The 70,486-nt window shown below is 36.1% G+C and overlaps 5 protein-coding genes, 1 long non-coding RNA gene and 2 pseudogenes across 11 annotated transcripts; 6 read left to right on the top strand and 2 right to left on the bottom strand.

Moving 5' to 3' along the window:
- Positions 1–23,419: 23,419 nt before the first annotated feature.
- LOC147543407 (uncharacterized) lies at positions 23,420–26,832 on the top strand. The gene is made up of 3 exons (XR_015239629.1): positions 23,420–23,463; positions 26,315–26,442; positions 26,583–26,832. It is a non-coding gene; the product is annotated as an uncharacterized LOC147543407 (long non-coding RNA).
- Positions 26,833–35,687: 8,855 nt separating this feature from the next.
- On the top strand, positions 35,688–38,002 carry LOC147543406 (uncharacterized). The gene is made up of 4 exons (XM_086636950.1): positions 35,688–35,898; positions 36,367–36,548; positions 36,643–36,706; positions 37,189–38,002. Exons 2-4 carry the CDS (start codon positions 36,400–36,402, stop codon positions 37,561–37,563), a joined length of 588 nt encoding a protein of 195 aa, XP_086493076.1. The 5' UTR covers positions 35,688–35,898; positions 36,367–36,399; the 3' UTR covers positions 37,564–38,002.
- A 1,360-nt stretch (positions 38,003–39,362) lies between these two features.
- On the bottom strand, positions 39,363–40,568 carry LOC147543405 (ribulose bisphosphate carboxylase small subunit, chloroplastic-like). Its single transcript, XM_086672829.1, has 3 exons — positions 40,351–40,568; positions 39,897–40,028; positions 39,363–39,797 (listed from the first exon to the last, which is right to left on the bottom strand). The coding sequence occupies exons 1-3, from the start codon at positions 40,519–40,521 to the stop codon at positions 39,567–39,569; spliced, it is 534 nt and encodes a 177-aa protein (XP_086528955.1). The 5' UTR covers positions 40,522–40,568; the 3' UTR covers positions 39,363–39,566.
- Positions 40,569–44,783: 4,215 nt separating this feature from the next.
- On the top strand, positions 44,784–47,570 carry LOC147543404 (NADH dehydrogenase [ubiquinone] 1 beta subcomplex subunit 10-B-like). 2 transcript variants are annotated; one of them, XM_086672830.1, is made up of 2 exons: positions 44,784–45,226; positions 47,308–47,570. In XM_086672830.1, the coding sequence occupies exon 1, from the start codon at positions 44,891–44,893 to the stop codon at positions 45,206–45,208; it is 318 nt and encodes a 105-aa protein (XP_086528956.1). In that variant the 5' UTR covers positions 44,784–44,890; the 3' UTR covers positions 45,209–45,226; positions 47,308–47,570. The 2 variants fall into 2 exon arrangements, 1 of the variants encoding a protein (XP_086528956.1); XR_015239628.1 differs by having other exon boundaries at positions 44,839–46,156.
- Positions 47,571–49,024: 1,454 nt separating this feature from the next.
- LOC147543403 (protein HEAT STRESS TOLERANT DWD 1-like) lies at positions 49,025–53,388 on the top strand (annotated as a pseudogene). The gene is made up of 12 exons (XR_015239627.1): positions 49,025–49,130; positions 49,223–49,371; positions 49,520–49,592; positions 49,694–49,867; positions 49,995–50,093; positions 51,296–51,464; positions 51,581–51,684; positions 51,791–51,936; positions 52,025–52,097; positions 52,480–52,592; positions 52,766–52,883; positions 52,997–53,388. The product of XR_015239627.1 is annotated as a protein HEAT STRESS TOLERANT DWD 1-like (transcript).
- Positions 53,389–53,408: 20 nt separating this feature from the next.
- LOC147543402 (arabinogalactan protein 16-like) lies at positions 53,409–53,978 on the bottom strand (annotated as a pseudogene).
- A 666-nt stretch (positions 53,979–54,644) lies between these two features.
- LOC147543401 (uncharacterized) lies at positions 54,645–63,186 on the top strand. Its single transcript, XM_086672827.1, has 6 exons — positions 54,645–55,043; positions 55,468–56,827; positions 57,926–58,102; positions 59,210–60,011; positions 60,159–62,592; positions 62,701–63,186. The coding sequence occupies exons 2-6, from the start codon at positions 55,600–55,602 to the stop codon at positions 62,728–62,730; spliced, it is 4,671 nt and encodes a 1,556-aa protein (XP_086528953.1). The 5' UTR covers positions 54,645–55,043; positions 55,468–55,599; the 3' UTR covers positions 62,731–63,186.
- A 482-nt stretch (positions 63,187–63,668) lies between these two features.
- LOC147543400 (uncharacterized) lies at positions 63,669–69,875 on the top strand. 4 transcript variants are annotated; one of them, XM_086672826.1, is made up of 8 exons: positions 63,958–64,563; positions 64,606–64,661; positions 65,309–67,317; positions 67,419–67,500; positions 67,699–67,765; positions 68,621–68,806; positions 68,933–68,993; positions 69,146–69,875. In XM_086672826.1, exons 3-8 carry the CDS (start codon positions 65,412–65,414, stop codon positions 69,358–69,360), a joined length of 2,517 nt encoding a protein of 838 aa, XP_086528952.1. In that variant the 5' UTR covers positions 63,958–64,563; positions 64,606–64,661; positions 65,309–65,411; the 3' UTR covers positions 69,361–69,875. The 4 variants fall into 4 exon arrangements, with proteins under 4 accessions (XP_086528949.1, XP_086528952.1, XP_086528950.1 ...); XM_086672824.1 differs by having other exon boundaries at positions 63,959–64,371; positions 64,507–64,661; XM_086672825.1 differs by having other exon boundaries at positions 64,061–64,332; positions 64,471–64,661.
- The last annotated feature ends 611 nt before the right edge of the window (positions 69,876–70,486 follow it).

Below are 70,486 nucleotides of genomic sequence, written 5' to 3'. Positions count from 1 at the left end.
TGGTGGCAAAACAGTTGTAGCGGCCCATGGCCGTTACAAGAAGTTACTATTATAACGGCTCTTTTGCGTAAGGCCGTTATAAATGTGAAACACCTAAATTATTTCGTTTTAGCAGCCTTCAACTCTTTCATCTTCTCTCTCTAACCGTGAAGGCGAAATCCGGAGTTCACTACGTGAAATCTTGGTCTCCCTCTCTCGTAGTTAGGGTTCTATCCTGGTAAGATCTCTTTCTCCTCTCATCTTCTCCTAGTTAGGGTTCTAACCGTGAAGGCGAAATCTGGAGTTGACAAGAAATTCTTATCTCCTTCTAGCAGTTAGGGTTCCAGGGAAAAGGGGCGAAAGGTCGATCTCTCGTTCTTCTCGAGCTGGTATCCAGGTTTAGTTTGATTTTTACCTAATGTTAACTTGATTTTAGTTTGATTACTACCCAATATTAATTTTAGTTTGATTATAAATCCACTTGATTTTAGTTTGATTACTACCCAATATTTGGTTGCTTGTTGTTCTGTTCCAGTACTATATTAAGAACTCGACAGTGAGGAACGTTCTTGGTGCTAGGTTTTGGGACTGGAATTTTCCACTAGAAATTTTAGGGTTCGGAAGCATAAATAGGGAGGGATTAATGTTGGATCTTACTAAAAAAAAGAAATTAGTACCTCAAATTGTGGAAAGAAAAGGATGTAAACACGAAGTTCTTTTGTAGTATAAGAAAAGGATGTAAACACGAAGTGCTTAAATTGGTTGTTTCTGAAGAATTCTCTACTGATATCTCTGTTTCTGAAGAATTCTTAATGTCATGTTAAATGCGCTAATGTGTATATATTCATCGTTTTGGCAGGGTTTTTAAAGTTTTGCGCAATGATGAATCCACACCGATTAGAGATTTTGCTTGAACTCTCATTGCGTATGAAATCTACCATCACCTAGTACCTACTTGTTATCTCTATTTCGTAAGTAGTTGAAATGCATTTAGGGAGCTGAACCGTTAGTTTAGTTTATGATATTGTACTCCGATAAACAACTATCGACATCTTGTGAAACATATTGACATTATAAAGTAGTTTACTAGTTAATTCATCATCTTGTCTATATATTTTCATCTTGTGTAGCTTAAGTTCTATATTGTGTTTGGGTTGAATGTTTAAAGGTTTTGTGTGGTTGGGTTAAATATTTATCGCTTTGAAACAGGGAAATGTACAGCAAGTAAAAGCAGCAAAATAGTGCTGCTGGTTTTCACAATTTACTGCAGCTTTTTTTTTCTTAAAAACAAACATTTGCAACGGCTCAAAGCCGTTACAACAATTTATTTGTAACGGCTGGTCCTCCCTCACGGCCGTTACAATTTGACTCCCGCTAACAATTCCCGCGCACTCAGTTATAACGGCTTAAAAGAGCACAGCCGTTACAATAAAACTAGTTGTAACGGCTTCTGCTCGTTACATTTTTTATTGCCACGGCACTTATTGTAACGGCCTAGTAACGGCCCGTGGCCGTTACAACTACACTTTTTGTAACGGTTTTTCCCTTGTTGTAACGGCTTTAAGCCGTTACAACTAGTCCGTATTTTTGTAGTGGTGTCTCAATTACTGTTTGTTAATCTTTATCTTTTTTCTTCTTATTGTCGGAACTTCTCTATGGACACCATGCCTTTATCATTAGAAACGGACGAAGTTGAAGATACAGCAGGGATAGTAAACAAATTCGTTAAAAGAGGGTGAAGAGGTTCTCTTCTTGCCTCAATACCTCTCTATTTTTTTCATTTAATCTATTTCTTCTTGTAATATTGAAAAAAATGGATTGCATCAGAAACAGAGCATGGACATCCTATTTGTTTTCCTCCTTGAAACAACCAATCATTGTTGTTGGATAATCGTCTAAAGACATGGATCTTACTATTCAAGTGGCTGGATGAATTGTAATTGACTATGTTAAAACGAAGTGATTAGATTTGTTGGATTTATGCTTGACAAATGTTTGGGGTAGCTGAAGTGACGCCCCTTCTTTTAGCGCCAAAGTGATAATGTCAAGAGTGAATTTTTAGTTAATTTTAGGTTATGGTCCTTCTGATCTTTTATTGAACGATCCTCCGCCTCTGAATGATCCCAGGTGGGAAAAAGATCTGGAAAAACTAAAAAAGATACTCTGGCGCTCAAGTCAGTTAGGTGTTTTCCCGTTAAGGAAAGTAATTCAATGAGTGAGAGTGAAGATGTCCCTTTTGGGGCAAACATTTTATGCTTATATTGCTTCAGAGAGTTGTGATAAGGCACGACTGAGATGATGTGGTGGTTAGGCATCGGCTTTGATGGTGGCCACGTGTTATGGCAGTTTGAATCATAATATTTGTTGAGTGCGTATCTTCTGACACTTAATGACGTGTGTATAAAAATAGATCTTTGGCTCTATCGGGTCTTCCACGTCACTACTGTTCTCTTTATGGAGATTATAGCTCGAGGTTCCATGCTTATTTCTACCAACCTCCTTACATTTTCTCTCTTACATGAGCAGGGGTCAGGGGCATAGCAAGCTCGTATCCAACTTTCCCTCGCTTAGAGGTAAAGCGTGACTCAAGGTGTCGAGCTGATTTCTGCAGACCTCTTACTAAGTTTCGATTATAAAACAAAGCTTGGGGGTAGAGTCGACTCAGATCCACCTCTTCACTTGTCTCTGGGCCAGTATAGAGTTCAAGGTGCCTAAGACACTCGTGGCGACCTCACAACAATCTCTCTAGTAAGAGTTGGGCCTCAAGTGGAAAAGTTTTGTCGAATCCACCTGTCTGAAGGCTTTTGCAAGAGCTTGCTCATGCACATGCGGGTTTCGTATGTGCAACTTCAGTCAATCTGTTGACTTCTTGGCTGGTCAAAACTAAGAAATATTTTGCTTAGCAGCTTGGATCACTTCTTATATGCTTTCCAATTGCGAGGGACTCCCCCATTTTATAGGACTTAAGTGTATGTATATTTACCGAGATAATTTCAATATCTGGAGAAGGGTAAATCGTCATAGAGCACACACATGTGCAACACTCTTTCCATTTAAACGATCTTTTAGCATATCTATCAATTGGGTGAAGGGGTTAGGTTCAATTGCCCATTACAGAGGGAGCCTTTTCAATATATCGTTTCCGCTAGGAGGTTAAAGTAACTAACCCTTCTAGGAATATGAATTCTACAAAATTTACTTATGGTCCTTATTTCTATCTGAAGAGTGTGCAAGTGGATCCCATCTTTCTGTACTAGTATATATATCACAGGTTCATATAGATCTATCATCCAGCTTCATATCATGTTTATCATCATAGTGTGGTCTGCTACTTTATGTTTCATAACTTTAGCAAGGCCATGTTTGGCGGACGGGAATGGAATGTGATTCCCGGGAATCACATTCCCGTAACACGATTCCCGGGAATCAGATCATTCAGTTTGATGTTTGGTTTGGCCAGGAATAGGAATTCGATTCTTGATAGATTCCTAACTTGGTGTTTGGTTCGTGTAGGAATTGGAATATAATTTTTTGTAAAATTCCTATTATATCCTTAAACTACATAAATAAAACGTCAATTTTATTATGTACTTTAATCAGTATTATTTATTCAAAATTGCAGATATGAAATAGTAACATGACACACCAATTAAATAGTATCTAAAATGCCAACAACCTTTGGTTGGAGTCGTAAAAGGTATAATCTTCCACTTCGGAGGTCAAAGGTTCGAGGGACGCTAACCATTTAAAAAAAAAATTATTTAAAATAAATAAAGGTCATGGCTAAATTTTTTTCTTTTTAAACATTATGAAATCGATTGTAATGAAAAAAGAACAAGAGAAAACTAGAGAGGGAGAAAGAGTTACATTTGAGCGAGAGAAAGTATTGCTATGGTGGTGGCTAACCATAGGTTTTTAATTTTTTTAGTTGTGATATTGTGTGGAGGACGATTTTAATAATAGTCATTCTAATATTTTATTAAGGATAATTTGGTCTATAAATATTAAAACAAAGCATTCCCGGGAATGGGAATCACAAACCCACCCCCCTCCCTGGGTTTGCTATTACCCCATTTTGAGGGAATTCTATTCCCCCGGGAATAGGATTCCCACTGCATTCCCGCGAGCCAAACAATATCAGGATTGTGATTCCCAGGAATCACATTCCATTCCCACACGATTCCCGCGCGCCAAACATGGCCTAAATGCAATGGAAAACTTCCTCCAGGTTCCCCTGGCTTCCCTTTTATAGGTGAGACAATTCAGTTCTTAATTCCGAGCAAGTCACTCGACACCCCAAGGTTCATAAAGAATCGAATTGCGAGGTAATTTCTGACTGATCACAAACTAATACTTAATCCATTAAACACACTTGGAACTGAAAAGAAGCAATTAAAATCATCAATTTATTTATGTTGGCAGATATAGGAATATTTTTCGGACTAATCTGGTGGGTCAAAACATTATAGTATCATGTGACCCAGATTTCAGCTTCTATGTTCTCCAACAAGAAGGGAAATTGGTGGAGATATGGTATATGGATTCATTTTCTACCATTGTCGGAGGTACTTCAGCTACTAGAACCACAGTTGATGCTTACTTTCACAAGTACTTCAGAAAGTTGGTTTCGAATCATTTCAGTACAGAAAAAGTACTCAAAGAGAAACTCCTCCCTAAATTACAAGAAATGGCAAACCGAAGTTTAAAATCTTGGTCTACTCAAGGGTCAATTGAAATTAAAGAAGCCATCTCAACTGTAAGTGATAGCTTTAAACCACAAATCTGATTCTCACTACTTTCCTTCAAAGTCCACTTCTAAATTCCTAGATTTTCTTGATCAAAATATGATAGTTAGCTTAATTTAAGAGATAAAGAGAAAACTTACAAAGATGGGAGAGCAGAAACCAGACTTAATCTTCAAAAGCTTTATTACAATCTTATTATTACAGAGCTTGACAGAGAAAGAGAGAAGAAACTAAAAACTTGAAAAGGAAAAACTTAGAAGAAATTGCTTAGGTTCAGTATGAACCAACATTCTGAATTTATAGAAATTTTTAGATGACCGGAACAGTTCCGGTTTCCAGGTCTACTTCGTCGTCTTCTGATGAATAGTGAATAGTAAAATTGACTTTTACTATTTGCCTTTTACTATTTGTCACAGTAAGCCGCCTTCTACTGTTGAGAATAGTTCTTGACTCTTCCTGTCGAAATAGTTCTTGACTCTTCCTGTCGAAATAGTCTTGACCTTTACTATTTAAGCCGACAATCACTTTTTTGAATAGTGTCTTCTAGATGCTGATACTGTTGAAAAATAATACTGAAATACGGATTTACTGTACAGTAACTGTAGCAAACTACTGATCTTTTTGTTTGCCTTTTGCAGATTTTAGTAACTTCTGAGAATGCACTTCGATGATAGCATCCCAGTAATCTGCCATTGAGGTATCCGATTTTGCTGATTTTGAGTCATCGAAATCCTCATTCGGATCTTGGCTTTCTCCAGCCAATACAGCATACTGATTTTGAGATGACGAGTCATCTAGCATTTCAGCCTCTATATCTTGCTTCTGATGATGAGCTAGGAATTGATTTTTAATTATTTCCATAGCTTTAATCTGTTGATCTATAGATGAAAGGTTCGGATATTTTTTCTGAATATCATCCAATAAAAATTGGAAAATATTATCAGAAGGTGAAATAGGTACGGATTTTTGAGTAGCCTTATAGGCATTTTCATACTCAATTACAGTTTGACAAATGAGTTTATGGGTATCTGTAATAGGAAATCCATCCCACCATTTGTAATGAAAAGTTCTGCTAATACATGGAATTAAGAGATCATCAAAGTGAAATTCTAGATCCCATCTCCATATCCATGGTATTTTGAACTCTGCCATATAACAGAGTGCTGATAACCCTTTTGGGGTTTTTTCTGCAGTTTTTCCCTTGAGCTTTGGATGATACTCATACCATTTTAGCCAAGGGTCTTTCAGTGTATCTGGTAAGAAACTCAGTTCTGGACCGAATTTCTCCCACCAATGCAGAAACCAGAGAGGGAAACCTTTTCCTTTAACAATTTCAGGGTTAATACTGATAAACCAGGAGTGTTTCCTGATCGGATTCTGATAATAGAACATGAATGACCATGCCAAAACATAATCCCAATAATTATAGTTTTGACCATTCAATTTCAGGCTTCTGGGTCTTGAGGGGTCAAGAGCCCATTCTGTTATATGTAAGACTTTTACTATATAACACTTAGAATGTGTTATAGGAGACTTACTGTCTTTCAGATTATAATGGTGGTGTACCATTTGTACAGATTCTGTTTCATTCAAAATGGCTTCATAGATATATCTATGCTTGCCATCTTGGATAGGATAGTTTTGTACTCCTAAGTACCGTTCCTTGATGTGCCATGGATCATGTTTCCACTGGACATCTTCTAAGGATACAGATAGAATTTTTTCAGTTACTAACTTTTTAGCATAAATGATTTCCTTTTTTAAGATATCTTTAGCAGTTAGTTTCGGATTAGGTTTATCCTGAGAGGATGATCCTACTACAGGGAATTCTGATAGAGAAGAAAACTTCCCTTTTTTCTGATTTACTTTCTTCGGATATCTGAATCCTCCTGCTCCTTTATCAGGTGGTTCCATCTTTATTCTGCAAAAATTCACGGGTTAAGAAATCAGGAAGAGAGTTCTGATTTCCTTTAATATATTCAATTTTAAAATCGAATGCAGATAATTCAGATTGCCATCTTGCAAAAATTTGTTTAGAAACTAAATTTTTAACATCCTTTTGCAAAATATCTTTTGCAGCACTACAGTCAATACGGAGTAGAAAAGATTGATTTAATAAATCATCTTGAAATTTAGAAATGCATTTGACTATTGATAACATTTCTTTTTTGATGGTGGAATAGTTTTTCTGAGCATTCTTCCACAGTCCAGATGCGAATCTAAGTAATTCTTCTTTATTGGTAGAAGGGTTTTTCTGTTTTAGAATACCTCCATAACCAATATCAGAGGCATCCGTTTCAACAATTTTGAACCATTGAGGGTTTGCTAACCCTAAACATGGTAATTGTTTTACTCTAAGTTTGATTTTTCGGACTGCTTGGGTATGCTGATCATCCCAAGGTAATGGATTCTTTTTAAGCCTATCATATAAAATAGCACTATCCATTGCTATATTCTGGTAGTAGTCTGCTATATAATTAAGACTTCCTAAAAATCTTTGCAATTGATTTTTGTCTCTAATTTCATCAGGAAATTTAGAGGCAAATTCAATGCTTCTGTCAATAGGGATTATTGTCCCTTGACTAATATTCTGTCCTAGAAATCTAACTTCAGTTTGAAAGAGTTTCATTTTAGGTGCAGATATGACTAAACCATTTTTTCTGATAACATCTTTTGTAATTCTAAGATGTCTAAAATGTTGATCTATATTAGATGAAAATACTAATATATCATCTATATAGACAATAGTAAAATTTGAATACGGAATAAAAATATCGTTCATAATATTTTGAAATTCTGAAGGGGCATTTTTTAAACCGAATGGCATAACATTCCATTCATAATGCCCAAAGGGTACAGTAAATGCAGTTTTATATCTATCTTCTTCAGTTAGTTGAATCTGATAGTATCCAGATTTAAGATCAAATTTAGAAAATATTTTTGCAGAATGCAATCTATCTAAAAGATCTTTTTTGTTTGGAATAGGATATCTAATCCATTTCAGAGCATCATTCAAAGGTTTGTAATTTACCACAAGCCTTGGAACACCTCTTTCCTTTTCAGCTGCTTTATTTACATAGAAAGCGGTACAACTCCATGGTGAATAACTTTTTCTGATAAGCTTCTTTTCTAATAAATCTTGAATTTCTTTCTTGCAAAGTTCAAGATATTCAGCATTCATTTGACTAGGACGAGCCTTAGTCGGAATCTGAGTTTTTTCATCAAATTCAGGTTTATAAGGTAAAGATACAATATATTTTTTCCTTTCCCAAAAAGCATTGGGAATATTGCTACAAACTTCGGTTAGAAATTGATTTTCAATTTCTTTGATTTTTAGTTTTATTTCTGGGGAGTTCAATTTCTCGGAAATATTCAAATTATGTATTTCTTCTTGTAAGAAGTTTAAATGAGCAGTTTTAGAATTAATTAAATATTCTAACTCATTTAAAGTCCTGGTTTCAGGGCTAGTAATAAATTCAAAATGTATTTTATGATTCTGAAAACTAGCATATAATCCTGTTTCATCTATCTTGTCATAAGGGAAAAATAAATTAATAAATGGAGTTCCCAAAATAACTTCTTGAGATAAATTTCGGATTAAAATAAAGGTTTGTGGAATACAGATTCCTTTATTACAAATATAAGCTTCAGGTAGCTTATAATTAATTGGCATTCTATCTCCACTTGCAGAATGTAGAGATTGTACGGTTTTTTCGAAGTATTTAGTCGGAACTAAACCTTCTCTAATACAGTTCATGTCAGCTCCACTATCCACCAATGCTACTGCATTAGTAATGGTATATTCTTTGTTGATAACAATATTAATACTTATATACCATTTCTGATAGGTAATTTTCTGCATAGTATTTAAAAAGATAAGATTATTATCTAAAATACTAGATGGTTCTGTGTTTAGAATAGTAATCGATTTATCTTTTGATTGATGTTTTTCAGCTAGACTTTTTTCAGCTAGACTTTCTAATTGCATAAGTCTGATCTTCTGGTTATCTAACTCTTCTCTGATGAGTTTTATTTCAGATTTAACTATATTTACCTCACTTCTTAAATCTTGAGAAGTAGAAGGTTTTAAAGAAGTTTCTGGTTTTCCTTCAAGTCTTTGAAGTACTTCTTTCATACTGTAATGTTTAGTAATATTCGGTTTCTCAAAGGAACTAGGAGAGTTTTTTGTCTGTTCTAAGCAAAATTGTAATATTTTACTTTTTAGCAGAGGGTCTGTTATTTTATCTATCATAGATATTATTTCTGATTGAGTATCCGTTAAAACATTAATACTCAAGCCATTCATTTCTACAATGGCTTTCCAATAGTCTTGGTTTTTGGAACATTGTCCTGAACAAGGTTCCTTTTCAGATATATCTTCCGATTGGCTAGAAGATAGAAAGTCAATTTCATTGACATCCTCAGAGTCACTAGAAGATGAAGACTCTTCTTCAGTATTAGAGGTCAGGAAAACTTTGCTTAATTCAGCTTTTAGATTGTCATCAATTTTTAATTCATTCAGTTTTCTTTTGGTAGAACATTTATTAGCATAATGCCCTATTTTTCCGCATTTAAAACAAGTTTTATTACTTGTTTTTTGTCCTGATTTTATTTCAGATTTATTAGGAATATAATTTCCTTTAAATCTTTTCTTATGTCGAGGCTTCTGATAATAAATTTCTTTATTCTGTTTGTATTTTCTTCTTTTCTTATAATAAGATTTTCGAGAATACTCTTTCGAATCTTTAGAATTCCTTTTATGAGATTTTGGATAATCAATTTTCATATCATATGCAAATTGACTACAGAATTCACCAATTTCTTTTTTCCCATGCAAATTCTGTTTTTTCAATTGGTATTGTAATTTCATATCATTACAAATTTCTAATCCAGTTTGAACACAAGTAGTAATTATATGTCCATAAGTTAGATAACTATAAGAGATGATGTTTTCATTATTTTGATCTCTTAGTCTTTGTCTAACTTTTTCAGCAAAAAGAGGAGGAAGTCCATCAATGAACTTAGCCTTCCAATATTCAGAATTAGCATCATTGCGTTGCATAACTTTACAGATAAAGACATCTTTATACCATCTAAAATGGGTTAAAGATGGACATCTAAGGTTCTGTAAAAGTTCTCGACTTTTCTCTTGTCTTTGAGGATGACTCCCCACAAAATGCAAAAGAATAGTCTGAAGTAAAGTATAAACTGCATCAGGTTTAACTTGTGCAGTATTTGGTTCAGGTTTTGTAGCTGTGAAAATTTCAGTCTGCTGGGCAACAGTGAGAACATTATCCCACCATCCTTTTAAGGCACCAACAAAACCAGTAACAATGAATTTAGCCACAGCCGAATCATCATTACCACTAGCTTTGCAAATGCTGGCATACATTAACATTTTATGAACAACTTCATAAATTTGATATTCTGAAAGACCATCAATATTCCATTCATAAATGGAACGACCATTATAAGAATTCTGATTTTGATAAAAGTCTTCTTCAAAGAGGAGATCTTGAGGAGTAGGTCTTTTATAATAGGTCTTAAAACCTGTATTAGGTTCATTACCAAGTTTATATAACATGGTTTGAATTTTACTGATATCTGGTCCAGACTCAAGATCAGAGTTTTCAGTACTAGAATCTTGGCTAATAATATTAATCTTTAAATTTTTCATTCTTTCAATGATTAAATTAGCAAAGTCTACATCCTGTTTATCAGACAGTTTAAAGTCTTTGATTTCTGGGCTAGGTTTAACATCTACTTCAACAATTTCTTTGTCTTTATTTTTTGAAGTGGATTCAACCTTGGTAGATAAAACTTTAGGTATATCTTTAAGTTTTTCTTCAATACTACTCAATTGATTATGAATAGTATCTTCAATTCTGATTAATTGACTACCAATAGTCTGAAGACTTAGATTGGTATGATTGTGCTGTTTTATGACGGTAGTTACTGATTCACTAGGTATAGCATATGGAACTGCTTCTAGTGCTTTACTTTCATTGTCATTTTTAAGAGTCAAGGCTTCAGGTGGAGGATGAATAGAATTAATCTTAGTTCCATCACTCTTAGTCCACATTTTTGTATAATCTTCTAAAACATGGATAGTTTTCTGATTAGGGTACCAATTATGAAACCAAATAGTAAAGGTTGTCATTTTTTGATCCCTTTCTAACTCTTGATAATAAATATTTTTAATATTTTCAAGAGTCCTACTATTAAAGGCTTCAAAAAACCAATTTCGGAAAGCTTCATGTTTTGTCATCATGAGCTCCTGATTAAGCCACTGTCTAGGTATTGATCCTGGACTATAATCCATAAAATTTTATAAATGGAAACTCATTTCAGATTGAGTCGGAGAAGTCCTTTGTTCTTTCTCCTGTTCAGTTGTCTGTTCAACATAGACTCCATGTGGAATTTGTTGATCAGAAATCTTTAATCCTCGGATGATCTGCTCTTTAAGTTCATCATTTGATACAGAGTATCTAGATAAACTACTAGGATATGAGACTTTATAGTCTTCTATCCTTTTGGCAGAAGAACTTTTAGTTAAGCTTAGTTTACTGATTTTATTAGGGGCAAATGTTATTTCAACACCTCCCTCAGGTGTTTGGGTTATTTGATTTAAATTCCTGTTCATAATATTGACAGGTGGTACAGCATCCTGTACAACCCATTCATGTGGAAAATCAATTTCTTCCCATTTAATTAACTTCGGAATTGCAATATTAGTAGTCAAGCAATTACTATCTATTACTATAGTCTTGCCTGGTTCACTACGCAGTATTGCGTTAGGAGTCAAGGTATTCATTACCTTATAATGAATCCTATATATTACTGATATTGTCTCAGATCCAGGGAGATAATTATATCCCTGTGTTTGAATATGCAGAGACACGGCCTCAAACAGATTTCTATCTGTCAAAGATAAGGTCAAATTCGGGTAAACATTAAAATAAACCGGTCCATGGCATAAACTAGTTTGGATTATTCCCATTAAAGATGGTAAGAAATCCAAACACCTAGCATCTCGCAAATAGGATAAGATACTGGCATTTAATCCGGCCAAAGTCAAAGGTTTGAATGCTATTTGAATGCATCCAACGTGCAGGTAGTTGTATTTAGATTTTAAATACTTTTCAATATCTTTAAGACTCAAAAGTCTAAGGGTTTTGACTTCTTGGTCAAGTCCGATTGACTGTTCAAGAGTCTTGATATTATTTTGACTAATGAAATCAAAAAATCCTTTTTTATAGATTTTATTTGATTTTATTGCGGGTATGGTCCATTGATTTAATTGTTGAGTTTGGTCAAACTCTTCAATTACGGAGTTCTTTATAGAACTTTCAGTTAAGTCTCGAGAATCCAATTTGTTCATTGAATTAAATTAGAGGAAATCATATAGACTTAGCATAAATAGCAGATTATGATTTTTAGTAATTTCCTTTAAAATTATATTCTTAAAAATATTTATATATAATCATTAAATTACACGTCTGTCAACGGTTTAAAGGGTATCAAACGATCCTCAACGCCTACCCGGCAACAACGGATCTAAACCCATACGCGACTTGGGTGACGTACCATAATTCAAGGATTATAATAAATTATTTTTAAGAACAAATTTCTAAAAGGAAATTTCTAACTATCATAATTCGGATTTAGTCTATATCTACATATTCTCCTCTAATTCGGATTTAAACGATCCTTCTTGAATTTGGTATCAGAGCTCTGATACCCGTAGTAGCTAAGATTGCTCTAGCTAAGATTGGTAGCTAAGATTTCTCTAGCTAAGTTTGGTATCAGAGCCATGATAGCTTAAATCCGAATTAGAGGAGAATATGTAGATATAGACTAAATCCGAATTATGATAGTTAGAAATTTCCTTTTAGAAATTTGTTCTTAAAAATAATTTATTATAATCCTTGAATTATGGTACGTCACCCAAGTCGCGTATGGGTTTAGATCCGTTGTTGCCGGGTAGGCGTTGAGGATCGTTTGATACCCTTTAAACCGTTGACAGACGTGTAATTTAATGATTATATATAAATATTTTTAAGAATATAATTTTAAAGGAAATTACTAAAAATCATAATCTGCTATTTATGCTAAGTCTATATGATTTCCTCTAATTTAATTCAATGAACAAATTGGATTCTCGAGACTTAACTGAAAGTTCTATAAAGAACTCCGTAATTGAAGAGTTTGACCAAACTCAACAATTAAATCAATGGACCATACCCGCAATAAAATCAAATAAAATCTATAAAAAAGGATTTTTTGATTTCATTAGTCAAAATAATATCAAGACTCTTGAACAGTCAATCGGACTTGACCAAGAAGTCAAAACCCTTAGACTTTTGAGTCTTAAAGATATTGAAAAGTATTTAAAATCTAAATACAACTACCTGCACGTTGGATGCATTCAAATAGCATTCAAACCTTTGACTTTGGCCGGATTAAATGCCAGTATCTTATCCTATTTGCGAGATGCTAGGTGTTTGGATTTCTTACCATCTTTAATGGGAATAATCCAAACTAGTTTATGCCATGGACCGGTTTATTTTAATGTTTACCCGAATTTGACCTTATCTTTGACAGATAGAAATCTGTTTGAGGCCGTGTCCCTGCATATTCAAACACAGGGATATAATTATCTCCCTGGATCTGAGACAATATCAGTAATATATAGGATTCATTATAAGGTAATGAATACCTTGACTCCTAACGCAATACTGCGTAGTGAACCAGGCAAGACTATAGTAATAGATAGTAATTGCTTGACTACTAATATTGCAATTCCGAAGTTAATTAAATGGGAAGAAATTGATTTTCCACATGAATGGGTTGTACAGGATGCTGTACCACCTGTCAATATTATGAACAGGAATTTAAATCAAATAACCCAAACACCTGAGGGAGATGTTGAAATAACATTTGCCCCTAATAAAATCAGTAAACTAAGCTTAACTAAAAGTTCTTCTGCCAAAAGGATAGAAGACTATAAAGTCTCATATCCTAGTAGTTTATCTAGATACTCTGTATCAAATGATGAACTTAAAGAGCAGATCATCCGAGGATTAAAGATTTCTGATCAACAAATTCCACATGGAGTCTATGTTGAACAGACAACTGAACAGGAGAAAGAACAAAGGACTTCTCCGACTCAATCTGAAATGAGTTTCCATTTATAAAATTTTATGGATTATAGTCCAGGATCAATACCTAGACAGTGGCTTAATCAGGAGCTCATGATGACAAAACATGAAGCTTTCCGAAATTGGTTTTTTGAAGCCTTTAATAGTAGGACTCTTGAAAATATTAAAAATATTTATTATCAAGAGTTAGAAAGGGATCAAAAAATGACAACCTTTACTATTTGGTTTCATAATTGGTACCCTAATCAGAAAACTATCCATGTTTTAGAAGATTATACAAAAATGTGGACTAAGAGTGATGGAACTAAGATTAATTCTATTCATCCTCCACCTGAAGCCTTGACTCTTAAAAATGACAATGAAAGTAAAGCACTAGAAGCAGTTCCATATGCTATACCTAGTGAATCAGTAACTACCGTCATAAAACAGCACAATCATACCAATCTAAGTCTTCAGACTATTGGTAGTCAATTAATCAGAATTGAAGATACTATTCATAATCAATTGAGTAGTATTGAAGAAAAACTTAAAGATATACCTAAAGTTTTATCTACCAAGGTTGAATCCACTTCAAAAAATAAAGACAAAGAAATTGTTGAAGTAGATGTTAAACCTAGCCCAGAAATCAAAGACTTTAAACTGTCTGATAAACAGGATGTAGACTTTGCTAATTTAATCATTGAAAGAATGAAAAATTTAAAGATTAATATTATTAGCCAAGATTCTAGTACTGAAAACTCTGATCTTGAGTCTGGACCAGATATCAGTAAAATTCAAACCATGTTATATAAACTTGGTAATGAACCTAATACAGGTTTTAAGACCTATTATAAGAGACCTACTCCTCAAGATCTCCTCTTTGAAGAAGACTTTTATCAAAATCAGAATTCTTATAATGGTCGTTCCATTTATGAATGGAATATTGATGGTCTTTCAGAATATCAAATTTATGAAGTTGTTCATAAAATGTTAATGTATGCCAGCATTTGCAAAGCTAGTGGTAATGATGATTCGGCTGTGGCTAAATTCATTGTTACTGGTTTTGTTGGTGCCTTAAAAGGATGGTGGGATAATGTTCTCACTGTTGCCCAGCAGACTGAAATTTTCACAGCTACAAAACCTGAACCAAATACTGCACAAGTTAAACCTGATGCAGTTTATACTTTACTTCAGACTATTCTTTTGCATTTTGTGGGGAGTCATCCTCAAAGACAAGAGAAAAGTCGAGAACTTTTACAGAACCTTAGATGTCCATCTTTAACCCATTTTAGATGGTATAAAGATGTCTTTATCTGTAAAGTTATGCAACGCAATGATGCTAATTCTGAATATTGGAAGGCTAAGTTCATTGATGGACTTCCTCCTCTTTTTGCTGAAAAAGTTAGACAAAGACTAAGAGATCAAAATAATGAAAACATCATCTCTTATAGTTATCTAACTTATGGACATATAATTACTACTTGTGTTCAAACTGGATTAGAAATTTGTAATGATATGAAATTACAATACCAATTGAAAAAACAGAATTTGCATGGGAAAAAAGAAATTGGTGAATTCTGTAGTCAATTTGCATATGATATGAAAATTGATTATCCAAAATCTCATAAAAGGAATTCTAAAGATTCGAAAGAGTATTCTCGAAAATCTTATTATAAGAAAAGAAGAAAATACAAACAGAATAAAGAAATTTATTATCAGAAGCCTCGACATAAGAAAAGATTTAAAGGAAATTATATTCCTAATAAATCTGAAATAAAATCAGGACAAAAAACAAGTAATAAAACTTGTTTTAAATGCGGAAAAATAGGGCATTATGCTAATAAATGTTCTACCAAAAGAAAACTGAATGAATTAAAAATTGATGACAATCTAAAAGCTGAATTAAGCAAAGTTTTCCTGACCTCTAATACTGAAAAAGAGTCTTCATCTTCTAGTGACTCTGAGGATGTCAATGAAATTGACTTTCTATCTTCTAGCCAATCGGAAGATATATCTGAAAAGGAACCTTGTTCAGGACAATGTTCCAAAAACCAAGACTATTGGAAAGCCATTGTAGAAATGAATGGCTTGAGTATTAATGTTTTAACGGATACTCAATCAGAAATAATATCTATGATAGATAAAATAACAGACCCTCTGCTAAAAAGTAAAATATTACAATTTTGCTTAGAACAGACAAAAAACTCTCCTAGTTCCTTTGAGAAACCGAATATTACTAAACATTACAGTATGAAAGAAGTACTTCAAAGACTTGAAGGAAAACCAGAAACTTCTTTAAAACCTTCTACTTCTCAAGATTTAAGAAGTGAGGTAAATATAGTTAAATCTGAAATAAAACTCATCAGAGAAGAGTTAGATAACCAGAAGATCAGACTTATGCAATTAGAAAGTCTAGCTGAAAAAAGTCTAGCTGAAAAACATCAATCAAAAGATAAATCGATTACTATTCTAAAACAGAAAAACCCTTCTACCAATAAAGAAGAATTACTTAGATTCGCATCTGGACTGTGGAAGAATGCTCAGAAAAACTATTCCACCATCAAAAAAGAAATGTTATCAATAGTCAAATGCATTTCTAAATTTCAAGATGATTTATTAAATCAATCTTTTCTACTCCGTATTGACTGTAGTGCTGCAAAAGATATTTTGCAAAAGGATGTTAAAAATTTAGTTTCTAAACAAATTTTTGCAAGATGGCAATCTGAATTATCTGCATTCGATTTTAAAATTGAATATATTAAAGGAAATCAGAACTCTCTTCCTGATTTCTTAACCCGTGAATTTTTGCAGAATAAAGATGGAACCACCTGATAAAGGAGCAGGAGGATTCAGATATCCGAAGAAAGTAAATCAGAAAAAAGGGAAGTTTTCTTCTCTATCAGAATTCCCTGTAGTAGGATCATCCTCTCAGGATAAACCTAATCCGAAACTAACTGCTAAAGATATCTTAAAAAAGGAAATCATTTATGCTAAAAAGTTAGTAACTGAAAAAATTCTATCTGTATCCTTAGAAGATGTCCAGTGGAAACATGATCCATGGCACATCAAGGAACGGTACTTAGGAGTACAAAACTATCCTATCCAAGATGGCAAGCATAGATATATCTATGAAGCCATTTTGAATGAAACAGAATCTGTACAAATGGTACACCACCATTATAATCTGAAAGACAGTAAGTCTCCTATAACACATTCTAAGTGTTATATAGTAAAAGTCTTACATATAACAGAATGGGCTCTTGACCCCTCAAGACCCAGAAGCCTGAAATTGAATGGTCAAAACTATAATTATTGGGATTATGTTTTGGCATGGTCATTCATGTTCTATTATCAGAATCCGATCAGGAAACACTCCTGGTTTATCAGTATTAACCCTGAAATTGTTAAAGGAAAAGGTTTCCCTCTCTGGTTTCTGCATTGGTGGGAGAAATTCGGTCCAGAACTGAGTTTCTTACCAGATACACTGAAAGACCCTTGGCTAAAATGGTATGAGTATCATCCAAAGCTCAAGGGAAAAACTGCAGAAAAAACCCCAAAAGGGTTATCAGCACTCTGTTATATGGCAGAGTTCAAAATACCATGGATATGGAGATGGGATCTAGAATTTCACTTTGATGATCTCTTAATTCCATGTATTAGCAGAACTTTTCATTACAAATGGTGGGATGGATTTCCTATTACAGATACCCATAAACTCATTTGTCAAACTGTAATTGAGTATGAAAATGCCTATAAGGCTACTCAAAAATCCGTACCTATTTCACCTTCTGATAATATTTTCCAATTTTTATTGGATGATATTCAGAAAAAATATCCGAACCTTTCATCTATAGATCAACAGATTAAAGCTATGGAAATAATTAAAAATCAATTCCTAGCTCATCATCAGAAGCAAGATATAGAGGCTGAAATGCTAGATGACTCGTCATCTCAAAATCAGTATGTTGTATTGGCTGGAGAAAGCCAAGATCCGAATGAGGATTTCGATGACTCAAAATCAGCAAAATCGGATACCTCAATGGCAGATTACTGGGATGCTATCATCGAAGTGCATTCTCAGAAGTTACTAAAATCTGCAAAAGGCAAACAAAAAGATCAGTAGTTTGCTACAGTTACTGTACAGTAAATCCGTATTTCAGTATTATTTTTCAACAGTATCAGCATCTAGAAGACACTATTCAAAAAAGTGATTGTCGGCTTAAATAGTAAAGGTCAAGACTATTTCGACAGGAAGAGTCAAGAACTATTTCGACAGGAAGAGTCAAGAACTATTCTCAACAGTAGAAGGCGGCTTACTGTGACAAATAGTAAAAGGCAAATAGTAAAAGTCAATTTTACTATTCACTATTCATCAGAAGACGACGAAGTAGACCTGGAAACCGGAACTGTTCCGGTCATCTAAAAATTTCTATAAATTCAGAATGTTGGTTCATACTGAACCTAAGCAATTTCTTCTAAGTTTTTCCTTTTCAAGTTTTTAGTTTCTTCTCTCTTTCTCTGTCAAGCTCTGTAATAATAAGATTGTAATAAAGCTTTTGAAGATTAAGTCTGGTTTCTGCTCTCCCATCTTTGTAAGTTTTCTCTTTATCTTTTATGTTAAACGATCCTTCTTGAATATATATATATATATATATATATATATATATATATATATCCTGCTACTAGTTGTCAAGATCTGAAGCCATTTCTTCCTATAGTTTTAGTGGAGTACAATGGTGAAAGAAGACGAAAGAGAGGAGAAAATTAATGATTTTCTTCTTTTTCGTAATCCCAAAAAATATTTTATTGAATTTGTTTTTTAATCTCTATGTTTATTTAGGAATAAAATAGAATTAGGATGACAATTTAGTCCAATATAATTTTGTAAATGGCAGAAAAAAACCGCTATGTTTCAAATGATTTTATGGTGAAATACTTTAGTTATTTACAGATATTCAAATAGTAAAAATATATATTAAAAATAATAAATTTTAATTTCTAAAAGAATAATAATGGAGATTATATTGGGTTGTTTGAAGAGAGAAAAGAGGAAAGATAGATAAATATAATCTATTTTTTTTAAGATAGAGAGAAAAAATAACGTGAGTAGTTATTCTGACTTTTAAATATCTCTCTTTTAAGGACTCTTTAAAAAGAAGGGTTAAGACTCCTAAATAAGAAATGAGCATCCCAGATTTATAGATGCAAGTTATGAAATGACGAAAGAACTTATGTCATTTGTTATATAGATAGATAGATAGCATAAAGAAAGCAATTTCTCCTAATGATTGTTTCAACTATTATTTTTTTTATTAACTTTTTGCCATTTTCTTTACCATTTTTTAATTCTTGAGTGTTTCTATTTTTTTCAAGTGATATATGCATTTTTGTCCCTTACAATGATGTGTTTGTTTCTACCATGCTACAGTTTGTATTAAGACACAGTTATTCCTCATTTTTTTCAGAAAAACATATATATATTTGTATTTGTCCCAAATAGGATTTCGGATCTTGTTTGATGATTCAGTTTATTTGATTCTTCTAGATTTACAGATTTAATTCGTTTAAACTTGCTTAAATCTTTTCTAAATCAAGTTAGATATCTAAAAAATGTCATAATCGAAGAGGAAATCAGATCAAAAGAAACTAAAAATGGATCTAATAGAGAACAAATATTCATGCGAAAGAAACATCTTAGATTAAACAAACTCCGCTTTGATCTTGTTTGTCGATCTATAGATCCAACTAAATAAACTGCTTCTTAATAAAAAGATCTAATGAAAAAAGGTGAGGAGGAGAAGAGTATGAACTAATCAACAAATCTAGAGAAAGAAACTGAGTCGAAGGGCATGAGCAAATCAACAAAGTTGATCTAGATCTTCCGTTGTTTCGATCTAAATGTGGGATTAAAGAAACTGCATTTAATCTAGAGAGAATAGGGAGGTTAAGAACATGACCAAATCAATCATCACATCTTAAAAAAACTTGTCAGGTTTCTTCATCGACCACAATGACGAAAGAAAAAGGGTGATGTTTTGGAAAACAAGAAAAGTTTCCGGAGTGTAAAATTTCATAGGGTGGGGAAATCAGATTTTTCCTCAAACACCCCCTTCTTTTGATGTTGGCGGTCCACGATTTTCACTGGAGTTCTTTCTCTTCTCATGTTCATATCTCTTTTCTCTTCTTTTTTTGTCTTCTTCTCTCTCTCTCGCTCTCTCTCTCTCCCACCCTCTCTTTTTTTATTCCTTTCTCTGCTTTTCTCTCTCTCTAGGTTCCAGCAAAGGGGAGGACCACTTCGCCGAAACCCTTCGTTTGGAAAACCATACGAAGGAAACGTTCCTTCATTTGGTTTTCCAAAGGAAGGTCGTCTAGATCTGGTTTCCAGATCCAGATGAGCTTCCCTTGAATCAGGTGCCCCCAGATCCAGATGAAGCAGTTTGGTTCGACCTGGAAGCAGTCTGTTTTTACTTGACGGAGCTTCATCTGGTAGAACCAAGCGAGGGTTCCTGCGAAAGAGTCCTCCCCTTCCCCAAAACATAGATGAGACAAGAAATAGAAGAACAAAAAGAGAGGAGGGAAAAGATAGAAGAAATAAGAGAGAGAGAAGGAGAGAGGGGGGAAGAAAGAGGAAGGATAATGGTGATGACAGCCGGAAAAAATTCCTGCGTTCTCCCAAAGAGACGGCCAACAATTGAGGGAGTATGAGTCGTCTGGGGTTTCAATGAAATGAAATTGAATATTAGCAAACCTTAATCCACTAAGTTGTTGGGGATTTTTGACATATTATTGGTCAACAACCGTTGACCCTTCTTTGTTAAAGAGTTTTTAAAAGATAAAGGTGTAAAAGTCAAAACAATTATCCACTTCCTATAAAATCTCATATTATTTCTCTCTCCCTCCCTCTCCCTCTATCTTCTCTCCCTCTACTGTTTTTACAATTATCATTTTCATTTTGTCTACTTGAAGATTTCTAAATGATCAAAATATGTTTGCGGGCACAGGCTGTACCTATATATGCGTATGTCGGTATTTTACCGTTCAGACGGGGAGATATTTTTATACGGTACCATGGTTTAGAAAAAAAGGTGTGTGCTACAGTATCAAAATTGCTCTTGGCCCATTACTCACTAGGCAGTGCGTACTTTATTCTCTTTTTTTTATCGGCACCCCGAGGACTCTTCTACTTTCTTCCTCTTCTTGCTCTTCCATTTTCGGTTTAATTTTTTCAAAACTATCATCAAAACCCTTAGATTTTTTTTGTGTTCTTTTGATGGGTATCATCTCTATTTCTTATTAGAAATTGGTTCTAAAAATCCAAATTTTTTTTTTACGATTGTATCTTTTGATCCAGTGTTTAAAAAGATTTTGAAGTGGATAAAATATTAAAAATATGTGTATCACCGGTTTTAGGTTGATTTCAAGTGATTTGTAAGTAGGAATAGATTCCCTAAAATCAGAAAATTCGAGTGGTCCAACCCGAGACCTGACTTTGGCTCTCGGACAGGTTCGAGTTCGAGAGTATGAGTCTAAGAATAGTGTGCCCGTAGATGTTTTCAGTTAAATTAGTTTGACTCAGAGGCGCCCACCCAAAAAGAAAACAATGCTTGTAGGAACAGGCCTTAATAATTATTCATCTGTCACTTTCTTAAAACTAGTTAATTGGTAGCTACACAGTTCTATTTCTCTGACTATCTTTCCTTTGCTTTCTCTGTTTTTTGGTTCTATCTGGTTGCCCATTTGGATAGATGGTATCCGATTTCACTTCCCATCAGCTATTTAACTCTTCATCAAACAAGTCATCAAACAACATAAGTAAGATGGTAGCCACATTCTTACAAGGGATGATGTCATTTCCTTTGAACGTTCCTGGTACTGCTTTCAATAGAGCTATTAAGGTAAATATTCATGTAGTATTAATTACCCTAATTGTTTTATGTATTTCAATTTGATATTGGATCTCATAATGATTTATTTGTTAACTATTTATTAGAATCAAAAGGCGGCGGTAAAAATGATGAAGGATATAATACATGAGAGGCTTAACTCTCCAGATGAACATTACGATGATCTCCTTGATCAAGTTTTAGATGACATGAAAAGGGACGAACTGTTGACAGAGGACTCGGTTTCTTTCATGATGCTTATTCTTCTTCTAGCCAGCTTTGAAACGATTTCTGCCAGTCTCACCGTCGGGCTCATGTTACTCGTAGATCAACCTTTGGTGATAAAAGAACTAACGGTCAGTAGTGTTACTTACGCAAGATATTGCTGATTTGTTTCAGGGTCGCACGTAAAATAATCTACCAAGGTGTAGGGCAGTTAAGAATATATTAGCGCACAAATAGGGATAGGAAACACATACGAAAATCCAATATCCATCATGTTCACCTGAGTTCGATGAGGCCCATGAACGTCCGAACCTGATGGTGGGTGGTACCTGCATCCACCTAGAGTTCAGTGGGAAGGCATGGGTTCTGGGTATAGGAGGTTACTCAAGGTCACGACTTTTAGTTTGTCCAGCCCGAGTCCAGTCCCTAAGTCCATTGGTCTGTCACTTAGGCTACCCGGAACTTCTGAGCGTGAAGCAGCCCGTGGGTGCCCAAGTCTGGCCTGAATCGAACCCCTACTTCATTAGCTCGTTACTAGAAGAAAGGGCTCCAGGGGTGGGGGGGTCGGGTTTCAAGTCATTCATCTAAAAACATGAGAAAATATATAAAAAAACAGAGATAATTTAATATCAATTGGTATCTTTCTTCCTTTCGCCGGTGTTGAGGAGGGTGCATAGTTCTCGTGGAATTGACTAAAATTGAGATTTATGTATGTTTAGTTTACCTGTATAATTTGAGTTCTAATACAAATTTATCTTTCTCGTAATGCACGCTAGCTCAGCAGAGTCGAAAAGCAGACTCCCCTATAATATTTGTTTATCGCAAGTTTAAATTTTTAAGCAGTACATGATTTATTATAGGAAGAGCAAGAGACAATTATCAGCAACAGGGGAAATGTGGATAATCAGCTTACTTGGAAAGAATACAGATCAATGAGTTTCATGCCTCAGGTTGAGTCATCATAAGGACTAACTATCTCCACAATTTATATCATGATATGAACAATGAATTGAAAACCCCTTGTGTTTCGGCAAAAACGGGTTGTGAATGAAATGTTGAGGATGTCAAGTGTGTCACCCGGGATATTAAGAAAAGTTATAAAAGAGATTCATGTAAATGGTAAGTACTCCTAACTATACAAGCTTTCTAAAGAGTAATGATAGGGAACAAGACTAACTAGGCAGACTCTGGGCAGAAATCCTATGTAGATTGCAGTGATTCGTTATTTAGTGGATCAAAATCATCGAAACACAAAATCGCGGTAATCCACATGAGCTTTCTGCGTAGAGTCAGCCTGGATTTTTTTGTTCCTTAGTATATTTCCTTTCTGAATAAATATTTTGAACATGTATGATGGTAATTGTTCAAAATCTATTTTGTGCAGGATATGTAATACCAAAAGGTTGGACAATCATGGTTGTACCTTCAGCTTTACAAATGGATCCTAACAAGTTTCAGGACCCTCTCTCATTCAATCCCAGGAGATGGAGTGTAAGTACTTGGCATTTATGTGTATTTATACATCATGTTTTCTTCCTAAAAATACAATCTGCATATAGTTTTATTCAGCAAGTAGTCTGGGTAGATTATTTTCGTGAACCTGGGTAGATTATTCTCACGAACCTGACGACAAACTTCTAGTCCAATCGTTTAATGAGATTAAGGGCATCTCCGATGAAAAACTCTACAAGATCTTTATTACTCTTATATGTCAAGTTTCAATTAAGATTCTCATTAAAGCATCCCCAATGTAACACTCAATCTGAGAAACGTCTGAGTGCTACAAATGATTCTTAAAGTTTTTCCTTGAAAACCTTCTCCAATACAACAATCAATTTTGATCTCTAAGATGATGTGCCGGTAGATAAATAAATATATCTACTGCGGTGTACCGTCTCTATGCTTTGGACGTATATAAGGTCCTCAGTGAGCTAGAAGTGATTGCCGAGTATTTAGAGCATCTCCAATGCAAAACTCATAAAAATCTCTATTCATCCTATGTGTCAAGTTCCAATTGAGATTCTCACTCCTAGGTGGCCTTAATAGAGATCTTCAATTTTTTTGTCTTCAATGCAAAACTCTAAACTTATCTTATTTACTTACGTGACATAGTTATTATTGTCAATAAAGAATTAGTTATTTTAGAAAATATAGAAGACTCGATTTCTATTGGTTGAAAATCAAATATTGATGAGTTGGACAATTAGAGATATCTCAAGAGGACACTCTAGAAATAGGGTGTCCTCTTGAGATATCTATATTCCACACTCGACACGTCATCTTAGAGATCCAAATAGAGTGTTGCATTGGAAAGGAGTTTTAAGAAAAAACTCTAAAAATCTTAGGTGGCACTCAGAGTTTCTAAGACTGAGTGTTGCATTGGAGATGCTCTTATACCTTTCCTGGAATAAAGATTAATCTCCTTGTGGAATCTCTCTTTCACTAAGAGCATCTCTAATGCAAAACTCAAAAAAATCTCTATTCATCCTATGTGTCAAGTTCCATTTGAGATTCAAACTCCTAGGTGGCGTTAATAGAGATCTTTAATTTTTTTTTGTCTCCAATGCAAAACTCTAAACTTATCTTATTTACTTATGTGTCATAGTTATTTTTGTAAATAAATAATAAGTTATTTTAGAAAATATAGAAGACTCGATTTCTATTGGTTGAAAATCAAATATTGATGAGTTGGACAATTAGAGATATCTCAAGAGGACACTCTAGAAATAGAGTGTCCTCTTGAGATATCTCTATTCCACCCTCAAACACGTCATCTTAGAGATCCAAATAGAGTGTTGTATTGGAGAGGATTTTTAAGAAAAAACTCGAAAAATCCTAAATGGCACTCGGAGTTTCTAAGATTGAGTGTTGCATTGGAGATGCTCTAATGTGGGATACAAATCTCAAAGATTTACTAACCAAAAAAAGTTTGATATACTTAAAAATATTCTTTAGTCAAAGAAAATGTTTCAACAACAAATATGTATTGTTGGTAAAAGTATTTTAAATTAGCAACGAACGTGTGTGTGTGTAACAAATATTTATTACATTGGAAGAATTTACCGTCTCAATTTCTAGTTTATGTAGACAATTTCTTTCATGCCATTGTTTCAGTAGTTTAATCTCATATTCTTTTTAAAGGAAAATAAGATTTCGGTTAGAAGGAGATTAACATTTGAAGGAGAAAAATGTTTGACGAGAAACCCAATCTTGATTTATCAATTCTCGTAATGAAGGGGAGTTCTTTTGAAAGAGTTAATGGAACCATTTCCAGTCTTGAAGGAGTAGTACAATGGTTCAGTTTTTTGTTACAACCAAAATGCAGGATATTCTGTTGGAAATGTTTAAACATTACCCATGTGTCCTTTAACAACCATTGCTAATTTTTAAAATATTTCATGTTTTTTTTGTCAAAAAGACAAGTTATCTTTGTCTTTTTAGGCCCCATATATAGTTTGGAAATAGTCTTGAAGGACAATTCTAAAAGCACTCTCATTTCTAATGCCGAAATTGCCCTTAGAATCTTAGCTTGCGAAGCTTTGCAAACTGGTTTGTAATCTGGTTTACAAAGCTTTGCAAACTGGTTTGCACTGCTTTGCAATCTGGTTTACAGATCTTTGCAAACTGGTTTGCACTGCTTTCCAATCTGGTTTGCAGAGCTTTGCAAACCCGTTTCCATTGCTTTGCAATCTGGTTTGCCTTGCAATGACTTTACACACACTTTGCAATCTGGTTTGCAGAGCTTTGCGAACTAGTTTCCACTACTTTGCAATTTGATTTGTCTTGTAAAACTTTGCAATCTGGTTTGTAGAGCTTTTCAAACTGGTTTGCACTCTCGTTTGCAAACTGGTTTGCAATCTGGTTTGCAATAAGGTCAGTTTCGTCTTTTCCCTATATTAGATTATTTACAAAAATACCATAGGGAGCTGAAGCCTATAAAAAGTTGATAAATCATTTTTAACCAAAACTCAAATTTTTTAGGGAATTTTGGCCAAATCTCCATTTTCAAAACAACGACGATTTTTTTTTTTTTGTTGAACTACCAGCGGTATTTTGTTTGTAGTGACAAATTAAAACCACCCCTAAAAACATTTTTTTTTGTTGTGCCTTTAACTGTTCCTTTAATTAAGATCCTTGAGAAAATTAAATTTGTATTGATTTCCAGCAATGTCCCTTTTGCAAGACCCAGTATGTACTTATCTCTATCTGGGCTAGTGGGCTTGGTCTTGAAGAAATATGTTGATAGAATGGTTAATCGCCTTCATCCTGTTTGCCAAGCTAACGATGTTACGTTTAGATTAACAAACAGTACACTGAGTTTTGTATGCTAACCAAAAATTAGGAACTCGGATTAAATACAATTGCAAAAAGCTTTTTACCATTTGGTGGAGGTGCAAGGAACTGTGCCGGTGCAGAGTTCAGCAAGGTGTTGATGTCTGTATTTTTGCATGTGTTAGTCACCAAGTTCAGGTAACAAAACTAATATTTCAACACATCCTACTTATGTAACTACTTGGTTTCATACCATCTGCCAAATATTCATAAAATACTCCATTATTAGCTTCCTTATGTACTTACTAAAACTTTCTTTTCTTTGATGTGATAATCAGCTGGAAGAAAATCAGTGGAGGACAGGCGTCTCGAGTGCCTATGTTATCTTTCGGAGCTGGATTTGAAGTTAAAATATCTGAAAAGAGTGAAATTGAAGCATATAACAAATAGCAAATACAAGAAAGTCTCAAGTGATGTATTGTTGAACCTATCGTATTAATTAAATAAGCGGGTGCAGTGAACTACCGTAATTGTAAGGAAAGAGTTCTATAGGTACATTTAATTTTCTTAAATTGATGTGATTTTTCACGAATTTTCTACTTAACGACATAAGAGAAATTTGGTCAAAACTCTATGATCCGAACTTTCTTTGGTAAAAAAAGATTCATCAAATTTTTTTTCTCCTCAGCTGCTAGTGGGGTTTGCAAAGGGTTGTAGTTGGATTACATCATGGTTGTATTATGGTTGTAACTAGGTTGCAGTGGGGTTGAATTGGGTTGTGATGGGATTACATAAGGTTGCAGTCCGGTCATCTACAAAGGTCGTTGACCGTTTTGAACGAGAGGTTATTATTCGGATCTCCCATTAATCTCCTGTAAGTGGGGAGTTGCGATGTTTTGTATTGCCTAATTGATTGTCGAACTGTTAATTTAGTCATCACATTAGTAAGGGGAATAACCGCATTATAAGATAGGGGTGGGACTTCATCATCGATCTCCTGCCCATCTAGGAAAGAACATTGCGCAATCCCATGTCTCACTTAAAAATTAAAAATTAATTTAGACATTGGCCTCTATAGGACCTTCTTGACAAATGTAGAACTCGATTATTATTTTGATTACTCCGAGGGAGAGGGAACGAGCTAAGCATATAATATTTTTCCACGGTCTCCTAGAGAAAAGGAAACGGTGTCAAGGATAGAACGGATATCATAGCTTATGTAGTTGTAATGTGGCGGAGTGACCTTAATAAGCATCATAATTCAAGTTTTGGTAAGAAGTAGAAGATGTCCAGAACTATTTTTAAGTGAAATGGACTAACCTCTCGTCTAGATTGTGTTTAGGTTGCTTGGTGGAGTCAGCTTGCTTGCTTCTTTGCTTTTTCATTAGGCTCTTTGCCATTTCGTTACTATTTTCGGAAGAAGAAAAAAAATCAAAGGAAGGATTTCATTCGGATAACTAGAAAAATGTGGAAGAGAGACTAACATGTTAGAATTGCAAGAGAGACTTTCACAGCTAGATTCGTCATACGGGGTATATAGCATTACTCAAAATAATCTTGGTCGGCCCCATCATGATAGTCATAAAGTTGATAACTATTGGGATTATCATCAACCTCAACAAAGTTGTGTCCCTCGGTTACGAGATACTAATAATTGTCAATGTTTTAACAATCAAAATTATTTTGAGAGCCTGAGGGTCAATGTCTATGGTGATAATTATTGTAATTATTATCGACGTCAAGAAGGTTATGAGTCACACTACACATGTGTCAATAGTTCACCCTACATGCAATATAATGAAGAATTTTATGATCCAAACATGTCCAAACCACCTCAATAGGATAACTCTCTAGCTACCGACTCTTCATTTTCAGCATCATCTTCACTACACCAAATTTATAGTACATCCTGTTAGGAGTAATATAGAGTTTAACAAAAAATCAGGAGCTACTAGCTGAATGTTTAGCTCTAAATGAAAGAAATGACAGGAATCTAAAAGAATTACTCCATAAGAAAACTAACATCATGGAAGAGGATTACTATGATAATACAAAGTACAATACAGAACACCCAATGTATTATGATGATGAGGATGGTAGTATAAGTGAGACAAATAATTTAGTTTTTCAGCCAATTATTTTGTCAGCTATATAGAGGCACCACTATCATCATATGAGTCCATTAATGTTAGTTCCGATAAAAATCTTGAACCACTTCTGAAGGAACCAAAGGTTGAGTTTGTGTTGTCTCCCCGAGTCTAAATATTCTACTCAGTTTATCCATGATAATACTCTCTTGGGTCAAACTAGTGGTCTTACTAAAGATGGAGATGATGAACTATGGCTAGTTGAAATGTTTAAAGAGAGTGATTGCTCACTCAACTTGAGTGAAGCTCTACACACTGACGATATCATAATGAAATAAATAAGTAGAATCTCGGGAGCTTAGACCTAACTTGGAGGTAATTTCAATGCAACAACCTAATGAGAATATTTCAAACCCTCATAATTTGACTGTGGATCTAGGCGAATCTGGAAATCTCTTAGATAATTTGTGCATTATGTATTTCGGAAGTTAAAGTAACCTCGCTGCAATCACTTGTCAATTCTAACAAGATCTCACAACCTATTTGTTGTATGAGGAAAATAACCAAAAGCGCCTCGAGAAATCCACGATTAATGGACTACCGCGGTGACCAAGCCCATGAATTAATGGCTCATGGGACCGACTCATTTATCTTCGGGCACCCCGAAGCAACGCAAGCACATCCAGTCTTGGATAAAGAGGTCAGTCGTCACCTCTTCAGCAGACCTCCTTCCGTATATCCGTTGAGAGACGTTATATGTTGGGTTATGGTGGTGTCTACTAATGTAGTATAAGCGGAATCTCAGACATCTAATGTCTTGACATTAGTATTGGTCTCATGATCATCATGCATAAACTAGTAATTAACTAATAGGAGATAGTAGATTACCTTAATCGTTATTTCCCTCAAACTATTCCAATAGATTAAAGAAGACCAAGAGCTCCAATCGTCGCTCCTCTACTTGGCACACCGAACAGTGTATTTAATCTCCTTCTTTGAAAGCTTGCTTGCACTCCAATGGTGGTTTAATAATAAGAAGACCTTCTTCTTGCTTGACCAGAAGATAGCTTGGATATTAGCTCACTTTGTCCTCTCTACTTGATGTGGTAGAGTAAGAAAGTTTAAGGAGAAATTCCACACCTTATTCTCTGCCCTAAGAGTGTTTATATAGAACCCTAATAAGAATCCATCTCTTTTTAGGTTTCCTAAAACACCCTTTAGAATAAGATTGGGTTAATTCCGTTTTGGCCCCCGATTTGTGACCAACTCGCCGTTTTGGCCCCTATAAGTGTTCGGCAGTTCGTTTTGGCCCCAATTTCCTGTTTGGCCCCAACATATATATTTTTTAAGCTTCTCCATTATACCCTTATGGCAATTCTGTAAATTAAATGTATTTTCTTTCTCTTTGTCCACCTCACTAAGCAATTGCCACGTCATATTCGTCCACATAAGGTCGCCGGAAAATGTCGCCGGCGACATCATTTCCGGCGACCACCATTTTTTTTTTTTTAACTTCTTCTTCTCCAACCATCTCCTTCTTCTTCTCCAACCATCTCCTTCTTCTTCTCCAACCATCTCCTTCCTTCTTCTTCTCTCTCTCTCTCCTTCTTCTTTTCTCTCTCCTTCTTCTTCTCTCTCTCCTTCTTCTTCTCTCTCTCTTCCCCTCTTCTCTCTCTCTCCCCCTCTTCTCTCTCTGTTAGGTTTCCGGCGAAGGGTCTTCGTCTGGAATTTCCAGACGAAGAGGTGTCTGGATCTGGGGTTTTCCCCAGATCCAGACGGTTTCCGGCGAAGGGTTTCCCTTCGCCGGAAACCTAACAGAGAGAGAAGAGGGGGAGAGAGAGAGAAGAGGGGAAGAGAGAGAGAAGAAGAAGGAGAGAGAGAAGAAGAAGGAGAGAGAAAAGAAGAAGGAGAGAGAGAGAGAAGAAGAAGGAAGGAGATGGTTGGAGAAGAAGAAGGAGATGGTTGGAGAAGAAGAAGGAGATGGTTGGAGAAGAAGAAGTTAAAAAAAAAAAATGGTGGTCGCCGGAAATGATGTCGCCGGCGACATTTTCCGGCGACCTTATGTGGACGAATATGACGTGGCAATTGCTTAGTGAGGTGGACAAAGAGAAAGAAAATACATTTAATTTACAGAATTGCCATAAGGGTATAATGGAGAAGCTTACAAAAATATGTTGGGGCCAAACAGGAAATTGGGGCCAAAACGAACTGCCGGACACTTATAGGGGCCAAAACGGCGAGTTTGTCACAAATCGGGGGTCAAAACGGAATTAACCCAATAAGATTTAAGGAAATTGTCGAAAATAGCAATTAGTTGATATATTCTCAATTCCCTAAGGAGATGACGTCCAAATCCAGCCAAAATTGGCAGATTTAATGTTCATAACATAAGAAAACGTCCCTCCAAAAATCAGCCCAATCCAAGCCCTAAAAGTGCCCGAATCGGTTTAGGCCCAAAACCCTTATTTCGGGTTTTTTTGCTATCTTTTGCCCAAATTCTATTTAGGCCTGTGAGATATGTTTATGCGACATTCCCAATGTTATATCACACTCCCACTAGTCATATCATCTGATTAAATACTCATTCTTATGTGTAACCCCGATGTAGGATCCGATCGAAGTTAGCCGCGAATTACTTCGTAATTCGACGATCGTAGTTGGTTCCTAGCATAAACTCTACGAACCCTAAATAAATCGGACTTGATGATCTTCTTCATCAATTGTCCTAGCCGACAAATTGTTCGCATTGCAATCTTGGTCGAAGGACATCTCCTTCAACTCCTTCATTATAGTCATTCAACATGGCAATATCCCGAATATACCCGTTGAGGAGTTACGATATCTGTATTTATGGTGACAGCTTCATGTGTTACCACATTGAAGATGACAGCTCACTGTCAGGTGACAGTCGACCACCAACACTATAAAATGACTGAGAAGAAGATACAGATCATCTGGTCATCGGCAAACACATCGAATTATCACCTAATACATCCACCTCGACCAATCAACCGACTACATTCTCCTTCATCGGTCGTACAAACCTCTCGCAAGCAATCTACGGCTGCTACTATCGTTCTCTCTCTGGACGACCAGACGACCATTCTATCTGGGAAGGGCGACGTTATCTTTCTTTCTTTGAACGCCCAGACAACCATTCTATCAAGGACAGATGGCCTACCTTTCTCTCTCTGGACGATCAGACGACCATTATATCTAGGAAGGGCGACCTACCTCTATCTATGGACGACCAGACGACCGTTTTATCTTGGAAAGGTGACCTACCTTTCTCTCCAGACAACCGACGACCATTCTATCAAGGAAGGGTGACCTATTTTCTTTATCCAGACGACCACATTATTAAGGAGGACGACTTATCTTTCCTGACGACCAAGGAGGCAAGCTACTTTATCTCTCTTCTGGAGGCTGCCTATTTAAACGACATTCCTGCTCCACCATCCACGTGATTCACTTTCACGAAATACAAGCAAGTCAGTCTACCCGTAAAGATCGAGCCACGAGTCGTGCCAAACTCTGACCATTCCCTTCCACGGTAACATTCCGATGATAACATTCACATGCCTATTACTTCTCTTACAAGCTTACTGACTTAACTGTCGGAGTCTCTTTGGCTGACATCATCCTGGTGTACCTCAAAGACCTTACGGCCATGTGTGTTTTGTTTCTTGTCACAAGTTAAGCCCAAAGACGTCGTCGGTGCCCATAAAATATTAACAGATGAAGGTCTCACTTCCAGTCAATGACTCGGTCCTCTTGACTTCTTGACTTGCGATTGCAGCCCCTCCTATTTGTCAAGTTTATGAGGATCTGTTTTATTCATCATTGTCTGTCAACTCTAGTTTATCGTCAAACTTAGTGAATTTAGCATCTTTACAAGTCTCACTTAAATTTTCATATCATTCCATGGACGTGAGGCTGAAGCTTCCTAGATACTTCATATTTTGGGTTGACCCTCAGATTTTCCGAATACTATTATATGGGGAGTCATCAACCCACAATCCAGTAGGTTTACAGTAATTTTTTCTTTCTTTCATCATCGTCTGGCTGAAGACTTTGACCTTAGGGCTTTCTGGGAGGCAATCCATGCATCTACTATGGGATAGTCGAATATGGTAATACCTTTTCCTTCATCTTTCTATTTTGGCATGGTCTTCAGAACATTGAGGGCAATGTTCGGTTGAAGTTTAGGGATAGGAAAGAACTTTTGCTTAAGTCATTCATTTCAAAAATCCAAGAGGGTTCAAAAATTTTAAATTTTTGGACTAAAAATGTGAGTCTAACTAATAGTTGTTTTGGCTTGTTAATAGTTAAAAATCTAGTTGATCGTACTATCTGGTTGCTAAATATTTCTTCATGAATTTCGAGTCTTGGGGTCGTTTCTGCACTAGCTACATGAGTTATATGGAAGTGAAGAGTAGACGCTTCTGAGAGAACATTGGATTGGTAAGACATTGGGTTGATGATAGCCATGTGTTATACCCGTTAGTGGATAATATGCGATCATGCGCAATATCTTATGACATGATCATATCTTCTGACATTAACAGTTTGTATTAAAAAAAAATCTTTGCACTATCAGGGCCTCCACGTTGTTGTTCTCTTCAGGCAGAGCAAAACTCAAGACACCGAGATGACTTATGCAGACCTCCCTATTTTATCTCTCTGATCAGAGCATGGCTCAGAGGTAGAGCAAAGCTCAAGATGTCGAGCAAACTTCCGTACACCTCCTCGTTCCATTGCAAGGTTAAAGCAAAGCTCACGAGACAAGGGTAGAGATAATTCGGATGTACCTCTCGATTTGGCTTCATACCCGTCCAGGATTCAAGGTGCTTAAGAGACTCGTACAGACCTTTCAAATAGGTTCTCTTGTCAGAGTTAGACTCAGGTAGTAGAGCTCTTCCGGATCCACCCTCTTGATAGCTCTATGAAGGGTTCATTCTTGTGCATCTAGCTAGGTTTCGATATAGGTGGTCGAGATCAATCAACAGACTTCTTGAGGGGTTAAGGCTGACCAATGTATAGATAAGTATTTAGGCATCAACTTGCTCTCTAAGTCTGTTTCTCAATTGTTACGCTCTAACTGTAGAAGCGGTCATATACACTATCTAAAGAATTCATTTGTCATCCCTGACTCGTAACTTATCGATCTAGTATTATTTTCTCATGTCCATGTTCACACCCAACTTAACACAATTAGGATTCACAAGAAATTATGATTTGTAACACCACACTGGGCTTGTAACACCACACACAACAGTTTATGTAAATCTCAATAAACAATCCATACAAAAAAAATCTCAATAGATAAAATGAATCCTCAAATTGCCTCGCACAAAATGATAAATAAGACAAATCCAACAAAAAAATGATCATTGGACTTCCGAAAATTCTCAATAGTCAATGTTAAATAAGGAATTCAAACACAATAAAATTGGAAGGTACAACGAACACAAAAAATATAAAATAGAGTTATTTCTTTTTGGCCCCTTACTTTGTGACCAACTTCCCTCTTGGTCTCCTATTTTTCATAAATTCAAATATGACCCCATTTTTTAATGTAAATGTCATAACTACCCTTCTTATAAATATTTTTTCAAAATAAAATTAAATAATAAAAAACATGAATTCCACCTCAATTCCGTCTCACTTCTCTCTCCACCTCATATCTTCACCCCTCTCTCTCTCTCTCCACCTCACCTCTTTCCCCAACTCACCTCTCTCTTCTCTAACGAAGGGCGTCGGCTAGAAAAATTTTCGGCCGGCGACCTACGTCGTCGGAGAAGAGAGAGGAGAGTTGGAGAAAGAGGTGAGCTGGAAGTGAGGTGGAATCCATGTTTTTTATTTAATTATATGTTGAAAAAATATTTATAGGAAGGGCAGTTATGACATTTATATTAGAAAAATGTGTCATATTTGAATTTGTGAAAAATAGGAGGCCAAAAAAGAAGCTAGTCACAAAATAAGGGGCAAAAAAGAAATAACTCTATAAAATATAAAGAACCACATCCAAATTAGGAACTCCAAAATTCTAAAAACTATGAAACTAATGAAAGCTGAGGAAAATAAAGAAAGAGACTTTTATACCACCAAGCCTTAGACATGATTAACATATATTTAAAAACTAGTTTCAAAAAGAAACTCTACTACAAAAATCTTGTACAAGATATTTTTCATATCACCGCTTTGTATTATTGTAATTTAATAGTTGGGCGTGGGAAATCGAAACTATCTTCACATGGGTCTTAGTCATACCATACTCAGAACAAAATAATATAAAAAGATAAGAGTTATGATTTAATGGGCTGAAGCTCATGTGGAGAAATATGAGTTTGAGCCCATTAGCCATTGATCTTCTTAGATCAAACAAATACTAAATAGTACAGTTGTACTCTAAAGTGTCGTGTCGCAATACTAAAATAACTTACCTTTTTTGCTTATTTAAGTAAAAAAGTTAGTTTGGTAATGTGAAAACTTTTGACTTCACTTAAGTTAAAATTTGACTTTATTTTGAAGTTCATATTTTTAACTTTCGATTTTAAAGTAAAGTAACTTTTGTTCAACACATGCATAAATTTTACTTCATCAATTTTCTTTTCTTTGTTTATCTCTGCTCCACCACAACTAAACTTCCACCACACAGTTGTACCACCACCGCCATACACCACCACCACCTCAACCACCACCAACACCGCATCTCAACCACCACCATTGTAGCTCAACCACCACCATCATACATTAACCACCACCTTACCTTCACCACCACCTTACATCAACCACTATCACACTTCCACCACTACCATACCACCACCACCACCGTACCACCACCACCACCACCGTACCTCCACCACCACCATACCTCCATCACCACCATTATAATCCACCACCATTATCTCATACCTCCGTCATACATCCTCCACCAACACCATACCTCCACACCATCATCATACCTCCACGAACACCATCATCATACATCCATATACCTTCACCACCACAGTAACTACCGCCACCATACCTCCGACATCATACTTCCGCCACCGAACTCCACCACTACCACATCTCAATCACATCACAAGTCATTTTGTCTATTAAATTACAAAATTGCCACCGTTCAATTCTCCCTCTCCCATTCGCTTCCTAACCCTTCAATTCTCCATCTCCACATGGTTGTCGATCACAATCCGAAAGCTGACATGACCAGTCCTCATTGGTCCGGTGTTTATCTCTTCACATGCCTGGGGCACTTCACCTTTCGGCCAGCGGTGGGCTCTTATTTTCGGGCGGAATAGCATTTTTCGAAGAGATAAAAATACTAGTATAACAAATGCTGCCCTTTGAGTTGGGCATGAGCTGGCAGATTTGTCTCCCCTTTGGACGCGTCTAAGGAGGCCAGCCCAGATTGGCCTGGTTATTTGACGACCCAGCCCAGTGGTCACTTTTTTCTCCAAACTGAATTTTGTTTCTCTTTCTATAAATTTCAACCAATTTACGCCTTTCCTTCTCTTCTCGTCTCTCTCTCTATCTCCATCTCCATCTCCTCTGAGATTCGGTATTCCCCCTCTCTCTCTCTCTATCTCTTTACTTTCTTCTTTCTATTGAATTAATTGTTCTTTTAAGTTCTTTCTGTTAACCTAACCTTTTCTTGTATAGAACTAATCAGTTCTTCTTTTTTTATTAATGAACTACTTTGAGCTGATTTTCATCTATTATCATGAGAAAAATTTCATTTTTCTTTTTGCTGGTTGATTATTTTTGATCTATCATTTCGATCTAAGAGATCTAATTTGAAATCGTAAATTTTAGCTTATTGTGTTTGTTATTCCTCGAATTTCGTGTTTTTGTTCTATAATTTGTTTTCTTTTTAGATTGGTATACCTAGATCTGTTCCTGAAACCTTCAGATCTGGTTCTAACCTGTTCAAGTTTTCAACTTTCTTACATATCTTTTGTGCTTTCTCTCAGATCTGCTTGTTCCGGAATTAATTTTGTCTGATTTCATCTTTTGCTTTATTTTACAGTGATTCATAGCTTCGTCAGAAAACCAAATCTTAATGGATCACTACATGAACAACTTTGAATCCTACAAGAAGAGTGTGAATTTGATTTCAATTTCGAAAGATCCTGTGATTTGCCCTAAACCTAGGCGACTTGGTTGCTCAAATCAAGTTCTTGATGAACCCTTGAGATCTTTAAGATACAGGTATATTTTCTTGATTTTTCACTTATTTGTGCACATAAATTTTGTATAGCATATAAAAGGTCTCATCTTTTTTATTTGTCTTTGAAATTAACAGTCATCATGAAGAGATTTCGGATTTTAAGGAAGGAAGAGAAATACTAGACATCTTTCTCAGAAAAGTAAGTTTCCCCACCCATTCAATTGTCCTCTATTTGAAACCCTAAATTCAATTTCAAAAACATAAATAATATCCTGCACTAGAGTGAAGAGAGAGAGGGTTTGTGGATTAGTTTGTTGTAGACGCATCTATTAGTAATGAAGTTTAGGTGTTTGATGAAATGAGTCAATGAATTTATATCTTCTTTAAATTGGTTTGGGTAGTTAGGCAATGAATAAGAAAATTAGGTTAGCTGAAAGTGATGAGCTAACAAGATGTTAGAGGTTGGTTAGACATTTCGATTAGTAAACTGATTCATGGGAAAGTGATGATCTATCTAGAAAGTTGTTAGTCTGCAAAAAGAACCTTGATTTGCATATAGAAAATGGTTTCATATTTAACCTAGATGAGTATAATTGTCATTTAATTTTCGATTTCTAATTGATTTGTCATGATAGTTCTTTGTGGTGAGACCTAATTGAAAATGCTCTATTTTCTCAACAGGGTGAAGATGGTTTGGAGCAATCTCCATTTAACTTTTATTCCTCGTCGCCCCCGTTTTTCAGTGGGTCTCCGCCGAGTAGGACTAGCAACCCATTAATCCATGACCCGTTTTTCAGTGGGTCTCCGCCAAGTAGGGCTAGCAACCCAATGATCCAAGACGTCCTTTTTGTGGACGAAAAACTAACCCAATTTTCCGCTCTTCCTGCCCCTCTTCCCATCCCATCGGTTGTGTCTCCGTCTCCTTCATCTTCCATAACCCATAAAGGAGGCTGTGCCCGTTCCAAGTTCGGCCACAAACCTGCAACAATTAGAATAGAGGGTTTCAATTGCCTCGACAGGGATGGCCGAAACTGCAACATCTCAGCTGTGGCTTAGGAGAAGGATTATAACACAGGAAGTTCTGCAATTAACAAATCACAAACTACTAAAGAATCAGAGAGTAAGATCAATTTGGGATTTTTGAAGGAGGATTAGAAAGAAGATTTAATCTGTAGATATGTTAATTTGATGATGAAGCTTCTCTTTACCATGTATTATCTTCATTTAAGTGTAGTTATGGTGTATATGTATTTAGAAATATAAATGAAAGAGAGAGCAAAGCGTATTACTAATTTAAATCAATTAGGGTTATCATAAGTTGAGATGTTTTGAAGAGATTGAAGAGAAAGCTTGGTTGGTTCAGAGTCGTAGATTATCTTTGATTTTACTTTTTTGGGGTCAAGGGACTAATAATTGTATATATGGAAGTAATAAAAAAGAAGAAAACCTTGTAATATATAGAAGTATTTGAAATGTATCCATCTTTGAATATAAACGTTTGTCTCGTTCTTTTGCATTCGTAATTTTCCTCTTGTTTTTGTTATTATTTATTTGTTAGTGGGTCTCTTTCGCAATCTGGCCCTACTTGGTTTTGAATCAGTCTTGTAGTCTGGATATTAGTTTGTGCTCGCCATGACTAATTTTCCTACCACTTGTGAGGCACATACACCACAAGTTAGAGTCACTCCACTAGGGCAAGTTGCGTTTTTTTTGTTGAAAGGGCAAGTTGCGACTTGCAAACGATTACTTGCGAATGATATAGTGATAATTTTTCAGTGAATAACTAATTTTAAAGTGAAGTTACTGGTTGTATAGAGAAGTAATAGAGGGCCAAACAAAATGGGGAGAAAGCTGAGTTTACGAAAAATAGAGGACCAATAAAGAAAAGCTTAGTGAAATAGTAAGTGAACGAAGTTGGGCAACGGACCTAGTAAAGGAGCAGCTTGGCAGATTGCTTTTGTGGACAAACTACGCCTAGGATGGGGAGTTTTTTTACTATCTGGCGAGTAGGACCTTCCGTGATATCTAGGCAGCTTCCTTCAAATTACTAGCTAGGGCTATCCTTGTTCTTAAATGAAGATTTTGATATCCGACAGAAAAATGCTTTCTTTAACTAATATAAAATATATGATACTGTGTCGAAAATTCAATTTTTAGTTCGTAGTGGCTCAAGAGGCATGACAATGTTTTTAAAATTTGGAGTCAGTACAAATATGTGTGGATTTGTGCAAACTTTATTTGCGCAAGCTGGTGCAAGCCAGCCTTAGACAGAGCTGAAAGTTTAATGGAGTAAGAGCATTTCCAATGGGACACTCAATATCTAACACTTAAGAGTGCCACATAGATTTTTGGAATTTTTGTTAAAAAATTATCTTCAATGGAACACTTTATTAGACACTCTAATATGAGGTGGACACATTTATTATAGAGTGTCTAGAGAGAGAAAATGAGAGTGTCTACTTTTTTTTTGATGAAGGATGAGAGTGTCTACTTGAGACTCTCTAAGTGTTACTTTTAAATTTCAACCAATAGAAAATCTTGCTTTTCAACTACTTTTTATCTATTGAATTGAAAAAAAAACATGTGTATTAAGCATAGACACTTTAGAGATCTCCATTGGAGACCAACAAATATTAGAGTGTCTCTATATTGACATTTAGGAAAGAGAATCTCTATTGGCCCTTGACAACTAGGACTTTAGAGTGTTTGATAGAGTGTCCCATTGGAGATGCTCTAAGTCGATTGATGTTTTCTGACAAAAGAAAACATGGGGCAGGAAAAACTGTGGCCAATTTTCCCACATAAAAAAGAGAAATGTTCTCGTTCTAGGACTTCGGTGTTATCAGAAAGATAGATACAGGCAAGATTAAAAACATTCATAAACACAAACAAGGAAATTACATTGACGATGTTCTATCGTTGCTCATACATATCAATTCTTTTGGAAACTAATCCGAAAAGAATACCATAATTCGTCAAAAACTGAATTAACAAAGCAAAAGACAACAACAAATGATGTGAAATAACACAGTACATAAATTACGAGGGAATGAAATAACTTAGTAGCCTTCTGGCTTGTAGGCAATGAAACTAATACATTGCACTTGACGCTTGTTGTCGAATCCGATGATCCTGATGAATGAGTTTGGGTAAGCGGTCTTCGCCTCTTCCACCTCCTTCAACACTTGTGAAGAATCTGTGCAACCAAACATGGGTAGTTTCCACATTGTCCAGTAACGTCCATCGTAGTATCCTGGGCTGTTACCGGTTTCACGGTAAACAAATCCCTTCTGCAATATTCAACATTCCGTGAGTAAGTGATGCAAAGTGATTATTCCGATTCATAATAGTAAAATAATTAGGGTTAGATAAAAGGTATTGAAACGTACCTCGTCGAATTCCAAGCAAGGAACCCATCCATTCTTGAGGAGGTAATCGACTTCTTTAGCCAATTGTTCGGCAGTGAGGGGTGGTAAGTATGAAAGAGTCTCAAACTTCTTCAAACCAGTTGGTGGCCACACCTGTTATTAACACGAATTCAAATTATTTCATACTGGTTAACAAATTGCCCATAAATATATTAGATATAATGTAATTTCTACTTACCCCAATTCAAATTCTATGTCAAACTATGTCAAAAAGAAATTGACATATTGTGTACTTTCACTTCGTAATGTGACACATGACACAATCAGACCCGACTATCAAGATTTAGTTGGCAACATTTATAGCTAATGACATTGGTGAAATTCACTCTGGTTGAGTGGTCACATGTCAAAAGAAATTGTGGTATGACGAATTAAATTGGTGCTGAAATCGTAACAGGAAGTAAATCTAGTTAACCTGCATGCATTGAACTCGTCCACCATTGCTAGTGATAGAGGTGATATCGTTGTTCTTTCGGGTAACGGGGAAAGCGGCAACGGATTTCAAGCCAGAGAAGGGTGCAACTTGAGCTGGAGCTGCGCTTCTGACCGAGGCAACGGCGGCGGAGGAGATGGTAGAGGCAGCCATTTCACTTCTTCCTTGTTACTCACTCAAGAAGATTTCTGATTTGTTTACTATGTCTCCCTCTACAACCTATTCCATTTTATACTATTTTGAATGAATCTCTAGCACCTTCTTTTCTGGCTATATGTTTTCTTTCATCTAACGGTTTAGATTTCATGTGGTAGGGGTAAGAAAATTAGTGATCGTTGGATAAAAACAGGGGAATAAGATTTAGATTCATGACCACAAATAACCTTATCATTTGGGTCGGCTCTAAGTTTGCCACGTGTAAGGAGCTCATTTATCTTATCTCATCCATGGATTGAGGGTTTTTTGAATGTGTGATGCCCAATAGACTCATACCCAAATCCCCAAAATAATCATCCATGGGGTGAGGGTTTCAAGTGTTTGAATTTGGATTGGGGAATAGTGCCCAATCAACCAATTAACAGATTTGGAAAAGAAAAAAAAAACAATTAACTTAACATAAATACTATAGAGTCCAGATGGTTGATCTCTCTCATGGTTAAAAATAAGAGAGCCAAAAAAGGCTTGGTCTTATAATCTCAATAACAAAAATATATGCGCAAGAAATGGTGTGCAAAGAGTAGACGGAACCAACCAATCTAGATCCATCCAAATCGATCTACTCGATTTTCTAATCCAACCAAAGAAAGAGGGAGTGAGTCTGTACGGCTATGAATTTCGAAAAATCTACATTAGTTTAGTCCGATAAGTAGAAGCATTTTATATAAAGACTTAAAACCAAAGGGAACCAATATGGTTCAATTATAATATAAATATTACATATGTAAAGGGTGGTTAAGATGCTATGGTAGATTAAAGCTTAAGTCCTAAACTTTCTTTTATTTACGGCAGTGAATACTAAAGTTTTTCTTTTCCAATCTCCATAGACGCTTTCATCAAAAAAAAAAAATCTCCATAGACGCACTGTTGCACTAAACACCACTTTCATCTATTTTATCGTCCTTTTATCTCTCTCACGATATCCCCTTTCATTTTTTCTTCAATTTGCTTCAGATTTTCGAGAATAACAAGATTGATTGTACGAAGAACGTTTAATTTCATGAACTAAATTTATTAAATAATAAATTAAAGACATTTATGATAAAATATGAAACAAAATTTTTAATTTTGACATAAAAATTAAAAAATTGACGAGAGAAAACAAGAAATATAGAGAAGAGAGGTCATCACAAGGGTTATAATTCGAAATCAGCAAAATTTCTTTAATAGAGTTTATATAAGCCTAACAAAGGGGGGCAAAATTCGAAGTTAATGGAAAAAAGAGTGTCAAAATGTAGGCTGGTGAAACTTAGGATGTGTAAATTAAGGGTCAAAAATAGAATTGGTTAGAAAATAAGGGCCAAAAAGGAATTAATAAAAATTTTAAGGAGAAATTTTTGTGGAGGAAGTTTGATCCCACGTCTACAACATGGCAAGTAAAATTTCAACCTATGCAACAAAAAAAAAGTAGGCACAACTTGCAACAAAAAAACCAAACTAGGCACAATTGTTGTCAGTGACCATTTTGTACTCGGTTTTAGTAATCTTAAAATCCACAGAGGATATAGCCCTGGCCTGCTAGGCTGCTACCCCCTAAATCTGACTCGTCTGAGTATTCCTTGGACGAGTAGAGATGCACTCCACGAGGAGTTAATGGGAGTTTTCTTTTTATGTTGAGTGGAAGAGTTAATGGGAGCTGGATCCCCAAATTAGGAGTAGGTTAAGATGAGTTACTCCATGGCCTTCACATGATGACCTTCCGAGTCGTTAAATTTCCACTCATGTTTACTGTTATTTTTCATTTCTTTGAGACATTGAGGAAAGTTAAGGACGCCGGTGGTAGTTTTTTTTTTTTTTGTTGAAATAAGTCAGTGGTAGTTGAAAAAACTTATATACAGAGACGGATCCAGGATTTTTACTTAGGAGGTGCGGATTTATATATCTAACTTTTTTTTTTTGCAAACAAAGTAATTAACAAAATACTTGTATTTATTAATTATATTAATGCATCAACAATTACAAACGCATTAACCTTTACGAGAGTTCATGTTTTGAAATGTTCTGATAATCGACACATTGTCAATTTACTAAAATTTTTTTTTCAATAAAAACTACTATACTATTGTTCAACCACGAATCACTCATCTTGTTTTTTAAACGTGTTTTAACTAGCTTCAAAAAAGTTATTTCAATATAGACAGTTGCAGCCGGCAAAATTAGTGTTAAAGTGAAAAGCAAATAACTAAATGATATGCTTTGTCTCTCTAACATTCCACTAATGTTCTAGCAAGAGCTGCAATTCCATTCAAATTTGGAAAATCACCATTCTTCTTCATACCGTAAATGTATTTATCAAGTTGAGAACTAAGCAGCATAATGTCAAAACTAATGAAATTTGATGGATAAAATTGAGCAAGACCCATCAACTTAATTTTGTCGAAAATGACAAATCCTCTAGATGGACTCAAGCATGCCATACAACAAGTTGAATATCAGTAAAGATAGTTGGATCGAATGAATTCAAACATAAAATACTTCAAAATGCTTATAGTAATACACAAATATATCAATAGAAAAAAAAAAATTTGATCCCACAACCTCCCACTCATAGATAAAATCTAACTCACGCCCTAACCACTATGCCAAATACTTCTTCATGTCAATATTGTACACCATTAGATACATATATCAATTTATATATACCTATATTAAAAAACAATTTACTACTATTATTATTATTTTTCGGGAGGATCCACGGGGTGCGGCCGCACCCAATCGCACCCCCATGGATCCGCCCCTGCTTATATAGTGTCCATAATTTTTTCAAAGTCAGTTATGAATTTTAACTCAAAATCTAAATTAACTAGACTCGGATTATAAAACAAGAAATTAGATCGAAGATTCGATTTTAAACTTTTTTTTAGTTAAAAAGATAAGTTATATTTTTTTTTGTTAAAAATCCAAATTTTGTATTTTGTTTGTTAAAACCTCAATATTTTTGTAAAAGTGTTGCAAAACTGTTGTAAGAGCAAGTCCAACTCCAACGTCGGACTCCCAACAGGGACTCCCAAATTCAATTTTTGAATATCGTAATTAAAATTAATTGAAATTCATTAAAATATATTAAAATTCATACATGATTAAAACAACTAAAATAAAATTTTAAACAATAGATTTAAAACTAATCCAAATCTCATTCATCCAGTCTTGCATCAATTTCCTATGAATAACAAGTTGTTCGGGACACATGTTTGAATGATCTTTGACCATCAATCCTGCCCCAATTTGCATCCGCAAATTTTCTTCTTTTTGGCGTTGAAACGAATATATTTTCTCTTTGCACGTCTATATTTTAATTTTGCACGTCTAGACTTTTGTTTTGCACATTGATGGTCTCTTGTAGAAGTTTATCTCTGTACTCATGACTCGCATTTCTCTCTTTCCAAAACCCAGATGTTGTTGAACTTTCACCACTTTTGGCTTTATTTTTTTCATTGTTTGCTTTTCTTCAAGTGTTCTTTGTTAGGTTGTAGAGGGAGATCCTTCGTCTTGGTCAGAAGAAGGTTTTCTTTTGTTTGATGAAGATTGAGATAAGTTTGATGACAATTTGAGATGGTCTTTCAAAATTTTATAATAATGTTCGAACTTGACAAATTTGCCATCATTGTTATGTTTAAACAATTCATTTGCAGACTTCAACTGCAAAATAAAAAATTTTAAGTTCATAATGTTGTCTAAAATAAAAAGTAAAGATACTAGACTAAAAATGTAAGATCAAGAGTGATTACCCAATCATTATTATTTTCTCTGCTTTTTGGGTTACTTAGCAACATTGCCAAATGACCACAAAACTTCGAGCATTGCTTGTTAATCTCGCTCCAACGACATTTAAGACCCTTCGAAGCACGATTTTGGTTTGTACGTTCATTTGTACGTTCATTGAAGTGTTCGGTAATTTTGTTCCACAAAGTACTCGTTCTTTAATCATTTCCAATAATCGCATCAGTGGTGATTTGTAAATAAGCATGAACGAGCACAACATCATCTACATGATTATAACGCTTAGCAGTTACCGATGAATTCGGCGTTTCATTAAAACTAAAAGTTTCTTCGACCTCATCATTCGATAAACTACTTCCTCATAATTTATCGGGCAAGCGGGTGCCGGGCCACGAGCCAAAATTCGACCCCTACTTTCGGACATGGGCACATGGCTAATAGTAGCTCACAACCTAGCCCTAACCTGGCCCGTTGACCCGGCATCATCTCATACACACGCGTGTTAGGAATTGGATTCATACAAGTGATCTCCAGAGGACCAGAGTCGAGAGATAGAGAAAGAGAACCAGAGAGAGAAAGAGAGAAAATGGTGAGGAAAGCAGGAGTAGAGTTTGATGAAGGTCCTCCAGATGATTTCGATCCAGCAAACCCTTACAAGGATCCGGTGGCGATGTTGGAGATGAGGGAACACATAGTGAGAGAGAAATGGATCGATATCGAAACAGCTAAGATATTGAGAGAGAAACTCAAATGGTGTTATCGTGTTGAAGGAATTAATCACCTTCAGAAGTGTAAGCACCTTGTTCAAGAGTATCTTGAATCAACTCGCGGCATCGGTTGGGGTAAAGATCATCGTCCCCCTTGCTTTCATGATCCAAAGGTTGTTGACCCACCATCAGAATAATTTCTTTCTTTGATTTGGGTAAGCTTCCTCAATCTCTTTATATTTCCCCAAAATTTCATACATTTTGATTATTGTTAACCGAATTAGGGTTTTCTTCATCAAACAAATTTGGGTCTTTCTTTGATTCAGTTCCCAAGTTTAGATCTTGTAGTGGGGTTCTTGTTTGAAAAAAAAAAAGTGTTTTTTTAGAATGATCACCCATCTTATGTCTTATTATTTTTAGTGGTAACTCTTCTTTGATCATGAATACAATTGTTATAAGGATTTTAGGGTTTTTGTATGGATACTGCAACCCGCTATAGCCCTAAAGAAAGCAATGTACTAACATGCCCAAGTTTTATCCGCTCTCCCAGGGTTTTGTCTTAAGGGTTCGGTTTTTAATCGGATTCATGACTCGATGATCATAATAAAATAATTGGGTTCCACAATGACCCGTTCACCTAATTTTAGTTAAAGAATTAATTGGAAGATCACTTGAAAATCTATTGACGAATTATAAGTTTGTTTTGCATTAGTCATATAACCCTTTGTTGTGAAATGTGAAGTCATTGTTTGGGTTTGAGGTTGAAACTTAAAGTGAAAACCCTTTTTTAGAGAAGAAAGTGAAAAGCTTAGATTATATTTTTGTTGGTTTATCTTTACTGGATCCGCTTTATGTTTTAAGCAGCTGGAGTTTAGTTCCATACCTTGTCGGGTGTCTATGTTCCACTCAAAATTGTGCTTTCTTGTGTTTTAGTAGAGTATTATTTGGTGGACTTACTCTTTTCTGGACTTTGTCCGAGTTTAGCATTGATAATTCACGGTCATTGACGTTTCTAGATTTATCTCAACTTGACATCGAAAGCTGATCATCTGTTTGTCATCACTCATCAGTATGTGGTACTACTTTCATTGCTGTAGTTATGCTAACTTGTTGTATGCATAACCTTGTTACGCAATGTGCTAGGGGTATGTATACATCTTCAATGAGCAGTCATTTTGGATTCTAGACAAATGCATTTTCTTTTCTTTTCTATTATGTATATATGAACGATTTAGGTGCTATTTTTTTCTCAGTGTAAATTTGAATGGACATGTCTGACTCGTAATCCTCTGAATCAATGGACCCAAATTCAACCCGAATCAGCCATTTAGACGAGCCATGCACCAAATGGCACTTGTTACACAAAAACAAACATTCTGAAATTTTAAACCTGTAAATTCAGTCTTCGAATCATATTAGATTTGACTTAGTGAAAAATCAAACACTACCTTAGTCTTCCAAACTTGTATATTTTAACTATTTAAGTAGAAAATCTGGAAGTTCACTACTCAACTAGTTAATCTAATTGAATTACAAAACACAAATTGGTTAAGGAAAGTTTGAAGGTTTTGGTATGCCTATTTTGAAGGGAGTGACAAAGTGCCTGTCAAGATACTACAATTAGGTGAGATCAAAGTTAAAGATATCAATTGAATTTCTCTTCCTGTCTTCCATATAACTTTTCATGAGAATCGTTTTGCCTTATTTCAAAATATATACCTTAGTTACCCACTTGCGCTTTCGCCTCCTTGCCACCTTGCTAATTATGCTCTTCGTTAGGAGTATACCTCTTCCGATACTTTTGAGGTCTTGGTTGTTTGAACTCTTCTTGTAGACACCTATGTAATCTTAAGGACACAATTATAACCAAACATTTCGTTTTCAATCACAATTATAACCAAACATTTCGTTTTCAATCATTTTTACATACTTAACTAGTTAGCTAAAGCATCATAAAGTTATCAATCTCTTGCAATGTTTGTAATCGTTTGGGAGCTAGAGCAACTTATGTTATCTTCTGTTTTTTTGTAAGGGTCAACTTCTGTTGTACTTGTCCTTTTGTATGCGCAGAATGCTTAACATTTGAACATTTTTTTCTATGTATTTGCTGAGAAAAAATGTTAAATAAGAGAATGTTCGATTATTGATTCAACCCTTGCAGTCTTATTCTAGGTTTTCCAATTTATTCTATCTGTTATGTTTTATAAATAAAACCATGTTGTTTATTAACTCTTATGAAGCCAAGAACATTAGATGAATGAAAGAGAGAGACTTGATAGAGTTCCTCTTTTTGCAGGTATTGGTGAATTGACAAGCAAACATGCATCGAGTGCCGAAGACAGAAACTCAAATAATTGTCAAATGCTATGTAGTAGTGACACTTTGTTCTAATGATTTTTCGAACATTATACTTTGTTTTCTCTGTCTTTCTTTCTGCGTTTCTTCTTTCTTTTTCGAGCAAAAATGCATACTTGTTCTAAATGATTTTGTGGTGGCTGTGGATTGAAAAATTGAACAGCAGTGCTCCAAATGTTGAATAAGTATATTAGATTGAAAGCAGTGTGTTCTGAAAATCATTATATACAAGTACACACATGAAGTTCTCTATTCTTTTGGACATCATTTGTGCACATAGGTTATTGCAGCTGCAGTGTCATGTCCCTTTAAGACTAGGAAGAAAATAACTAATGTTTAACTACCTAAACTCAGGAAAAAACAAAACATATGATGAACCCAAGCCCTCCCATGAATGAAATAGACCTTTCTTGTGTATAAGCACCAAACAAGCAACAGATGTGCTTAGCCCTTTACTGCGAAGGGTTTCAAGCAAAAGGTGTTGCTTGCTGTTTGTCTGGATCTTACATAAAGTAGCCTAATGATAACAATGTTTCGTGTTTAGTTTTTGAATTGAAGATGTTAATAACCTTTAGCCGCTGTTTGTCTGGATCTTACATAAAGTAGCCTAATGATAACAATGTTTCGTGTTTAGTTTTTGAATTGAAGATGTTAATTACCTTTAGCCTTCCAAGTTAACTATGCGGGTTTGATTCCCGCTAGGAAAAGGAGGGAGGAATCGACCCCGGGGTGCCTGGAGTGGCTCGTGTCTGATTAATTAGTTGGTGAGGTCAACTAAGATACCATATGGAGTTGAAATTTTGTGGGTCTGTTTTAATTAATCCAAAATTGATAATTAGTAATCTGACTAATGTATATACTTAAACTCCCATTCAGGCAATACAAGTTATGGACAGGCCCAACTAAGAGATGGTTATCATTCTCAAAACTAGTAATGGGAAATTACCAAATCCAAACATTATTGAGGTCACAATTTGGTGCCGAAGTAGAACTAACCCCTTCTTCTATAATGGTAAACCCTAATTTTGGAGTCTAGAACCTAAAGTGTTCTACAAATTCTCGAGTCCACAACGAGGCCCTAATGCGTTTTAGGGGACCCTGCTGGACTTCCCCATTCTAATGGCAAAGTCCAGCGCGGGGTTCGGACTCTCAATTTTGGGAGCCTTGAATTTTAGAGCTTCTGATCTTTTTTCAACTCCAACGTCGGGCTCCCAAATCTAAATTATATACGTGTATGAAATTTTGATTTCAATTTTCGACTATGAATTATAAGTTTAAAATACAAAATAAAAATTTGATATTATTCTAGAGAAAGAGAGAATTGTAAAATGATTTCAAACAATTAATAATTTCTAAAAGAAAATTTAATTAAAACAAATAAAAAAAATAATACAAATAAATTTGGGTGGATCCTTTTTGGGGGCTGGAGCCCGACAGAGTGGGCCTCCCGGGCTGGGATCAGTGGCGCTGGGCCCCACTATATTGGATTCGCCCTAAGTGACTACAAGTTCAAAACCCTATCTCATAAACCCGACACTACCTACCCATGCCCTGTCTCATAAACCCGACACTACCTACCCATGCCCTGTCTCATAAACCCGACACCTCCTACCCATGCCCTGTCTCATAAACCCTAATTTCACTCAGTAACCCTTCTCACCATAACTCATTAAAATATTCTAATTTTTGTCATCATTCTCTTCAAAATCAATCAAAATGGCTCGTACCCCAAAAAATTCTAACATGACAAAACGAAAGAATAAGGTACTCTGTAAAATATATTCTAATTTTAATAGCTTCTATTAGTTCATTATCTTAAGTACTCCATATGGTTTCCCTTTTTGTCTTGTTTACAGGAAAATGGAGAATCATCTTCAGTACAATCTATGCCTGTCAAAGTATGGCAACCTGGTGTTGATCCATTAGAAGAAGGAGAAGAATTGCAATGTGATCCTTCTGCTTATAATTCACTTCATGGATTTTATCTTGGATGGCCTTCTTTGAGGTTCAATTATAATTTATCATTGATTGTTTCTATTAACTTCTTTCCTCAAAAGTTTAAAACTTTCCTGATTATAACAACATTATGATAATAAAAAAGCTTAAATTTTTTATTGGTTTTTTTTTTTCACAATCAATTCTTGAATTTTCAGCTTTGATATTATAGAGAGAGGTTCAATCCGAGATGATTTTCCCTATACTGTTTTTGGTGTGGCAGGCACTCAGGTTTGATATGTTATTTGAATATCAATTTTTTATAGTTTATTTCTTTGTAGGTGAATTGGATATGAGATCAAATTATGAATTTGGGAATGATTGTTTTGTAGGCTGAGAAAGCTTATTGGAACTCTATAGGAATATTTAAGTTATCGAACATATCAGGCGAAAAGAGAGATTTAGTTCCTGGATTGGCAAATGGGGATGAGGATGGTATGGAGGCTGATGAAAGCAGTAGTGATGAAGATGAGGAGAATGGTGGAAGAAATTCTCCCATTTTGCAAGTAATCTCTTTGTTTCTTATTTGATTTTACTTTGTTTTTAAAAAACACTCGTTTTCCCAAGGGTAGTTCAATTTGATAAATTCGTTATGTACTTGACAGATTATTTTTTCATATTTTTTTCGAATAGATACGAAAGGTTGCGCATGAAGGATGCGTAAATCGGATACGTGCGAACCCAATGAACCCTCATATATGTGCGTCATGGTCGGATACCGGTCACGTTCAAGTTGGCGTTATAATTGTGAACTCTCAAAAACATTTTTTAATTGACATCCATTATCATTTTCTGATCATTAGTATCATTACTATCGCAGTCTCGTGAATCCATGATTTTTGGACGAAATTCTTCAGATGCTAATCATGCTATGTGTTATGAGTTTGAAAAGTTTGAATCTTGTTTGATACTAGTTGTAGAGGTCTTCTCAGACACTGTTACCATATAGGCAGATACTCTACTGCTCTGTGTACAGCGTACTCGATTCACCATACTTTTCTAAGTGGATTTGCGATCCAGTACTCCAAATTTAGCGTACCTAAATGTCTAAATCTTCAGTCTTAAATTAACTCAATTTCTTGGCAAAAGTTCATAAGCTCGACTTTTTGGGTAGTTAAGTACAAGGTTTTTTTTTTTTGTCTTACGGAATAGAATGACTGAGAGTCCGTGTATCTATTATGTGTGCATCATAGAGAGCATATGTCGTATAGGACAATAGTCCAAAACGCATTGCATGGAATATGGCGTACCGAAGAGCTATGCCCCTAGCAAAACCGACACTTGCAATGAATTGTATCGCGTACGAAACCGTACCATGTACAGTAGCGACCGCGTACTAGGTAACATTGGTATTAGAGGCTTTGATTTATGACATAGAGGAAAGACTGGAGAAGTATTTAACAAGAGATTTAAGTGTCTAGAGAATAAAAAGAACAATATATATGACAATTGATTTGTAGCCTGTAGGGCAGTTAGATAACATAAGCTCAATGACAATGTTATCAAACCCTACAATAGTACAAAAACACTGTCACTTAGGACCTTAGGTTGACTTCTGATGTTAACTACTTTTCGAGCATCTACAAGAGTTTGTTTCAGCTAAAAGCCTAGAAGAATACCGAACTTGGATTTGAGTTCTTTCTATTTTTGTTCATTTCTTCTTTCCCTTTCTTAGTTCCTTTTTTTCATTCTTCACATTTTTGTATTATTTGTGGAGCTTTTATCTCTAGTTTAAGCGTCTCTTTTTCCATATTATGATGTATTATATTTATGTGAATACGTGTATAAATAAGATATACTGATATAGAAGAAAAGCTTGGAGTGAATCACGAGTGACACAGTTTTATGCAAAAATTATAAGGTACTTCAAAAATAATCTACTTATGTTTCAGTCTGCTATTGTGCTTTTCACTCAAAATAATTTACTCATGCAGATATGGGATTTCAGCTCCCACATAGAAGCTTTAGAGGGATATGAAGCAGATATAAGCACAAGAGCTTCTACTGTACTTACTCAGACCCCATTGATGAAGTTTGGTGGGCACAAAGACGAAGGATATGCTATAGATTGGAGTCGTTGGGTTCCTGGAAGGCTTGTATCAGGTATAGTATGGGGTTTAGATAACCATTTCATTAAATTTCATTACCTGGTATCTTTAACTTGATAATGCTCAATCAAAATAATCCATAATTACGGGAAACACTCTTCATATTTTAAGGTGATTGCAAAAATTGTATTCATATGTGGGAATATACTGAATCAACATGGAATGTGGCTACTGAACCATTAATTGGACATGCTGGAAGTGTTGAAGATCTTCAAGTATGCAGGCTAAGCTTATGACCATTTTTTTTTTCCTTTTGGGATCTAAGTAATGTCTATTCTGGTTTTATTTACGTAATTGAGTCATTTATTCTTGTTCATACAGTAGAGCCCATTAAAAGAAGAGCCTAACTGGTTTGCTTCTTGTTCCGCGGATGGAACTATTGCTATATGGGATACCCGTGGAGCGAAATCACCAGCAAACTCTCTAAAGGCACATAAGGCAGATGTAAATGTTATCTCATGGAATCGGTATGTTAAAGTCTGTTTTAATTTTCATGTCTCGGTGGTGGATCTAATATTAGTAATCTCACTTTTTCTTGCATGATGATTTGGATAGGCTGAATAGCCATCTGTTGGCGTCTGGAAGCGATGACGGCACATTTTCAGTTCATGATCTTAAAATGCTCCGGGTACTTGTGTTGCCTTTGACTTTATTTCTGCTTTATTCATTGAGTTTTTGTAGATGGATAGTGATTTGCTTAGATTAGATCTTGAATTACGAATCAAATGGGCCCTCACGTACATAACTAGGTTTTAGCAAAAATGGCGGAAAATTGTTCTGATATCTGGTTATCTTTATTACGAGGTTTTCTTATTGTTACATAGGTGTACAATGTTACGTGATCATTGTGTAGCTTCGTATAGATGTTGTAGTTCTTATTCATACTATTCTTGAAAGTTTCAACTTTCGTCGTTGCTCATTATTTCACTATAATTTCTGATCAAGTAGTGAAATTTTCTACTTTTAATCTTCGGATCACATTCCTGATGGTAATTTTGGGTTGAATGCAGGAGGGAGGAGTATATGCACACTCTAACTACCATAAACACCCAATCACCTCCATTGAATGGAGCCCGCATGACTCTTCCGTCCTAGCTGTCTCATCCGCAGACAATCAACTAACGTAAGAATCATATACATATATATATATATATATATATATATATATATATATATATATATATATATATATATAATCAGTAATGTTATGCGTCATACTACTTAACGTGTGGAGAAGGAAATATAGATAAAATATTTTTTGATTGAAAACAAATTTCCTTTGATTGTGATAATCAGGATTTGGAATCTTTCGATGGAGAGAGACGAGGAAGAAGAAGCAGAATTCAGAGCTAGAATGAGAGAGCAAGTGAATGCACCAGAAGATTTACCTGCACAATTGTTCTTTGTTCATCAGGTTATTATTTCCCTTCCCCATTTTTGTATCTTCCTGTGCACATTCAACTCCCAAGTTTCTATCGTCTCTTCTTCGATTAAATTTTTGCAATTTTTTTGGTTAATCCACAACAGGGTCAGAAAGACTTGAAGGAACTACATTGGCACCCTCAAATCCCAGGAATGATAATGTCAACAGCATCAGATGGTTTCAATGTCTTGATACCCTCGAATATGGAAACTGCAGTTCCAGAAGCAGCAGGTGCATAATCTCATTAGACGGACACAAAGCTATTGGGTTTAGAGGAGAGAACCTGGTCATGCTCGTCATGTTAGAGGACTTGATTGGTGTGACCCCGAGCTGGGCGTTGTGGGCTTGTAGGACTCGGGGTCAAACAAAATATGAACAATGTGACTGAAGTTTGTCTTCATGGTTTCTAATAAAAGTTCAGATACTAAAAAGTTACAAAGGGACAATAACTAGAAAGGTCAAAATAATAGAATCTCTCACTCTCTTCTCTCTCTCAATTATCTTTTGCTGCCTCCACTAATAAATCACAGGGATGACATTAAAAGAAGAAGATGATGCTTCAAGTGGGTGGATGAGATAAGTAAGAACTAGTGCCACAAGCATCAACACATAAGCAATTCCTTGATTGATGCCCCAAGACTAGTGGGAGCAGGAGTAGGAGCCAAAGTTTGTTCCTGGGAAAGAGAATGCTGAAAATATGTTTTTATGATGGCCGTAAAATCGCCATCATAAAACCAGGAAAGAAATGAAATAAACAAATCTCCCTCTCTCCTCTCCTTCTCTCTCTAATCTTGAAAATGAAAACTCTGCTTTGAAGACTCCGAAGAGCTGGAGATAGTACACAAATTGAAACCTTATGTTTAAGCAAAAAAAAATTGAAACTCTAGAAAAAATTCTCTGCTTTGAAGATTTGCGAGATTTGATCTTCATGCCAAATGAGAACTAATTTGAAGGAAGAATCATGCCTCCCAACATATTGAAATTGCTCCTTAAATAAATAAATAAAAAAACATATTGAAATTGCAATCTCTTGGTGGATCCATTGGTAGGGGTGTGTTTCATTGTCTTATTGTTTGCAACTGCCATGGGTAGCCTGTAAACTGTAACTTATAGGATCGGGTATAGGCATATCCGTATCTGAATCCGATAAGCTATCCGGTATCCGATATCCGATAATTATCCGACAGATATTGTAATCAATATCCGAATCTGAATGTCGTCTACGTGTCTGGCATTTCGATTCGACCCGTAGGGGCAAAAAAATTCAACTTTTACAAAAATACCCTTATGCGCCAAAATAGAATTAACTCAAAAAATGTAAAAAATATTTGTATAAATCAATGTCTCCATTTCTAAGCAAAATAGGAGACAAAGCACTACATTTCTTTAAAATCTTGAAAAGTTCGAATGAATGAAAGAGCCAGACCGAGCATTTTAGATTTTAAAGACACATTTAATGGATTTGCTTCAGCTGGTGAGTCTATGTCGAGGGAATCTTCTGGTTTTGTACCTGTCGACCTCCAAGGAAGTTGTTTCCTCGGTCTTGATCAAGTCGCTCGAAGGAATAAGGTGTCCCGTTTATTTCATAAGCAAAGTGCTCTCTGGACAAATCTCTATTACCCTATGAGAGAGAGATAAAGAGAGAAGGAAGGTAAAATAGATAATGGTGGCGGTGAAGGAGAAAGGACAGGGAAGGAAATATTTTAGTTGGAGGTTTTTTCACAAATAAAGTGAGTGACGAATTTCTTGGACGAGTGGAAATGAAGAAAGGACAAGGAGGGAAATATTTTGAAACAAAGGGAATAAATGGAAAGAAAAAATTGAATGTGAAATTTGACTAAATTGAATCATGGTTCTGAGGGGCAGATTGGAACGTTGGATAAAAATGGTGACCAAAGCTTACAGTTGGTAATAAATAGGGGCTAAATTGGAATTAACCCGAACAAAAACTAGCTGCAAAAAAAAGAGGAAGAGAGAATCATCCAGCCCCTTTCACTCTGTCCTCTATTGGAAACGGTAAACCCTAGCTCTAGGAGTTCCCTCTTTCAATCTCAGGAATTCTCAGTCGTCTCAAGGTTCTTACCGCAAACTAACTCTGTGAAAGAGGCAGATTTCATCTCTTTGACTTGCTTAGTCGTAGAAAGTTTCTCCGTAAGTTTGTTATACTATCAATTTGATCGATTTATCTTATTCTTCATCACTTGTGTTCAAATTTTGGGTTCTTCAGTTTATTGTTTGTGTTCTCGAACAGGTGGAATTTCATCGTAGCTAATGTAATGAAACCATATTGATCATGAAATGTTTAGGTTTGGTAGAGTGGGTTCAAATGTAGTTTGCTTGAAAGAAGTTCTATTAGATTGAATTGAGGATTAGGAGTGAGAAATTTGATGAACTGTTTTAATCTAGCGAGGAAAACTAATTAGGGTTATGTTTTAGATTTAAATTGAACTTGTTTGGGTGTTTCAAAGTTCAGGGCTTTTCTTGCAATTATATTTTTGTTTTTTACTCTGTAAACTTGTTTGCTGTAGGCATTTGTAGTTGAATGACTATTTTAATATCAAATTGTTTTGTGCAGGAAAAAGAATGCGAAAAGGTTTTGGGGTTTTTCATATTTGAATTTTAACTGGTGATAATCGTCTTAGTTGGGATTAGTGTTGAGAAGTTTTGGTAATAAACTTATGAGTGGGATATACTCTTGATTCATGAGATGCACGAGCAGGGGAAGATTCCTTCTCAGTTCAGGCCAGGTCCTCCGATCCACGCGCCTCCATTTCCACCAGGCCCTCCTCCACCTCCTCCTTACCACCAAGGTTTTCCATCTCCACCCCAGCATGTAAGACAACAATTTCCATCAGCTCCACCACCTAATGTTGGTTGGCATGGGCGCCCTCCTGTATTTGAGCACCGCCCACCAGGCCCGGCTGGCCCAAGCCACCAAGTTGGACCTCAACTTTCTCTACCACTTCAAACTACTCAAGCTCCTGTAGGTGTTAGTGGTGGAAAATCTTTCATGCATCCACGACCATTAATGCATGGAAGTTCGTCAATGGAACCTTCGTATACAAGTTCTATGCACAATGCCAATTACCACTTACCTAGGCCTCCTCTCCCTGGTGCACCTCTTCCTCCGAGGATGTTGCCTCCGCCTCCTTCACAAGGGCAAATGTTGTATAGAAGTCAGTTTCTTCCACCACCACCACAACCTGCCATTAGTGGGCAACCTCTACACCATGGGCAATTTTTGCCTCCACCTCCTTCTTCTGGTTTTGTTCCACCAACTCCTGCTTCATTTGCCCATTCCTCTCTGGATGACGTGCACCCTCCTTCACTTCCACCACCTCCGCCCCCACCTCCACCCTCCTCTCCACCACCACTTCCGTCATTGCCTCCATCTTCTAATGTGAACCTTTTGCGCAATTCAGTGCTTTCTTGTAGTAAGGATGAACTTTCTGTTACTGGGGAAAGTGGTCTTGTTTCTGTTACCGTAGCGGATCCAGCACAAGCGAAAGATGATTTGGTCGTAAATGGTGGTCCACAAAAGGGGGAAGGTGGAACTATCATTGAAATAGAACCCACAAGAAAAGACAAATTCTCTGAAGTAGAAGAATCCTTGTTTATTTCTCCACCTAAGCCAGCTCAACCTGAAATTACTCGTAATATTGAAGTTATGTGCCAGTTCATTGCCAAAAATGGGTCTTGTTTTGAGGAGATGGCTCGCGAAAAAGAACGAGGGAATCCCAAGTTCGCTTTCTTATATGGTGGTGAAGAGGGAAGTGAAGCAGCAAATGCTCATGCTTATTTTCAGTGGATGAAGAGGAAGTGCCAAACCGAAACTAAACAGCATGATGGGTCTGAGCATGTTACTTCATTGCCAAAGCAATCAGAAACTGAGGATTCATCACATTCACATCAATATTCTGACATGGATATGGAAGGTTAGTTAAACCAGTTACATGACATTGCTTGTTTTACTTAAATAGTTTTTCTCTAAATCTTGTCTGTAGGAACTTAGTTACTGACCTTTTTATTATAAGAAGTATGAGTGTATGACTCCAGTCTCAGACAAAATAATATTTTACTTGTACAAGTTATGTTTCCCAAGTTTGCTTCAGCAGGGTATTGGGAATGAAAGGAGCAACCTTCTGCTCTTTGCCACGTTACGCAATTCTGTTTTCACACATAATGTTCACATGGTCCTAAATGCACAAATTCTTCCATTAACACGACACCGAGGCTCAACTAACTCTAAAAGCATGACTTATCCCTTCGAAACTTTCTTATTGTAGTCGGTTATAAGTATATAATGTGTCACATGGTGCTGCAAAGAGTACATTTATTCAATTTTAATTGTATAATTTGATATACTTATCTGGTTCATTAGTGCTTATTTTGAGTTCGTTGAGGGGATCGACTTTATGAAGTAGTCCTCTTCTTTTTCCTAGACAAGGGCTTAAAATGAAGTATCTGTTTTCAAGAAATTGGATGTTGATTAGTTTGCCCTGGAGTAGAACTTCTATTCTCATGTTGTAGATAGTATCTAGCCAGGAACATGTACTCAGTAGTAGACACTAAGGTAACTATTTTCCTCGATTGAATTACTTTTCTTTGGAGTAAAATGGGTACTTTACAAGGAATGTGGATATAGTAGCTTACCGTTTAAGTGATATTATCTTTTTCCATTGGAGCAGAGTCCAGCCTTGGGCAAAACTAAAAACTTTCATCGGCTTTGTTTTTAATTGGGAGGCTTTGATTCTTAATATGTAACATTAGAAGTCATTTCTTCTGACACTAAAATCCTTGTAAATTCGTTTCGTATTAATACAATTCATTTAAAGTTTCAAAAAAAAAAAAGAAAAAGAAAGTAACATTCTGTTTGGCTACCATTTGCGTAAACCCCTCTAACTTCTCATAATTATGCTTAAGTTTTTTTTCCCTTCCTCGGCATGTTGCAGTACAAAATAGTGTATGAATATCGTAACCTTTGAAATATGTATTATGTAATGAGTCTTGGATAATTGATTTCTTGTTTCTAGATGATGTGAACCAGTCTGAAGAAGAAAACAAGACTCGTAATGTAATTGAAGGTTCCAGGGAACATGTTTCTGTGGATTGTGAGGTGAAAGTGCAACAACATGAATATTCTCATGCAGTGGAACATCCAGCTTACAAGGATTCAATATCTACTACTGCATCGGGCGAGGAAGGAAGAGGTTCAAGTTGTTCGTATTTCTTATTTCCTGGCTCATATGTTACATTTCATTTTTCCTGCATAATTCATAACAACTGTAGCTCATTTATTTAGTGTGGTGACACCATTTCTATATTTTCACCGGTAAACAGTGTTTCTGAAGTAATAAAGAAGTCATAATTGGAATTAAACCTTTCTCCTGAGGCACAATAAAGCACATTGAGCGAGATGCCATTCCGATACTAGAGACCCAGGATATGCAAGAAGTCGTGGAAAGGTTCTTCAACGTCTTTAAGCAGAAATCTGCCCTAAAGTTCGAATGAGTATTCAAATGAGAGTTGTCTAGATACTGCAGCATACAAAATTTAGTCATATTTTGATTACTCAAAATTAGTGGAAGTTGAAAGTAGTAGAAAACCACCTGAAATGTAGAATACTGAGATTGTGCTAAAAGACTAAAAAGGAATGACTATAGTTTCAAGAGGTGTAGTTGAATGAAGAGTTTTAAGACCATTCTTATAATTTATAAGTAAGCATTCAAGTATGATATTCTGATGTAGGATTGTTCTCGCTTATCTGACATTCTGGATCCATGCTTAGAAGTTACAATATAGAAATGAGCTACATCAGTAACGATAAATATATATGTTCTGTATCATAAATTTATATATAGAATACCCAACATTGTGAATGTCTGGTATAATCCTCAGTATTGACGCATTTATTTGCCAGATTTCACAATCCGTCCTTCATTGCATGCGTATCTGCGTTTCGGAAACATTTATTGCTTGGCAGAAGCACTGCATTTGTGTTTTTTCTCACTAGACAGTGCGCAAGATTAGATTTTTATGATCTTCATTTTGATTGATAGTTGTTATGTCTTTAAAACTTCCATTATATTTTCTTTTTTGTCTATGCAAGATTAATCTTTTTATGTCACATTTGGCACCAGCATTTTCTGAATGAGCATGTTTAGACCTTTGATGAGATTATATATTCTTAGTTTTTTACAACCATGCATCAACTTTTGTGTAGGAGTTTCTTATGTAACAAATTCAGAAGTTATTGTATTACATCAAACTGTTACTTTGTCAATATTGATTACTCTAACATGATTGAACTCTCCCAGAAAATTATCAATCTATGCGCGAGAGATCACCAGGCAGAGATTATATCCCATCCAGGGATTCAACTGGAGCTATTGAGTGCAATATAAGCAGCGACGGGGAGAAATCTATGATTCCTCTCAGTAAAGATTCAAGTATGACAAAGGTCTCAGCTGCTGATGTATCTGTCTGTTCTGAGGACGTTTCAGGATCACTTATGAAATGTGCAAGCCCATTCAAACTGTTGCAAGATTATGCCTCCGATGACGATGTCGCGGATGATGATAGGTTGCCTTTTGAGGATGTTAGTCCTATTAGGGCCTTAACATCCGTCGTAGTAGGTAACAAAAGCTCTCAGGAAGATGCAACGACTAGTCAGGATGTAGATGTAGATGTAGGCACTGAGAATGTTCTTGTGACAGAAGAGCTAGATTTCTATCAAGAGTCACACGAAGTGGTGGAGGTCAGAGAAGTGGTTTCTGAATCAGTAGAAGCAGCTAGTGAGCTACAAAATAAGACTCAGGGAAAACAAACATCTGGTGATCGAGAGTGCAAAGATCTCCAAGGTGATGTTAACATTGATCCTCAAAGTAATAAGTCTGAGAATGATAGGTTGAAGCAGGGTTCAAGTGCATCAAGAGTTGACGAGTTTGGGAGATTAGTTAGAGAAGAAGCAAGTGACAGTGACTCAGATAGGGGGCACTATACGGGGAGACGCTCAAGAAGAGACAGGAGCAGGAGCAAAAGTCGATCTCCTCACCGTAGGCGGAGAAGAAAAAGTCGCAGCCCTAGGAGGAGAAAAGAGAAGAGAAATCGGTCTCGCAGGTATGCTTTACTTGTGGATTGGATTATATGTTTACCTTGCTAGTCTCTAATAATTTATTTTGCTTGTAAGCATAAAAAGAAGTCTTTACTTATTGGGTTGAGGAAATACAATGGGTCGTTTTCTTAGAATACTTGATCATGTTTCAGCCGGACTCCCGAGAGACAAAGAAGGAGAAGCAATTCTCCACCGTTTAGGCGCACAAGTGAGAATACACGTGACAAGATGAGGCAAGATAGGGGTCATATTCCAGATTGCTTCGATTTCCTTCGAGGAAGATGTTACCGTGGAACATCTTGTCGGTTTATACATCGTGGTTCAACGAACGGAGATGAAAGTCGCAACAGGAGCAGACACCAACAGGGTGTGGAAGCTCCTCAAGATTCGAGAAAAGTTGATCTACATGGAGATTCTCATCTTTCAGTGCAGAAAGATGAGGATGAATATCATTCCTCTTCAAAGGTGGGAGTCAAGAGGCAAGAGATGTACCCGGAGTTGCTTTCAAGCAGTACTAATTTGCAAAGAGATGGAGAAACAAATTCAGATTCTGCAATGGATGGAGTTCAGCCATTTATGTCAAGTGAAGCTGGTCAACAACCATCTGCTCGTGTGTGTAAAGAAGACCATCAGTCTGACTCTAAGGAGGCCGTTGTTGGTCAGCAAGTTTCGCGACAAGAATCCGTAGTGCAACCTAACAAGATTGAGTTTTCCGATACGGCAACCTTTGCTCAGTCCATTTCTCAACCTTCACTTGTTCCTCCGACCCAGCTATATCCAGTATCTACTTCAGTGAGCCAGATAGAGGGCCATCCGGTCAACTCGAGCAACCCTCCCTCACTCAAGAGTGGTGAACCTCAATCTCTTGGTCCAAAAGATTTGAAGCCGTCCATTTTTTCATCATTAGCTTCCAACTTTCAGGCTTCCCAGCTACCTCTCTCGCTTCCTTTTCCTCAAGGATCAAACACAGAAAAGCCTATGCCGATTCCACCTCCTGTTGCTGCTAAAAATATCCATGATCAATCGGGCCTAGAAGAGAGGTTTATTCCATATCAGGCTCCATTTCAGGACCAACAATCTCAATCTTCAGCTCCATCAAAACTCACCTGGACCTCCTTGCCTCCACCACCATCATATATAAGTGAGGGAACTACAAATTCTACCTTTCACAACCCCACTTCTCATCCACAATCTCAACAGAATTCCATGCCTCTAAAAAACGAGTTTCCTCAGCACGTCATTCAGGAAAAATCTCATTATCAGGCTGCTGAATTTCAAAATCGGGCCTTCCCTCCGCCTGTGGACAGCATGCAAAATCAAGTACGATATGGAGGCTATCAGTTTCATCCTGGTCCTCAGCCAGATTTGCTTCTCCAACCTCATTTTCGAGAATACCTTTCCCATATTCAGGGAAATCAGAGGTTTGCTTCGCACTCTCAGGATTTCACAACTTCTACTTCTCTTGCACAAGGTGGCATGCATCCTATGCCTGTTTCCTTTCCTAGGGAATTATCCACGAAGAACATCCCTTCTTTCCCAGATGACAGTCTTCTTTCCAGGTCTTTCTCCAGGGAAAACTATGGTAGTCATTCTACCGGAAATCTCTCTTACATGCACCCACAACATTTATCCTATAGCGGTCAACAGTCTGCTGCAGATGGGTTTCCTTCACATTTAGTTACCACTACAAATGTTGATCCATCTATGTCAAGGTATCCGTCAAGTTTGCTTGATAACAGTAAGGTGTCTCAGTTATCTGATGTTGGAGGATCTAAAGTGGCAGGTTCGTTTCATCACAATCCATTTGCATCTACTTTTGAACAAACACCCACTGATGGCAGATTCACATCAGTCTTGAGGCCAGAGATGGACCCAATGTACAAAACAAAATTCGATATGTTAGGTTCGTCAGGAAGTGGACAAGGTACTGGTGGTTTTGAATCAAGTCTGAAAGATTTACCACTAGACTCTAGTAGATCTGGGGGCTTAGATTCAAAGTCGAAGTTTCAGAAAAGATCAGTAGGAGGGGACCAATATGATCCGCTGTTTGACAGTATCGAGTCATCTTCAAGCAGGAAGTTTGGTAATATTGAAGAACAAGATTCTAAAAGTGGAGTTAGCAAACCTGGCAGTACTCGAGCTGTTGAGGCTAAAGCTGATGCAACCATGTCCGAGGAAGAAGATGAATTTGGGGAGACAGCAATAGATGCAGAAGTTGGTGCCGTTGAGAACGATAGTCCTCAACCTGGGGAAGGAGGAAACTGGAGCCCAGAAAATCCAGTTGATCTTGGGAATCCTGCAAGTGGAGATGAAGCTGATCAAGTTCAAACTTCAGGGAAGGGAAAGAAGAGCAAGGATTCCCGATCAATGAAGCTTTTAAGGATTTCTCTTGCATCTTTTGTGAAAGAGGTTCTAAAGCCATCATGGCGACAGGGTAACATGAGCAAGGAAGCATTCAAGACCATTGTCAAGAAAACTGTTGATAAGGTAACTGGAGCTATGAAGAAACACCATATTCCAAAATCACAGGCGAAAATAGATCAATATGTTGAATCTTCACAACGAAAACTGACAAAGCTTGTGATGGTACGTCTCTCTCTTCGAACTTTACAAAAGAAGCACAATTTATCTAACCAATATGTTTTTCCTTCACTTATTCCTAAAAACCCGTCTTCCAAAACATTTGGTCTCCAGGGTTACGTGGACAAGTATGTCAAAGTCTAAAGGCAACAAACACATGCTGTACTTCCTATGTTCCTATGCTGTTACCTTTTGATATGTCCCATTGTTCGTGCATTTGTTTCATGGGGCCTTGTAGAACAGATCTTGTGGGTGCAAAGTTATATTAGCGAAAGTGGAGTAAAGTTTCCATGAAGAAGAAATTACCGATGCTTGTGTTACTCTAAAATTTTCGCACAGACCAGCTTTTGAGCGGATAAACATGGAGGAAGATCAATTAGGAAAGCCTCAGGGAATGATACGAGGAGGGAGGTAGCTAGCGAACAAGTATGTAGTCCAATATCTTTTGAGAACTTGTTCATCTCCTTATCCATGAAATGTAATTTTTGGTTGTAAAATATTTCATTTCATAATTCTAAGTAGTGGCTAGTTTAGTTATTATTGTTTATAACTTTTAACATTTTCAGAAGAAATCCACTGCAAATATTGGTTCTTGGTCTACTTTTTTTGTTTTTTGTTGTCGTTACTTTTCCTCTAGTTAGATTGTGGCATGGTTGGTATTGAATATAATTCATATGTCTATTTGAATTCGACCCTGTTATATCTTTCATGTGAAATTCCGTATCTTTTAGGAAGTGAAAACAGAACCAGACAATGTTTTATTTGATGTGTGACTTTTCTGCAATTTTTATAACGGATAGCGTTCGCGCGTGAAGTCGGACATTGAAAAACTATCTAAATCATTTTAAATTTTGTGGAGCAATAAAGTACTGAAAATAATAGAGCTCGATCAACTTCACAGTTCTGAAAAAATAACAAAAACTTCCCAGTTCAACCCTACTTTACTGTGCTTTGTAACGAACTTCGAGGTTAAAATTTAAAAATAGTCTAACCGATTTTTGTGAGAACAAGGTTCAAACATCCCCTCTTGGTTCTTAATAGCGTCTTTGAATCCATTGAAAACATCGTTTTAGTTGTTTCCCGTACCGTCTCTGGTCGTGAATGAAAATTACTCAAGGATGAACGGTTTTAGGAATCCCACCCGAGCGAGAGAGGGGACAAAGTTTAATGAGAGAGAAAGTAGAAAAGGGCAAAATGGATCAAAAATGTAATCAATAACAGATTCTAAAAGTTAATTAGGGGCGTAAAATGGGAGTGGTCACAATATGAAGTCCAAAAAGATTAGATTATCAAAATATGGGTACCAAACAGTAATTTACCCATAGAGAAGAGTGACAGAGAGATAAAGACATTCACCAAGTACAAAAACCTAGCCCAGATTCCCACGGCTAAATTTTAGGAGTTCGTATTTTTGTCCGCGAAAAGTTAAACGGGCAGTCCTAAAAGCAGGTACTACTCTAATTCTCTAAACCCTAATCTTCTTTTGAATTCATCTACGTCAGAATTCTCATATCTATTTCATTCTATACATGTTTCTCAGATTCGTTATGATGCCAATCTAGGTCAACTAATAGTCTAGTACAGAACTTTTCTTTTCACATTTCATGATTTCATTAAATCGAAGTTTACTTAATGTGTCTTTTTAGTGCAAATTGATCAATTCGAGTTTCTGATGATTCATCTTCTGAAAAAGTCTGCTCTTTTTGACATTTTGATATCTTGTGTGCTTCTTAGTTGAAAATTAGGGTTTTCCCCTATTTTAAAATATGTTAATCTGATAGCTGCGTGGAAATTTCCAATTGATCAATTCGAAGTTTCTGATGATCCATCGTCTGAAAAAGTCTGCTCTTTTTGACATTTTGATATCTTGTGGTTGAAAATTAGGGTTTTCCCCTATTTTAAAATATGTCAATCCGATAGCTGTGGAAATATCCAATTGAAGTATATATGGTTCAGTGGTGTATGCTTGAATTAGTTGCAATTACTGTAAGGCCTGCATTTTTCCCGTGATGTCACTAGGCAACTACCCTGACTTGCCCTATCGGAATTTTACAGATTCCCAGAACTTTCAGAGGGTAACGCCTGTTGATACATAATTTACTAATAACTTGTATTGGTTGATATTTATTCTATTTCAGTCAGTGAGGAGCTTCGCAAGAGAAATTAAGTTTTCAGCATTTACGCATGCACATCTTCACAAACAACATAAATGCATACCTCTAACTATGCCTTGACGGGGGAAGGGGGTTGAGGCTTCTGTCTCGGACTAATCTCTAGGAGAGAAAGAATAAAACTTTAGATTTTGTGATGAAAACTGAGACATAGGCATTAATTGGTGGCATTGGTTGTTTTTTATTTTTTTATTAGATTAGTTTTATTATTATGACTTGAAGTCCAGGAGGTGTAGAATCGGCTGTTTGTTGTTTGAGCCACTTGTTTGCTTCTACTTGAGTTCACTTTCTCGCGTTACTAATTAACGTTAGTCCTTTATAATTCGTGAAGTCCTAATACTGTATGTCACTTGTTGTGGAAGAACATGTGTTTCTTAACTTTTAACGCTAAGTGTCATAGTTTTATGAGTCGAGGTTACCCCTCGTTAAACTGCCTTCATGCTAAAACTTTTTTGAGACCTCCCACCACTGTAGCTTCCTTAATGAGAAAGATTAATATATCATTTCAAGTGATTTGGATTTTTATGTCTAACGTGAATGTGATTTTGCAGGTCATTCAATAAAGTGTAGAAGTTAACGAATAGAATAGGAAGGGATTTCGAGTCTTTTGCATTAGGAATAAGTATTGGTTGAGATATATAAGAGATTGTTTGGATGGGACCAATTGAGAAAGAGGATTCAAATGAATCTGAGATTTCCTTAAATAAGAATGTGAAGATTTACAAGAGAAAATCTCGTGATAATTCATCTCAAACTGTTGAAAACATTTCAGAGAAACAGAAGAAAATGCGAGATGATTATTTAGAAAGGCCTGTAGTTAAAGAAAACGTAGAGACTGCAGAAGAAACAATAGACAAGCATGCTGAAGTGAGTGAGAGGAAAAAGAAGAGGAAGTGCAAGAGCTCTAACCTTGAAATGAATGAAAACGTTTCAGAAAAGCAAAAGGAAATGCAGGAGGATTTCATAGAAGGGCCTCCAGTCAAAGAAAACGTAGAGAATACAGGAGGAACAACAGATGACCATGGTGAAGTGAGTGAAAGGAAAATAAAAAGGAAGAGCAAGAGGTCTAACTTGCTCAAAAATAATGATTTGGAACAAAATCTGGTGGAAGAGAGTACGAATAAGCTTGCAAGAAAAAATTCCAGTACTTTGAGGCAAAATACGAAAGCTACCTCAGAGGTCATGGATAAACCAAATCAGATTGAGGTTGATGCAACTCCTTGTGAGAATGCAGACCAAACTCTTGAACGGAACGCGAGAGAGAAAACATTTGAAAGCGAGAAGAAGAAGAAAAAAATGAAGTTTAGTGAGTCTAATGACCACGATTCAGATGGAAGGAGGAAGAGTCAGGAAGTATTACCCTGTGACTATGTGGTTGAAGTGGACAAGATAGGTATTTCAAAAAGTGAAACTGATTCTATGATAAAGAATGACTCATTGGCAACTTCACTCTCAGTCGAGGAGAGTGCTCCTATGAAACACCCGAGGAAGAAGAAAAAGTTATTTGATTCCCCGAGTAATCATTTGTCGCCAAACAAGGATGCAGTACCTAATTCTTCATTGAATGTTCAACAAAATTGTTCACAAGAAGATGATATGCTCGCACTAGTGGAAAGTAAGGAGAGAGTGAAAGCAAGCAATTTGAGTTGTGACAGCAATCTAAATTGGGATGGAATAGTTACTACGGAGAATGATTTTGGTAAAACAAAGAGCGCAAAGGTAGATAACCTGAAGGAGCCTGTTAAGGGAGATGTGTATCTCGCAGAAAATGATAATGGCCGCCGCACCTCACCGCGCGCTGTTGAAAATGTCGGCACAGGTGAATCTTCTACTCATTTTTCTAATAAGAAACCCAGACCAAGGAGACGAAATAGAGTAAAGGGCAAACATTCTCTTGACGAAAGTAAAACTTCTACATCTCCGGTTTACAATAGTCCCAAGCAGCCAGAACATGTAACGGAGAATACTTCAAGTGAATGTGAGAAGGAAGAAACAATTTCTCTTTCGCTAACTAAGAGAAACATAAAAGATGATCTTATTGAGAAAGACGTTAGCCCTGTGAAGATCTCAACTGCAGAAGGATGCAACTCTTTGATAGTAGCTACTGAAGAATTTCCCTTTAAGAAGAAGTATGCTAACCTGGCATCTGCATCAAGCAGGTGGAGGAGGAGATATATTAGAGGGATTGCTAACCGTACTGCCTATGGAGATGTAGCTTATGAAGTTCCATCTGTCCATCCTACCAAGCAGCTACAATCTGGAGATCTTGAAGCGAATGCCTTTCATGTCTGTGAGGAAAACCTAAAGTTATCTTCAAATGTATGTCAGATGGAGGCAAAAACTTCACAAAACGAGGATGCTCCAGGGGATGCTGTCGTACTAGAGATACCCAACAACCAGGATAACCTAGGCAGAACTTTACATGCTTCACCAATAGGAGCATCTATTACTTGTAAGAGGAAAAAGCTTCTTGTCCTTGATCTGAATGGACTGCTTGCCGACATTGTTTCTGATCCTCCTCCTGGATATACACCAGATACGTACATTTCAGTAAAAGCACGTAAGGATATTGGAATGGATATTGGAACTCTTGAATTTTCAGTGATTTTGTCATATTGTTTAAATTCCCTGGTATCTAACTAGTTCTGTTTATCTTTTCAGTTTTTAAGAGGCCTTTCTGTGACGACTTCTTAAAGTTCTGTTTTGCGAACTTTAATGTGGGTGTCTGGTCATCGAGAACGAAGTATTCTTCCTACCCACTTCTTTCATAGTGTCTTTGCCTTTTCCTTTGTTTTCCTAATTCGAACTATTTTTTTTTAATCTCTTTTATTTCTTGTTTTCTTCATCGTTGGTTGGCGCGTTGTTTTCATGCTACTCTTTCTTCTCAAACCAGTTTTTATATTGGGGCTCATAACCTTTCTTTTGGTTCGACTCTTTGAAGGAGAAACGTGACCAGCGTGCTTGACTTTATCATGGGAGATATGAAACAGCATCTGTTATTTTCTTGGGTAACGTTATTTATTTGGCCTCATTTCCTTCGGTAGTATTCATATAGTATTTCTTATAGTATACATGTATTGCTGGTATTGGACTTCGAATATCATATGGATGTTCAGCCCGTAGGATCAGTCTATAACTCTTGTTCTGCACTTAACTCTTGTTGTCAATAACATTCTTTGACCATATTTAGTTGTTCTGCATCTTTCTTGATTCTATGCTCCTTTAACTCAAATACGGGTTAGCAGAAGTATCACCATCATCTCGATTGAGTGTTTTATTTGCTTCAAGTTTAATTAATTTGGTCCTTCTCCAAGGCCAAGTTATTGGGTTTTAGACAAGTCATTTTTCACCAAAAATCAAACAAGTTCGACACGCGTATATCATTAGTATATTACTGGACGCTTGTCGCTCCTCGAAGATTAGCATGTCTGGTACTGGAACTACTCTGTGTCAGATTCTCGTCTTCCAGAACTACTACTTTTATATTCGTTCAGTCTAAACAAGGTCCTTTTTCTTTGTTTCTTCCTTCCCTTTCGAGTCGACCCATATATAAAATGTGTTTGTTTGAATATTGGTCTCTCTTTTTGCATATCTCGTCATGTATCTGTTGTTATAGTGAAAACAAAAATTATTCACTGGAAGATATGTTTCTTGTTGGAATTGAATAAGGGGATAGTTGGGAATTGAGGTACCCGTGCGGTTGTAATTATTTCCAAATTTGTTTTTTTATTTATGTATGACGATATGATATAATTGCAATGGAAGTCTTTTAGAATTGAGTCCATGGATATAGTCAGCTTAACTCTTGATGTTACTTTTATTTCTTTTTCACTAACCGACTTTTCTTATGATCTTATCAACAGCACCAGTCACATTGCACCGATACAGGATTCAACACTTTAGAGAACAGTCAAAAGCCTTTGGTTTTAAAGGAACTGAGTAAACTATGGAATAAGCAGGAGGATAGTCTTCCATGGGAAAAGGGCGAGTATAATGAATCAAACACTTTATTATTGGACGATTCCCCCTACAAAGCTCTACGGAATCCTGTAAGTGACATCACTTGCTCTCTCGCTCTCTCCCTCTCTCTGTCACCATCATCATCATCATGGGCGGTGTTACATATTAATTTTTGTATGTATTTCTCATCTCTCACTCTTCATTTGCTTTTGTAGCCACACACTGCCATCTTCCCACCTCCATACGAATATAAGAACAAGGATGATAATTCATTAGGTGAGACTTGTTTCAATGCTAAATTTATTTTTTTAGGAATTAAACTGAGTTTTGCAAAATTGGACTTCCACTATGGTCTTCCAAGTGAGTAACTGTACTCATGGAATATGAATGAAAATTTAAGTTGTTCTTACTCGTTTTTTTGCACACAGGTCCAGGAGGAGATCTTCGGGTGTATCTAGAAGGTTTACTTGAGGCCGAAAATGTTCAAAATTATGTCGAGAAACATCCCTTTGGTCAACGTGCAATTACTAGCAAGAGCGCCTCTTGGTCCTTCTACCTTCGAATTATCGGTAAGTATAAAACGAGAATGAGAGGTAATAACAACAATTCGTCGAATCAGTATTGGATGAGAACTGCACGATGAAGCTATATCTGCCTTGGAAATAATTGTCATTCAAAATGAAGTGATCCAGAGACAAAATTCTGGGCATGAAGTATTAAAGGCGAATCAAAACCTTATCAATACTCGATCGAGTTAGATCGTTTGGGTTTCAGTGTAGGAAATGACTTAACTATAGCAGATAGAGCTATATGGGTTTAATTGTCATAGACATTCAGAAGTGAACAAGTTATTCTATTTTCAATTGGCATCAAGGTGAAGACGGTTTTAGAAGACCAAATGTTGCAGAGGCAATTGTTGGTTTGAAGTTGTATCATAATTTTGTAGTGTTCAGATGGATCATTTCATCTGCTTAAACTCATAATGTGTTCTAATGTTGTTCGAGTTACTTAGATGAAGCGAGTTGTATCCATTTTATCACTTCTTTTTCGTACTTCCATTGTTTTTAGTTTGTTATTTTTAGTATTATTGAAGTTAACCATTTACAAGATATGATTCTTTTGCTAATTTAAATAAGAACTGTTCATCGTTCTCTTTTTTACAATTGATTATTATAAGATGATGGGCTGTCTATGTTTTAATTTTTTAACTCCGCATGATTGGACTTTACATGAAAATTTACTAGAAAAGTTAGGTTGAAGTCGGAATTTGATAAAAATTGGGCTGTCTATGTTTTAATTTTTTTTTTTTTGTTGAAAAGTGGAGTTTCATTTTTGGGTTCTCTATTTTGTTGTCACCGTGGACGTGGCGAACACTAGCTTCTCTATTTCTAGTTCTCTTTTGCTTTGCAATCTAGTAGGAGTTAGGGGTGGGAATCGGGCGGGCTCGGTCGGGCTCGGGCTACCAAGCGCCGGGCTCGGGCGGATCGGGCTCGGATAAGCCGAGCCCGAGGTAATGAGCCGGGCGGATCGGGCCGGGCGAATCTAAGACATGAAGTGTCCAAAGCCCGTCCGAGCCCGACTACCCGAACGGGTTCCAACGGGCTCGGGTCGGGCGGGCTCGGGTTTATTGAATTATTAAAAAAATAAAAATAAACAATAATTTAAAAAAAAAAAATTAATTTAATAAAAAAACAATAATTAAATAAAATACCAACCATTATATATATGATTATCATCATAAACAAAATTACATAATCACCCATTTTAAT

Source organism: Eschscholzia californica, unplaced genomic scaffold (genome assembly GCF_041429995.1).
Source record: "Eschscholzia californica isolate CP2 unplaced genomic scaffold, dmEscCali1.0.p SCAF_4, whole genome shotgun sequence".
Lineage (NCBI taxonomy): Eukaryota > Viridiplantae > Streptophyta > Magnoliopsida > Ranunculales > Papaveraceae > Eschscholzia > Eschscholzia californica.
This window is presented reverse-complemented; position numbering and strand designations above follow the sequence as displayed.

Excerpts from the sequence above, each read along its gene's own strand:
- LOC147543400 (XM_086672823.1), top strand. The coding sequence starts at position 65,412 with ATGGGACCAATTGAGAAAGAGGATTCAAATGAATCTGAGATTTCCTTA. Across the intron at positions 67,318-67,418 it reads GTACATTTCAGTAAAAGCAC|TTTTTAAGAGGCCTTTCTGT; the intron begins GTAAGGATATTG and ends TTATCTTTTCAG. Across the intron at positions 67,501-67,698 it reads GTCTGGTCATCGAGAACGAA|GAGAAACGTGACCAGCGTGC; the intron begins GTATTCTTCCTA and ends GACTCTTTGAAG.
- LOC147543401 (XM_086672827.1), top strand. The coding sequence starts at position 55,600 with ATGCACGAGCAGGGGAAGATTCCTTCTCAGTTCAGGCCAGGTCCTCCG. Across the intron at positions 56,828-57,925 it reads TTCTGACATGGATATGGAAG|ATGATGTGAACCAGTCTGAA; the intron begins GTTAGTTAAACC and ends TCTTGTTTCTAG. Across the intron at positions 58,103-59,209 it reads ATCGGGCGAGGAAGGAAGAG|AAAATTATCAATCTATGCGC; the intron begins GTTCAAGTTGTT and ends GAACTCTCCCAG.
- LOC147543404 (XM_086672830.1), top strand. The coding sequence starts at position 44,891 with ATGGTGAGGAAAGCAGGAGTAGAGTTTGATGAAGGTCCTCCAGATGAT.
- LOC147543406 (XM_086636950.1), top strand. The coding sequence starts at position 36,400 with ATGGATCACTACATGAACAACTTTGAATCCTACAAGAAGAGTGTGAAT. Across the intron at positions 36,549-36,642 it reads TTGAGATCTTTAAGATACAG|TCATCATGAAGAGATTTCGG; the intron begins GTATATTTTCTT and ends TGAAATTAACAG. Across the intron at positions 36,707-37,188 it reads TAGACATCTTTCTCAGAAAA|GGTGAAGATGGTTTGGAGCA; the intron begins GTAAGTTTCCCC and ends TTTTCTCAACAG.
- LOC147543405 (XM_086672829.1), bottom strand. The coding sequence starts at position 40,521 with ATGGCTGCCTCTACCATCTCCTCCGCCGCCGTTGCCTCGGTCAGAAGC. Across the intron at positions 40,029-40,350 it reads GACGAGTTCAATGCATGCAG|GTGTGGCCACCAACTGGTTT; the intron begins GTTAACTAGATT and ends TGTTAATAACAG. Across the intron at positions 39,798-39,896 it reads CTTGCTTGGAATTCGACGAG|AAGGGATTTGTTTACCGTGA; the intron begins GTACGTTTCAAT and ends TGAATATTGCAG.